The sequence below is a fragment of the Nesoenas mayeri genome (genome assembly GCF_963082525.1).
Source record: "Nesoenas mayeri genome assembly, chromosome: 6".
NCBI classification, from domain to species: Eukaryota; Metazoa; Chordata; class Aves; order Columbiformes; family Columbidae; genus Nesoenas; species Nesoenas mayeri.
Window position 1 is genome coordinate 7,640,078 of NC_137545.1, and position 56,476 is coordinate 7,696,553.

General features: G+C 43.1%; 2 protein-coding genes across 4 annotated transcripts; one reads left to right on the forward strand and one right to left on the reverse strand.

Annotated features, from left to right (window-relative positions):
- The first annotated feature begins 2,706 nt into the window (after window positions 1–2,706).
- Window positions 2,707–34,783, forward strand: CREB1 (cAMP responsive element binding protein 1). 2 transcript variants are annotated; one of them, XM_080347006.1, is made up of 8 exons: window positions 2,707–2,806; window positions 20,083–20,204; window positions 23,532–23,678; window positions 25,587–25,687; window positions 28,472–28,614; window positions 30,015–30,197; window positions 31,596–31,750; window positions 34,075–34,783. In XM_080347006.1, exons 2-8 carry the CDS (start codon window positions 20,091–20,093, stop codon window positions 34,213–34,215), a joined length of 984 nt encoding a protein of 327 aa, XP_080203132.1. In that variant the 5' UTR covers window positions 2,707–2,806; window positions 20,083–20,090; the 3' UTR covers window positions 34,216–34,783. The 2 variants fall into 2 exon arrangements, with proteins under 2 accessions (XP_080203132.1, XP_080203133.1); XM_080347007.1 differs by lacking the exon at window positions 20,083–20,204 and having other exon boundaries at window positions 2,712–2,806.
- Window positions 34,784–44,135: 9,352 nt separating this feature from the next.
- METTL21A (methyltransferase 21A, HSPA lysine) lies at window positions 44,136–46,680 on the reverse strand (the record flags this gene model as incomplete). 2 transcript variants are annotated; one of them, XM_080346606.1, is made up of 3 exons in its annotated part: window positions 44,136–44,533; window positions 45,411–45,522; window positions 46,534–46,680. In XM_080346606.1, 3 exons carry the CDS (start codon window positions 46,678–46,680, stop codon window positions 44,136–44,138), a joined length of 657 nt encoding a protein of 218 aa, XP_080202732.1. The 2 variants fall into 2 exon arrangements, with proteins under 2 accessions (XP_080202732.1, XP_080202733.1); XM_080346607.1 differs by having other exon boundaries at window positions 44,467–44,606.
- Window positions 46,681–56,476: the final 9,796 nt, after the last annotated feature.

A 56,476-nucleotide genomic window follows, 5' to 3' on the forward strand; every position in this document is an offset into this window, starting at 1 on the left:
CGCATGCTACCAGTGCCAGCAGTGTCGACGGCTCCAGATTGCAACGTATGCACGAAGTGCAAACCTTTCTTGATCTAAATGTCACCCGTTAGCCTCTATGAACCCTGTCAACAGGCAATCAACCTGCAATGCCGTATGCAAGGAGTTCACCGCCCAGGGTAACCAGCCTGGAAGCTGCAAAGCTAATGAATCAGCCTCTGAAACTTAATTGTAAGAAAAGTAATTAATCTTGCTGTGTTTCACTCATCATGAAGCAACCTTTCGCTGATGAAGGAAAAAACTGCTGAGCATTCCAGTTCACTCCCCAAGTCAACCTCTCCCTGTTGGACTTTGTGGGTAATTGGCACATCATTATTGTCCCATTTTCTACAGATTCCCCAAGAGGCAAGGGTGACAGGAACTCAGGCATAGATATTAGTGAGGGAAGGGAGTTTTGCAGCTCAGACTTTCACTCCCACTCCCAAGAAAGCTTCAGTTTTGCCTAGTGTCCCCGTTTTGCTCAGACCTGGTAAGAGGCAAAAAAAAAACCTAGAAAACCTGTAAAGGAAGGAGAAAAGTTTAAAACAGCCGTCAGAAGGTTTCCCAGCAGTTGTGGGTGAGATGTCAGAACTTTGATATCAGAACCGCTCCTTGAAATGCAGGAGTTTTAGCAAACTTGAAAATAATTTCCAAAAATGATGCCAGCTGTACACTGCAGATAGGACCGGCCATGAGCCAAAGGCACAGGGGGATCGCTCTCTGTACCATCTCTTGTAATTTTTGACGGCACTAAATGAAACTCAGCCTAAGTAAAATCAGTTCAACTTTCTTGAGAAAACGAGACTTCATAAGAGCAAAACTAATTGGAAGCACACACCGGTGTGATCCGGCGTGGTGCCTGCAGCAGTTCTGGCCTCCCAGCGGTGTCTCACTGGGTGGCTGTACCAGGCTGGCTGCAAAAACGAACCAGATTTGGAGCTTCAAATCTTGTTATGTAGTGCCATCTTGAGGTTTTGCGAAATGAAAATGACGTTCTTCAAGGCTATGTGTGGCTTTTATCTGCTTGTAGTTTGAGAAGTTCATTCTTCAGGATGAACGCTCAGCTGCGTTCACTGTGTTTGAGAAGCATACAAGATGGGGCTGGACTCACCCAGCTGGAGCCCTACCCGCCCGTTCTCTGCTCCATGATGGCATCAACTCTTCACAAAACCTTACCTAGAAAAGTTTCACCTGTCCAGTATTTAAAACCCCCAGCGACAGACGCCACGCTGCCGCTGCAGATGAGGTTGAGGGCCACAGAATGTGGCTGCTCCTGTTCTCCAATGAGGCAAAACCCATATCCCATTAAAACAGAGAAATAAACTTAACAGCAGAGTCAATTATACTGTTGAGTGGCATTCTTTATTCTATCAGCGCTGGGGAACACTGGGGATCATCCTCCATAAGTGCTCTGAAGACTGGATGCTCTTGCGTTGCTTATATTCACATAATTATTACATATGCATACGATTTTTTAAAATCTTGATCAATACTAAGAAATATTTGATATTATAGTTGGTTAGTTTCTTACATGTATTAATTATTAGTTAAATATAAACTAAGCACTCTGCTTCTAAACAATGTATTACTTAGTCTTCTGTCAGAATGCATTTATCCTGTCATTTGGTTAATGATGGGTAAGTCTTTTGTAACTTTATCACAGTATACATTAATTTAGCAGCTTCTCTTCAATTGCCCTACCCTGTCACAATGTCTCTCCATCCTGAGAGGAAGCACAGGACTGGTGCCATGGGTGCAAACTGCTGCCTTGGCCACCGCTGCTCTGAAAATCACGAATTTACAGCTTTGGTGGAGGCTGTTTGCTCAGGGCTGGGGGATTTCATTGGGATATTCGTGTCAGGATGGGGCAGCAGTCACTGGTGTCTGGTTTTGGGGCGCCATGGCTGACTGGCCACGGGGAATGGGATGGGAGTCACAGCCCGGAGTGAAAAACAGGCGGTAGAGTAAGGTTTAGACCTGGCAGACACAAGTGCTTCACCACGCAATAAAGGGATGGCAGGGACTCCAGGCAGCCGGGGAGGCATGAAGGAGCGCCAGCGTGGCTGCACTATGGTCGTGCTAGTGAAGGCAAGGGGCTGTTGGGTCATGGAGTGACGACCGGGTGCCTGAGGAAAGCGGTCAGTGGGGCACCCCGGGGCGGGCGGTGGAGCCCGCGGGGCCGGGGTCAGCAGGTTCCCCGGGTGCCGGTGTGTACGCGGGGACGTGCTTGGTGAACTCGGGGGACGCGGCGCCCTCAGCGGACCCGGCGCTCGCGGGCGGCTCGGCCGTTTCCGTGCGCGCTCGGGGCTTTCCGGCCTCCTCGGCCCCCATCCTGCGCTCGGCGGGAACGGGTGCGGGGTGGGCGCCCTCATCCGCCCCCGCAGCCCCGTTCGGAGCTTCCCGGGCGGAAGCGCCGTTCGCGCCTTCCCGCGGCCGCTCGGCTCCTTCCGCCCACCCAGCGGGGCGCTTCGTTCGTTTCCGCGGTCGCTCGGCTCTTTCCGCAAGCGCCGGCGGCGCGCTCGGCCGTTCCCGCCGCCTGCTGGGCGCTCGGTGTTTTCCGTGAGCGCTCGGCGATTTCCGTGCGGGCCGCGGCGCGCTCGGCGCTTGCTCCCTGGCTGGCGCTCCTCAGTCGGCCGCTGCCTGCCTGTCGCCGGGCTGGGAGCGCCTGTGTGTGTGAGTGACGCGGCGGAGGTGTAGTTTGACGCGGTGTGTTACGTGGGGGAGAGAATAAAACTGCGGCGAGATCCTAGGCGCGAACGAAAGCAGTGACGGAGCAGCCTGGTAACCGGTAAGAGGAGGAAGGCGCCCAGCAAACAGGGGCGGGGGGGAGGGAAGGAAATGGAGCCCGGCGGGGACCAGGGGAGCCGCCGGGCGGCAGGACGCGGGGGCCCGGCCTTGCACCGCCCGCGGGAGGGGCGCCCGCTTTAAAGATGGAGCCGAGCCCTGCAACATCCCCGCCGCCGCCGCGCCGCGAACAAAGGATAATGGCGGATGGGAGCCGGCCCCGGCGGCGGCCGCCACGGCCGGGCGGCGGCGACTCTGGCGGCAGCCAGCGGCGGCGCTCACCGCGGCGGGGAAGGGGGATCGCGCCCCCCGGCCCCAGGAGGAGGCGGCGGAGGAAGACGACGAGGGGGGGAGCGGCGGCCGCGCACCCACCCGCGCCCCCTCAGCGGCGGGGCGCCCCCTCCCCGCCCCTCCGGCTGCGCTTCGGGCCGCTTCCCCGCCGCCCCTCCGCCTCACCCCGGCGCTGCCCGCCCCGCTCGGCGGCGGCCCCCGGCTGCGGGGCTCCGGGGAGCGGGGCGGGCGGGCGGGCAGCCCTCCTGCGGGGCCCCCGCGCCCGCGGAGTTTCGCTTCCCCGGTGACCCGAGTGCGCTGTATAAATAAATAAACTAACTCTTCGCCGTGATGGGAACGAGTGCTTGGGGTGCTCCTAGGAGCTGTAACGAGGAGTTTTTAATAAAATCTGTGCACAGAAGCTCGGGCCAGCGCTTGGTCTGGTGGTTTACTTCTATTTGCAGCGCGGGGCACGGCCGTGCGAGGCGGCTGTGACAGGGGCCGCGGTGCTCGGTCACCCAACACCGCGCTCCGGGGACACCGCGCAGGGAACGGCTTTGAGCCCGGTGCGCAGATCACGTAACAGACATACGGCTCCTTTTTGCTGTCTTATTCCTTTCCTATTAGTATTTTTAACCCAAGAGTGAACTTGAGCCTGGCCGCGGCTGGTAAATCTCTGTTCGGCATTTGCTTTTGCCAGTTTTTCCACTGACTCTTAGGTGCTGCACGACCAGCAGGATTTGACCTCTCTCCCTGCTTTAATAGCAAATGTCAGCTCAGCTGCCTTTTCCACCCTACACCAGCCTTGCCTTGCAGCAGCTGTGGGGCTTTTTTTCCCATTTTGTTGCCTAGAATAGAAGACATTATTTGGACTTCATTTCTACTTTCAAAACCTGGATATCTGCATTTTTGTTTACAGTAATAAGTAAAAGTGATGTGGCAGTCTTTTTAAAAGAACTTTTAACCAACTATCGTTACACCTCTCAAATGTATACAAGGATTAAAAAAAATTATAGGTCATACGACTTTTCTTTCTGAAAAAAAAAAATCTTTTGTTTGTTTGTTTTCCTCTCCTTAAGTATTGAAATGCCTGCACATAATCTGCTTCTGGAGTAACACCTCTCATTATTTTTTTTCCTGGAGTTAGAAACAAGGTTTCTATTTCTTAAATAAAGGGCTGGAGACTTACTTAGGAATATCAGCCAGCTCTGTTTAGTCCCATTGTGACTACCAAACACTTTCAGAATACAGGAATTTTGAGACTCTGCTTGCTTCAGCAAATGTGGATTTTTACAGTGAAATGTGAAGTCACTGAAGTTTTTAATCAAGATGGGTATTTGTGATTCACATGTTTGTAGGCGTGTCCCTCCCTGTATGTGAATTTCTGTTTTGTGTCACTTCCACCACTTCTTTTGAAATCAAGGCCAAAGGTGTTCTACATCACTTCACTCTGAATAATACCAACATGAGAAGAAGGTTTCTAAAGTTGTAATTGATTAAGAGACATCTGAGGACTGCAGTAAGCAATGTAGTTGTTGATAGTGATTAAAGATAATGGCGTAGTTGGTGTATTTCATTCATTCTTGGTTTGATGGAATATTTACTTCATTTTAAATATAAAAATGTGACAGTAAATCCTTGCTTGGTTTTTTTTGTAGCTTTAGAAACACAACATTTAATTTTATTTTATTTCATAATAGAGTAGAAGATTGTCAGATTCGTATTTTCAAACACAGATCTCTGCATCTCCTCACCAGCTTTGTATCTTCACAGATCAGAGGAAAAGGGAGCACACAGGTGGTTGTGTATTTGCTAATCGTCACTTAGAGGTCACCTAATGTGAAATATTTGCGTGTAGGAAATAAGAGTTTAGTAATTTTTAATGCTTTAATATCACTGATAGAACATCAGTATTTAGATTAGTACTCTCAGCTTTGTGTATGGATCTACAATAAGTGATCTGAATCCAATATATACATTTTTTCCTCCCATACTTGTGGTGATAAGGGTGTTTGCTACCCTGACTGAAAAAAAATATATATGAAAGTAAAGAGGGGTCTGCTGATACAGAAAATTTAGAAACATCTCATTTAGACTGTCAGGTCATCAATCTGTCTGTTTCCTGGAAGCCTGCACCAGCATAGCTATTGCTGGTACTGATGTCAAATATAAAATATTCTGTAGTAGCTGATCTTTTTCTGGAAAGTAGCTGTTCTGCTGCAGTAAGAAGCAAACAGCCTCTTCTTGCCTAAGTGCAGCTGCAGCTCTGTAGGTGCAGATTTTGATAGCAGACAAGGCCCTGACTAGGAATTTCTGTTGACACCCTTTTGAAACAAACGGGATATTCACACTTCACCTCTATTTTCGGATCTCTGGAAGCAAGTGGAGATCAGTTACTCATGCTGCACTTCTCAAGGCTTTTGTGCAGCAAGAAGGCCCTGCTAGTTTTGTGCCTGTAATCTGAAGTTAGCTTCAGGGGACATGAGAGCAATCCTCATCTGCAGAAACAACCCTGCTGAATTCAGTTTAAGCTCTCTGGTGCCCTACCTGCATACAGCTGAAGTTTCATGACAAGGCAATGATTTTTCTCTGAAAAAATGAATGTTCCCTCATCTGCAGTCTGTGCAATTGTATTTCATGGTGATAATGAAAACCTGAGCAATCAGTGGTTAATGATCTTTGTACATCTCCCAGCATGAAGGCACCGATACCTATTTTAACTTTTAGATCATTTGGTTGTACTGCAATTAAAAAGGTGAGTGAGAAGAAATACGACACCTTCCATTTTTCCATGTTTCTAAAAGAGCCTTGTCAGCTCTGTAGGAGATGAAAATATGCCAGGATCTGGTTGGTCTTTTAGATAAAAAAGCTCTTGAAAACAGACAAGGATTTTCTCATTTCATGCTGCTGCTGTTTTTTTTCTTCTGGCAATGCTGGATTTAGAGTATTCTGTGCCAAGTGGAGAGAATAGAAAACTAGGTGGTGGAAGAGCCACTTAAAGGGGAGAGGGTAAAGAATTTGGAGGAAGTGTGTTCCTATTTGGATGTGTACATGTGTTTTATATATACGTAAAACATATACATGCACACCACTTTAAAGCAGCGCTGATGCTTGTTAGATACTCTCAATGATTTTGAGCAAAGCGCATAGGTACAGGGTTTCTTTTACCAGTTAAGATAATAAGCATATCTGTTTTTCTCCTTAGCATGTTGTGAGATTTGATGTTTGTCATAAACCAAGCCCATTAGGTGAAAGATGGAAAAATAATTCCAAAGATAGGAGGGTCCTGCCAATGGCTGTTCTGGATTTCATTACTTTTCAATTGCTCTCTGAGACAAGACAACACTACCTAGTTTAGACAAAGCTGCGGGAACCTGGATAATGAACTATTTTGAAGCTATTTTCATGCAGGAAACTGAAACAAAAATGTCTACCCTTGATGTTTTCATGCTTTTTGGATGGGAGAGTTCAAATTATGTAAAAATCTCTGATCCTTTAAGCGTTGTTCCAGTGGTAACTTGTTTGGTCAGTGAGGTTATCACCAAAACTTTTTTCCCAAATTTGGAAGAATTGTAAAGCTGGGTTGTATTTTCCTCTTCCAGCAGAATTTTTTTTCAATTAGCTTTCTAAACTTAGAGCAGGTTCTTTTCTTGAGCAAGCTGAAACAAAATCCACCAAAACCAGTAGCCTTAGAAATCCAGGAATTGATCAAGTTTATCTACTTCCTGACAGACTGAAACCATAGTTCCACATATGTTTTTGACAGTAATATTGGCTGAAGCAACTTCCATGTCTGGTGACTTGTTCATGTCTTCTCCGCACAGTAGCTGTACCAGTATAGACAGGGGAAGCGATGGGGCTGGAATGAGCAGGAAGATAAGGGCAGCTCAAAGAGCAGCGCTGCTAAATGAGAAAATGCAGCCTACATTAAAATCTGTAAATTATTGCTGTGTTATAACCAAGCTGGATGGCATGGATCTCATTGTGATTCTTGCTGCAGCACTGGATCGTTTAGCTTGGTTTAAGTTTTTACATGTGCTAAATAGGAGCATATGAATATGAGCAGCATCTGTTCCCAAACTTTAATATCATGTATACATACTGTTTGTTGTGCTGTTTATTTACTTGGCTTAAACAAAACATTTGTGTGTGTGTTTTTTAATAACTATTATCTTCACTTCCTCTGTCTTGTTCTAACATGCCATGTTCTGACTTTTAACCTCCTGTCACCATTGTCTGCAGCTCCTTGCTGCAATGATCTTAATCATCTCTCCAGCAACTCAACGACCTCCTGTGACGTTTTGATTTTAACATTATGTGCATTTTTCTGATAGACTCTACCCTAAGTCGTCTCTCATTTTCTACTACTATTCACATATCAATTGGATTTTGCTTTCCCTTGCACCTTTCCTGGGGCTTGAATGTAAAATCTCATCTAGCTTAACCTTTAAACCCTGTGGAATAATGGATTGAAAGCATTATTTTCCGATGGCTCTTCCTCTGGCTCTGTGTAGCTGGCCCAGCCTCAAACTCTGCTGGTACCTGTGCCTTCCTCCAAGTGATGTGCAATATGAGCAGGGTTTGTAAATTCGTGCCTTTGTGGATTGTAGAGAGCTTGAAAAAAAAGCCTAGATCATTACTATAGAAGTAGGGCCTCTGCCCCTTTTCATGAAAGTCATCCAAATTTTTTCTGCTGATAAGAAAATTTTGGGCGATACCCAGGGAGGGAAGATATGAAAAGTGCAGCGTGCACTATTGTCACAGCATAATACCAACAGAAGTCTGTTGCTGTCGTTTTATCTGAGCTGATAGAACCGAACTGTATGTGGCTCTCAAGAGACAGACATCTTACTCCTTCCTTCTCTCCTCCTGGCTGTGTGGTGCTCACCCATCCCTTACATTGGCTGGAGTGTTGATTGTTTGTAGAATCTAATGAGCCAGTTCAAATCACTAACCCGGTAGAAAACCATGCCTTTTGTGAGGTTAGTTTTCTTCTGCCTGAGTGAGCTGACCTGGTTGGTGATTGAGGTGCTGTTGGCAGCAGCACTGGTGCAGATTCACAGTGGAGACTGTAGGGGAGGAATGGGACACAATTTTCTCCCTTTGTCCACAGAGAGCTGGCTCAGCAGACCCATTTTGGGGAAGTGCAGCACATATGAAGTGAAAGAAGAAGGAGCAGGGCTCTGTCTGTGGTTATCTGGAACACATCAGTTTGCCTTTGCAGACAGGAGAGCTAGGACACAGTAAGTATCTCAGCTGAAGGGGAAAAGAAAAAAAAAAGGAGAGTTTCCCTCTTCTGAATGCCTGGTGACACCTGTGTGGTTGAACTAGGTTGTCCTCATCAGAGGCATTTTTCAGTCTTCTCATAAGGTTTGATCAGTGTAACTCTTGGGTCACCTCCTTTTTGAGGAGCCCAGTCAAATGGGGAGAATTACGTATAGCATTTCTTTAACGGAGCCCAAGTTGAAAGATGAAGCTTCAGAAAGGGTGCAGGCCCAACACCTGGGTCGCAATCCTGTCAGTTTCCCCAAGGCCTCTGTTTGTACGAAGTGCTAGATGTCTTGTCCTTTCTTCCTGATTTTAAAATAATAATTGTGGCTGAAACTACTAGCATGCAAGTTGTAGCATGAGGTTAATGTGGAGTGTATAACCAGCACACCTGCGCTGGGTAGAGAAAGAAGTATGTTACCTGCTGCAAACAACTGTTTTCTCAGTGATGTGGCTGTTTGGAAAATGCATCTCTCTGCTCAATCCTCAGAAAGCTAATGTTGACTACATAAAAACTAATCGTCCTGTTTCCAGCCTCCCACTCTTAAGCAGAGTCATTGGTAAAGCAATAATAATAAAATTACAGAATATAGATGTTTTCTTTTCTTCAGCGTCTTTGTTGCCTTAACCACAGTCTTATGACACTTATACCCATGACTTGGTCCACATTGCTTTCATTGGCAGGCCTGGCTGCGGCAGAGTAGACTCTGCTCCACCTTCCATGTTCCTGCCCCTGTGCAAGTAGCACCAATGCAGCTGTTTGTGAGGCGATGACGTGAACTGAATTGGAGAACTGATCCAGGATAAAATTAATTGCATTTTCTGGTCTGTCTGTAGTGCAAATTGGTTGCCTGGTCCCGGACAGCTCAGCTGTAAAGGTGTAAATGAGAAAGAATCAGTAGGGATGCAGAGCCTGAGCTGGCAGTGCTGCCAGCAGAAGTGCTTGTAAGGCTGTAGTTGCAGAAAGCAAAACAGATCTTTTCTTTTGCGTGCAACAAACTGATGCAAAACTCAGAGTGTTTCTTTCTCTGGCCCTTTCTGGTTCATCGATGGCTCCCATTGCTTACTCAGGGTCATCGTTCTGACCTTCAGCATTACCAGCAAGTCACATCTCTGTTCCATCAAGACAGCTGTGTTGCCCGCAGGTAATACAGGTCTTAAACTCCAGTTAAGTATTTGAGAACCAAGGTAAATTATTCTTGGTTCTGGAGATGGTACTTTAATAGAGTAGATCTGTCTGGCAGGCATATGAGAGACACTTCTCATTTAAGAAGCATTCCTGACTTGTCCAGGCAAATTTAAAAAAAATACATGATAAATAAACCAGAATCCACTCAGTTAATAACATTACTCAAAATTATTTTACTACAAAATTTGGTTGCTGTTTAGTTTCAGTTGTTTTTTAGGAAGAGGGTGGGTCACAGATTTAATTTTGGTACATTAAGCAAAATAACGTGTCTGCTATTGCTTCAAGACTAGTGCTAATTGACCAAGCAACGATGGTTTCAATATAACTACTAAAGCGAGAGCAATTTTAGGATTGAAAGTATTTCCAAGTCTGAGCTGTGGCTTAAGCCCCAAATCTTTTGGTTTTAATGTTGCAATAAATTTTGTGAATAAGATGCATTCAGAAGTTGGACAAGGGCAAGGTTTGTAAGGAAGTGCTGGGTTTTTTGTGCATACCTGGGCATACTCAACTGTAGCACTGCAACTGTAGAAGGATTTCAGAAGTTTTCACTTATTTGAGAGCATTGAAGCAAAAAATAGCCTATACTGCCTATTAAGAAAGAAACAAAGCTATTAAATCATAACAAAAAGCATGTTACTTCTGCAGATAGATTGTTTTGAATTTATTTCAGACATTTGGCTTTATATCTGGTCATTACCAGCTTTGTGTAAATAATTCAGTCTATCTTACTTTCAGATAACCAGTTCTAATGATAAACTATTAATAAAACAGTGAAAGCATTGGTCTGAAACACCCATTTTGTTGTGTTTTCTTTCTGAACTCCTTAAAAGTGTTGTGTATTTTTAAACCAAGACTTGGTAGTGTTTATCGAGTTATATAAACTCTAGAAATACCATGTAGGTTCCAAGCATCAAACAGAATGAACATTATTTGTTTTAATAATTTATGCCTATAAAGCTTGCAGCATAAATAAGTGAAGTGGCATTTTTTATACGTTAATCCTTTACCCACTGACATTCAGAAGTGGGTTAGAAACATTAGCAGCGCAGCTGTCCCTTCTCGCCAACAGACAAAACCTCAGCACAGGAACAAACTGCCTAAAGTTCTCTTGTCAGGTTTAACTATGCTGCTGGTAATACCTAAAACTCCATGCTTACTCTGCATTTCTTAACTGATTTGATAGTTCTCTGAAACAGCAGAATGATGTCAAAACAAGCATGGTCTGTATCACTTTGGGATTTCAACATCTTGCCCTTTTCAATCTGCAGTGTTTTGCAGAGGTGACATACAGTGTTCAAACCTCAGGCTTTTTTTCTTTTATCTTTTTTTTGTTGTTACAGGAACAAAACAAATGGATGATGAAATCCATTTTCAGATATCTAGTTTAACATTTTAGGTGACCAAATAAAAAAAACTTTAAATACTGACAGTTGCCCCCTCTTATTATAGGATGGGAAAGGAAATATTTACTTTATTCATGGGAAAGTCCCCTGAATTTCTGGGACTTTCCAGAAGATTAAGTTTCAGAATATGCATTTACATTCATTACATTGCATTACATATGCATTTACATGTATTACATTAGAATGTCATCTTTAATCGGTGTAATCTCTAAGAACATTCAGCACAGTGTTACATTACGCTGTTGTGATAAGTGTGTGTTAATAGTGTCACACTGTAAAATTGACAGAGACTCTGGAAACATATTACTTTGGAATTGAAAGATTTCAGGTAATAATAAACACATTTATATGGTTGTCTGTCTTTATTACATTCCTGCATATGCTTCCATTAAATCAGACTTGGTATGTAGTTTAAATTATTGCAATTAAGGAAACACCTATGTGGAGGTGATTCCTTTCTGTGTTGGAGGTGTAAGATTATGTTGCATTCTTGGCCCTTGGGCTTGGAGCGCTCAGGTTAACCACACTGGTGGGGGTCTATGTAATGCTGTGGATTCTGTTTTATTAATAAGTTGTTCCTGATCTTCTCTGAACACCAAAAGAGATTTCAAAGTAGCTTTTGCTTTGATCACTTAAGCATTTGTCATGGACCCAGTGATTGATATTATGTGAATCTCCGTGCCACATACATAGCACAAAGCCTGTGCAGGAGGCACCGTTGTTAAATACCCTCTTAACAATGTCATAGTCCTGCTTCGCTCTCTCTAGGAGAGTAGCTGTCTTGAGCGATCAGTCTTTACTCCTGTGTCGTTTGCTGAGAACAAGTTCCAGTAGTTTCCCCACCTCAAAGATAACCATTTATTTAATACAAACATGTGTAGAGTCTCTTCCTATAGAGTTGCGTGCTGCTGCGGGTTTGGGGTTGCAGCAGTTCATCCAGCTGATGCCTCTGACCTGCCACATTTAAAGGTTGCTTGGCATGTGGCTAGAGTTCCTTACAACATGTCAAAACGTTGTCAAATATTTCATGTAGCATCTAGGCGGTTCTTACTCTGTCAGAATGAATGATGGGGCAGTGAAAGGCCGTAAGACACAGAAATGGAGAAGTGGAACAAAGAACAAATGTGATCCATCTGAACAACTCTGGCAGGTCAGGTGGAAATCTCAAGTTCTGACGGGTCTACCCAGTGGGAAAAAGGAACACATGCACCTTCTTGGATGGATCTTATCCTTGCTAACTTGGCATAATTTTCTGCTCTGAATATTAATTTCATTTTCGGTAGGGACATGGTCCTCTTTTGGAACATCATCTCCCATTTTCTCCCTGTTACTGGGGAAGGAGAAGGCCTCTGTCGGCTTGCAGAATTAGCCCTCCTGTCTGTCACTCTGGACTGCATTAGCTCTTCTGGAACACCTCTGCATGTCAATGTTTGCTGTGAAAGGAGGTGGCCCAAAATGTTCTTGCTGACCAGCGCAGCAGAATAAGTTATTTATTTGGCATATCTAGGTAGCTGGGTGGTACCAGAGCGCTTTTTCTCAATTAGTCCCTGTGCCAGCCAGGTACAACCTGCCTCCTAAGGCAGGGATCGCATAGCTGCTGTAGCCTGGCGCTGAGCCCAAGCCAGCAACCTGTATGAAGAGGCAAGTAGGGTGTACCAGTTTGGGCACAGGGCCTCCTTTGCAGAACATGTTATTGTACCCATTGCTATATTCGTATTACTTGGGTTCAGGCTGTGTTAATACACCCTGTGGCTTTTAGATGGATACTGGTTCATGTCCAGTGAGTTTTCACCGTGGGCTGAGAGGTGCCATCCCCACCTCGCCATGTGAGGTACCTGCTGTTTGCATCGAGCAGCTTCACCAGGCTTGCCTTTTGGGCACAGACACATGGACACAGACAGACACCAGTCCCCTATTCTTAGTAGAGATGTAATTGTATCTTCCCTTTTTAAATGAAGAACTGCCATCAGGCTAGTGCGTGGCCACAGTTCAGCACTGCATTACAAGTGGCAGATGTGAGAAGGGGCTGCCCTCGTGTCGCTGCAGTCAGTCACGCCGAAAGGTCAGCATCAGTTCTCAGGGACTCATGTATTCCTCCCTTCTCCATCCTCTTCTATTTCAGTCAAAGGTTAAAGAAGAATTTGAGTAGGACCGGAAATTAAACGTCGTCATGGGTGGCTATGCTGATTATCAATTTGCAAGGCCTGTACCAATTACAAAGAGGTTTTCCCTGGAGTTCATGATGTATTCAGTGGGAGCATTAGCTCCCAGATGCTGTTATGAAAATCATTTGATGCCCATATTTGCTTTGTTAAATATGTCTGTGTACAAATGATACTGTTCAGATACATTGTTATGATAATTTTTATTTAGTAACCAGCAGCCACAGCACGTTCAGTTGACACATGGAGGGAAGAGGCATATATTTTGACAATTTCACATGCTTTCATTTTTGTGAAAGTTTCTTTCTACAATTAGTAGGAATTACAAGAAATCAGCATAGGTTGAAAAATAGGTGCTTTTTATGTTCTAAAAATAATGTCAGAGAAAATATGTCAGCTGTAGTAAAATGCAGTCAGTTTGTGTAGATGCATTGCTGCATAAATACGATATTGGTAATGAATGTGTATGAACCACTAAATGTGCTGAATTCTCCAAAACAAGCAAGTTCTCGTGAAGCCTGACAGAGTCGGTTTTAAAAAGCCTGAAGACAGAAGCCCTAGATGGTAGTACAATGCCAGGAATTTGGAGTCAAATCAGGAAAATGCCACGGTGAAGAGTGTTTAAACAACTTTGACTTGCACACTTTACCTGTGCAGACGAATACACCTTTCCCCAGTAAATGTGGCTTTCTTGTGTTGTGCTAACAGAAAACAAAATCTAGAGGTGACGGCTCCTGCGGGTGCCCACCACGGTAGCTGTGAGATGGGACTTCTGGTTTTCCCTTGTTTTATAATCTGCCACTGCTTTTTCTTCAGTGAAAGGGAGATTGAGCATGCAATGCAAGTAATTAGTTCCAATACTTTCATCAGTTACATATCTAAATCTGTTAAGTATGAGAAATTTTCCCCGACTTTGGAAGTGCAACTACAACTGCACTAGAGGCTTTGTTGGAAAATTGAGGTGTATTGTGTATTCAATCAGCAAAGAGTTTTCAGACACTTCTCTTAGTGTCATATGGAGACAGAAGTGGGACTACAGGTATTATGTTCAGCTGATGGTCAGATTCTGCTTTGTGCAGGATCTCTTTACAAAGAGATTCTATTTTTCTTGGAAGCTCAAGATCAAATATTTTAACTTTAGTGGCAAGAAGACTTTTTCAGGCTTTTTATTCTTCAATTTGCCTAGCAGATTGCTGTGTGTGAATGCAAATAATCTGAAGAGTCTTCTTCATTTTTGGCATTTTCAGTGGAGTCCGTTGTTAAGAACATTCTTTTACTTCCACTTCCATACTGTTTTCCCAGCCCTTGCGCTGCCCTGACCCAGAAGCTGACATGGTCATCGAGCTGTATGGTGGGCTTGTCCAGAAAAGCGGTAAAATGTAGATTTAAGACAAAGCGACAAATGTAGGTTGTGTTCATGGTGTGGCACCCAGTCTTGTCACCCTGAGGAGGGGGCTGGAGGAACAAACACCCGGGGCAGCATCTTGGCCAGTGCCAACTTGGGATGACAGAGAAGCTCTCGTGTAAATTGCAATTAGTGTGCCAACCTACTGTAGTCGTTAGTGACAGAGATAATTATGGGCTTGTCTTGTCCTGTTAAGCACTTCTTACTGCTTATTTAAAGTCCCATGTGTTAGCTGTAAATAAAATTGTTTTTCTCTGAACATTTTGAGTCTGGCAGCCATTGAATGGAGTTCACAAAAGAGCTGAAAGGGCTGCTGGGCTGCAAGGTAACAGTGGAGATGTGTACAGATTTCGTGTCAATGTCCTCGGTAATTACACTGAAAAGGTGAAAACAAACAATAGCGTACAAGATCAGTATTTGAGGACTTTTTCAGTCGTACTGGCATGGCTGCTATGAATAAATCTGAATACAGGGCTTGAGAAGCAGGCATTACCTCCTTTTGCTTTCCCTCAGCCTTCCCTGGCTGAGTGAACGTCATTCTGACTGGATGTGGCTCCAAATGGGCATAGGTTTGTTGGGTCTCTGCACTGGTTTTGGAGGCTCTCATGTTCTTCCAAATCTGGGTGTGTACTTCAACAAAATAAAGCCAGAAGTCATCATCTAGCTGTGGAAGGAAAAGACTTTAAAGCCTGTCACTTGGTAAAGCTGGGCAGGCTGTGACAGTACATCTGAGGTGTAAAGCGAACTGTGTGGCCCTGATGGGGGTCGGGGCCATCCCAAGCACAGCTATGGGCTGCACAGAGAATCAATGGAGAGCAGCTCTGAGGAGAAGGACTTAGGGGTGTTGATGAGAAGCTGAACATGACCTGGCTATGTGCACTTGCAGGCCAGAAAGCCAGCCCTGTCCTGGGCTGCATCCAGAGAAGTGTGACCAGCAGGTCAGGGGGTGATTCTGCCCCTCTGCTCCACTCTGGTGAGACTCACCTGCAGTTCTGTGTCCAGCTCGGGGGCTCCCAACATAAGAAGGACATGGACCTGTTGGAGGGGGTCCAGAGCAGGGCCACGGAGATGGTCAGGGGGCTGGAGCAGCTCTCCTGTGGAGACAGGCAAGAGAGACTTGGGATTGTTCAGCTTGGAGAAGGCTCTGGCAGGGAGACCTTCTCGCAGCCTTCCAGTACCTAAAGGAGACCTACAAGAGAGCTGGAGAGGGACTTTTTACAAGGGCATGTGGTGACAGGACAAGGGGTGATAGCTTTAAACTGAAAGGGGTAGATTTAGATTAGATATAAGGAAGGAATTCTTCACCATGAGGGTGATGAGGTACTGGAAAAGGTTACCCAGAGAAGTTGTGGATGCCTCATCCCTGGAAGCATTCAAGGCCAGGCTGGATGGGACTTTGAGCACTCTGGTCTAGTGGAAGGTGACCCTGCTCATGGCAGGGTGGTTGGAACTAGATGATCTTTAAAGCTCCCTTCCAACCCAAACCATTCTATGATTCTATGCTAAGGTATAGTTATAGTGTGTGGCCGATAACTGTCGGCATAAGTGTTAACTGGTAGCAGCGAATTGTCACCACGATGTTACTAAAGACAAAGAAATGAAAAGCTCATGGGGAAAGGTAGTATGTTTTACTGTGCCAACTGGTACAACTGAAAAGCACAGAAAGCTTTGGGGCATTTGGGACCTTCATGCACAAAAGTGGATGGAAAGTTATATGTGCTGTAACCACCACAGTGAGGTATTTTGGTTCTCGGCTTTAGTGGTGTTTGGGAAAGGACTGCCACCAGCTTGTTTCTCCAGTGTAATACTAGCTCTTTTGAACTAATAAAGAAAATTGTGTATTATATAAAAGTCACGAGTTAAACCGTCTCTAACCAGGTAATCTCATCAGCTTTCTTAACCTGTGTTCAGAGTTCATAGCAAGGGTGTTTTAGGCCAGCAGATTCTGGTTTTCCAACTCTGTTTTTTAATAGCTAACTGTTTTGTGTTTTTTTTTTTTTCCAGTTAGTTTCATTTAGAATACATGGTTCAAGATGAACTACAGCAATTACTCATTTTTTCTTGAAGCGGGGGGGTGTGTGCTCTCCTGATGAGATGGAAAAGTAGCCCAGAAGCAGGGAGGAATGAGAAGAAAATGTGCTCCCCCTGCTCCCTTATGTCTTGCCTGCCCCAGACACTTGTTCCCCACCAGGACCCTCTCAGATCCTTGTCTCCATTCCAGGGGTCCTGCTGTGGTGGCTGCTGGGGAGATCACAGCCAGGGAGCAGAGGGCAGGAGCAGCAAAAAGAAAGGGGTGGCGGGGGAGCCTGAGCACCCGCAAGAACAAAATGACACTGGGGTACTGGACAGCAAAGCCCATCTAGACTGTGAGTATAGGAGAGCTTAGACATGAGGTGTAAAGGTTGGCATTCGTTTGTATGTGCAAGGAGCTTAAAGTTTCGAACCAACATTATTTCAGCTGTTGCACAGTAAATTGCAAGAACTAATCACAATTAATAACCTTAATTTCAGCTGTCGTGGTCGTATATGTATACACGACTTAATAAATATTTATGTTCTAGGTGCCTGGTCTTGTATATCTTGACAATCATACTGTACTGTTAAAGCAAATATGGAGTAATCAGTGTATCTGGAATATGATGTTGTGATGCTCAAAAATCTCATTCCTTCTTTTTCTCACAAGTTACTGTAAACAGTGGTAGTGAAGTTGTTAGAATACAAATCCTGTGATGTGTAAGTGCAAGGTAAATGGAACCGAATTCAAGAGGACTTAGAACCTGCAAGTAACGCGAGACTAAGAACTTGTCCAAAACCTGCAAATCGTGTTGGAAACTCACTTAAAGTACGTGTGTCGAGATGTAAATCTTGCAGGAAGCTCCCTGCGTTGCTTGGTGCTTACTGTGTCTATATTAGGAGGAGGTTTCTTTTAGGTGTTTGCAATCTTGTTAAGAATTTGATTTCCAAAATGTTTGTGCTGTAGAGGAGGGTGCACCTCAAACAGTTGATGCTTTTGCTGATTACATATGCAAAAGAGGATACAAGTGTGTAAACTAAGCTTGTAAAACCAGAGATCCTTTGCTGAATAGCGTGTGAGAGGATTGGAAATCCTTCCTAGGAAAACATTGCATTTATCAGCAAGAATATGGCAATATATGCCTTTGCAAACATTGCTAAATACCTGATTCAAGAGACCCCTCACTTGCACTTTTTGTCTATTTCTAATCCCATTTGTATAGCAATTGACTCCATATTGGAGTCACAGTTTCCACCCGCAAACAAAAGCATTATTAGTTTTGCAACATATTTCAATTTGTAGCGGGCAGATTGCTTTTTAAAATTCTTTTCAGATACCTGCTGGGAGATGTTGCTGGTGCAAAAGATGTGCTCCCCAAATGGTTCCAATGAGGTAGTTCTTTTGGCTGGAGTCACCATGATACATCCACAGGAATGGGGAGAAAACTGTTGATTGCCTTACTTCGGACAGAATGGCTGATACTTGCAAAAAAGTGATAAAGATACCTCTTTAAAAATGATAAAAATCAAAGGGAAACCTGTGGTAGTCTGGTTTGCAGCTTGTACTTCTGAAAATGCAGGATACTCAAAAAAATTTGGTGTACAACATGGAGGACTAAGACTTCAAATATAACTTGTGTGTTAAAGTTGGGTTAGAAAACCACTTGAACTGTTGTCATTAATGAAGTCTTTCAGAACTGTTTAGTAATGTATATTACAAATAGTAAGAGCGCATGCATTTTGTTTTGTACTTTCTGGAAGATGAAATGCAACATGGAGAAGACTTGGCACTATAGGAAAAAATGGGGTTATATTTGCATGGACAGAGGCAATTCTTGAAATTTTTATAAAAATTGTAATGTCTACACTACTTAACATGCAGTGAGCTTACAATTAATTTCTTTCATTGTCAGTTTACCAGTATAGACATATAGGTATTGTTTATTTGTGAGCATTTGTCGGGCTAATACCTGGTTCATGTGGGACAAAAATTGTGGCAACAGGAAGAGGCATTAACAAATTTCCAGGTGCTTAGAAGAATTTAGTTTGCTTTTTCAAAAAATTTGTAAGTTTTCTTTCATTGTTTGTTTTTAAGGAATACCAGGCTTAATTATTTTCCTTCTTTTCATTTCCTAAGAGTTTGTTTCTAAACTGATGTTGGAACTAAACATTTGGTACTTAAACATCTCAGTGTTCAAACACACACACAAAAGCTCATTTGAACAGTCACTTTCAATACTAAATATACAGATTTTGATTTATATGCATTGAATTCCTTTTAATGTGAGATGCAGCTGCTACTTTGAAATGCTGTTCTATCTCTGTTGATTAGCAGTGGCTTATTGTAAGACAGATATTTCATGTTATACTCAGGGCTGAAGTGTGACTCTGCTGGTTTAGGCAACACATCTCCAGAGAGTATTATCTCTCCTGTGATACTGACGTATAGTTTGCATGGAAATGGAAGTTTCTCTGACTTTATGTTTAAAATGAAATGTCCCTCCAGCTCTGAAGAGAGGTGTGCGCTGCCCTAGGGCAGCCAGAGGACCCAGGAGGTTGGGCAGCACAGAATTAGTATTGTGGATATGGAGGCAATATCCATTCTTAATCTTTGGTATTTGGAGTCTGTATAATGCAGTGCTATTGCTGTATCACTGGTGGGAGCGTTTCTTTGTATTTTGAGGTTCTTTTTAATGTATTAAATATTTTCATATGAGTATTTAAAGAAGAACTGCAAAGTAATTTTCACAGATCAGTGCCAAACTTAACATTGTTTGCGCTCGGCCTGCATGCATGGGTTTGGAAGTTATGCAACCTCTTTTTATAGAGTTGTGTGTTGTGGTGATCGAGGCTTGCTAGTTATTGCTTAGAAATGTAAGTGTGTTAGGAGCTATATATGATATAAAACTTAGGTCTTGCCAAACTACTATATACCTCTAAATATAACAATATTTATTTCCAGCAAGGTTCAAGTAGGAATGGCTTCCACCATTATGTATAATGACTTCAAAACTTCCTAGTAGGAAAGACTGAAGTTGCTGTGACGTAGGGCCATATACAGCCTGGCTGTGGAAAGAATTTGCATGGAGATGGTGCATTTTTAGTTCAGATAGAAAGCGGTTTTAAACTAAGTGCCCAGCACAGAAGCAATTGCAATTGTTTATCTGCAAAGTGCACTTGCGGGAGAAGGGGGGCGGCAGCCGCACACATTGTCACCGGGCACCGAGGGAGCCCCGTCCCGATCCCACACTGCAGAGGTACGGGATCATCCTAGTGCAATTGCTCAAGCCTTTTTTTTTTGAGATGAGCGTAACGCATTTTTTTCTGATCTCATTGTTGGAGGAGACCGGACCTGTTTTTCAGAAACATTACACGCAGAAAAATCCACCTGAGGCAGACACCTGGCATGAAAAACATTTGCCTGAATGCTAGTAGTTTGGCAACGTTATAATAAGCGAATGAAAATAGTATGTAGTAATGGGAATTGAGCTGCAGTGATTGCTGCCAGATCCACCAAGAATAATGGACTTGCGTACCAACCCAGACTTATGACAAATATTGTGATTGTAGGTAACTAAATGACCATGGAATCTGGAGCAGAGAACCAGCAGAGTGGAGATGCAGCCGTTACAGAGGCAGAAACCCAACAGATGACAGTACAGGCACAACCACAGATTGCAACGTTAGCCCAGGTATAAAATCATACGGTGTAATAGTTTTACCTATTGGATAATTTTTTAAAGAGGGATAATGTCTGCTCATGGGCCTGAGAGAAGGTTCCATTGATACGATATGAAACAGGTGCTATGTTCTAGTTCCTTTGGTATTTGTCTTCACATTTTTAAACCAATAGAGATTTTTAACTTCCCGTCACACTAGGCTGTGTTAGTTCTGAAGTGTGTATGTGTGTAAACTATAATGTTAACAGAATAATGAATTAAAATATTTATAGCATTCATTACCACAACCATACCACTGAAAGGTATTTTTTTCAAAACATGTAATTTACTGTCTTTTTTATATTGACTGGATTGTTGTGCTGTTATGTTTTCTGTTAGAAACTTGTCTGTAGCAGTCAGTAATTCTGAAGAAAACAAATTGAAAATATAGATAAATAATGTGGCAAATGCAACATCTTATCAGATGGGATTAATATCATAAACATTATAATCAAGTGGAAAAAACAGGCATTTGATAGCTCGTGTTATCCTCCTCTCCATAATTTGACAGATTTCGTGGCTGTTTAGAGGGACAGTAGTATATAATTTACTAGCCCTAAATTATTTTGGAGACACAAGAAATGCTATTCCAGCTACATCTCTAATTTGGAATGTAGTTTAATTCTTGGATACACTGATGGTTGGCAGAAGCAACTCCAAATGAGTACAGAATCTGTCCAGCTCTCTTCTGCAACCATTTTGTGTTAAAACTATTTGTCATCTACAAAGAACAAACATGTTTTTTAGAACTCGTAGTTTGGGGAATTGAGTGTCTTTAAGTGGTGTGAGTGCTAAATCACTTACCATTTTATAAATGAATAACGTATTTTTGAAGTCATTATATCTTTTGGAAAACCAGGGGTAGTACACTTCCATTCAAGTGATAGTATAGGGCTTGTAGCTGTTGGAATGCACAGGGTGATTTTGTTGAGTGTGAATTTCGAGGCCAGCGGCTGCCCCGCACCAGCTGCCTCTTTGGGCAGTTTTCTCACTGTCTAACTTAGGCACAGGATGTAGGTGGTGTGAATAACACTTCGGTGTGAACTGAGTGCAAGTAATTTATTTCTCTTGCAAAACCAGTAAACCGCTTCTCACTTGGGATACATTAAGGTTTAGTCCAGAGAAGCAAGGATGTTTTAAATTCATATGCTAACATACTAACCTCCAGGTAGCTGAACTTAGAGGTATGTAGTGGGTTCAATGTACTTTACTTGATCAAAATTACCCCAGTACTCAAAAGAGAATTTTTTCCAAGTAAGAAAAAGCTATGGTTAAAATCCATGTGAACCACAAAGTAGTATGTTATATTTTTCCTAATTTCCTCTGTTGTCATTTACCGTATTATTTGAATGTTAACTTTTCCCCAGGCTTTATATTCCTTGTGGAGGTGATATAACAGTCTAAACATAATTTCTGGTCTTGTTCACATCAGTGTTGCATTATTGTATTTTTAAAATATGAAGTGGCGGTGTTTGGCATTAGGGAGTGCCCTCAGAGGCTTAGCAAATCTCAATACCTAATTATGTCAATTTAATTCTTTCGTTATCTTTTGTAAGGTCACCCCTCTTGTAAGCTTTAGTTTAATTGCTGCGTTTTTACTGAGTTCAGGGTAGTTTTCAGAGTCAAAAGGAAACTCGTTCCAGTTCCACAAGGTATGAGTCAGAGACATCTGCGGAAGTTACACTCTGCTGTTGGCTTAATCCAACCGCAGAGTGGCCTCCAGTTGATCAGCTCTGCTGTCTTTGCCAAGGACTGTTTAGTCAGACATGCATTATTAAAAAGGTCGCTTGGTAAAGGAATATAATTTGCCAGAGGAAATGGTGCTCATGTTAATCTCAGCCCCGGTTTCTCTCAGATGGGAGTTAAGTACTGCCGTGTAATGCTGCAGCCATTTTCATGAAAAAGGAAGGTAAAGGCAAACACAAATGTGGGGATTAGTGACAGACAGCTGTGGAGGAGAAAGGTCTACATGTAATTCCTCTCGATTTTGTTGTTAAGCAAGATTTCCTTGTAAGTGGCGGATGTTTATGGAAATTCAGAGATCAGCTACTGCAGCTTTTTGAGAACCACGTGTTCACGGGGACAGCAGAGGATTTACTTCTGCATCTGGTACAGAGCAGCGCTTTGAAATTAGGTAGGACAGCACTGCAGCTCCTTCTCACATCGCAGCTGCATGGATCGGATTTATTGAAAATGCCATTGAACACTGGAGGATTGTTAAATTTTCCAGAGCTGGGTGTGTAGGAGAAGGCCGGCTAGTCAGCGCCCCATGACCGGGCTGTGGTCTCCAAGAGCTCACTTTTGCCCGCAGTCCTTCCCCGAGGGCTGCGATGCTGCGATCCAGGTGCAGACCAAAGGCTGCGTGCGCAGGTACGGCAGCCCCAGCACCCTCCTGCCTTCCAGGAGCCCCCAGGAATGAACACGTGCATCGTGTCGCTGGCCTTCCCTGCCTGACGTGACCAGCTTTGTGGGGGTGTTGTTCTCCTCGGAGCCTGAGCCCCTGCACAGGACGCATGCGGCGGTGCACGCAGTGCTGATGTGCCGTGCTGAAGGCACTAGTGTGTCTCTGTTGGCATAGACACTATGCCTACAGGTCTGGGCTGGAGAAACAAAGTTGTGGTTAGGAACTGAGGGTTTAAAACGCGGGCCATTTTTCCTCACAGAAATAACTCTAAGACTAGAGTTTGTGTCCACCTGTTACACCGAATCACAATAACTGCCTACCAGCCATTTGTTTCCACTGCAGACCCATGGGTTTTCTGTCTGAACACGCGGTCAGTTCTCTTCATTTAAATGGGCTTTGCCAGCTACTCAATATGATTTAGTCTCTAGAAAGTCTGAAAGGTATGACTCCCTAAAAATTTCAGCTTCTTACATCTAGCAAACACTTTGCATTCTCTTGAGAACAAAATTAGCTCCACTCCCATATGTTTCTGCCTTTGACTCAGCAGTGTCTGTAGGAGTACACCCAAGTCCTAGCAATGTCTAACTGAAGTAAGCGAAAGGTAATAAGATGTTTTAAGTCACCTCAAAATAGAGGCAGTTGTGTTTTTCTCATTCTGCTCAGTGGTTTTACAAGCGATGTTTTGAGCCTGCAGAAATTGTGCATTAGATTAATTTGTAAAGTAGGTCAGATGTTGGGCTTAGGCAGTTCAGGGGGGTTTTATATTACGTTGAAACATTTGGGTCATCTAACTGAGGTCTAGAAGAGCCATAATGCTTCACCAGAAAGTGTTCTTGATAGCGAAATAAGAAGAGTTTGAAATAACCTAATTTGTGCTCACTGTCTCTTCTTTGCAGGTATCTATGCCAGCAGCTCACGCAACGTCTTCTGCGCCCACGGTGACCTTAGTTCAGCTGCCCAATGGGCAGACGGTTCAAGTGCATGGAGTAATTCAGGCAGCCCAGCCATCAGTTATTCAGTCTCCACAGGTCCAGACAGTTCAGGTACTGACTGAAGAAATTCTTAATACATCAACTGGGCCTTCACTGATTTCTAATGTGTTTGTGTCCTGGATTGTGTTTTTGCTTGTATGAGCTTCAAGACCATGTTGGAGGCAAAATCTGTACAGTATTTGGTACTTTCTGAATTTTTTTTCTGTTCTGGTTTAACCACCGTTCACTTTCAAACGTTTCTGAGTTTCATTTCCCTGTAGAATTTGGTCGGTAAGTTTAACAGCTTCCCTTTTTTTCTTTCAGTATTTATCTACTTTTTCTCTCTACTGTATAAGAGTTCATACTATTCTGAAGTGAACAAAAGGGATTTTTTAAAATGTAATCTTTGATAATTAATGAGGCTGATATTCTGGGATGAGAGCTTTTGTTACTTAGAAAACATTTGCGTTGGTTTACAAAACAGATGTCTGTTTGTTAATGGTCCTTAAAATAAACCCATCAGTCCTCATAAAAATGGTTTTAAAATTTGCCTGTTGAGTGTTGTTTGCTTTATAAAGCCGTAGGTTTTTATCTTCCTTAAAGCAAGACAGATAATGCAATATTATGATATACCTTGAAGAAATAGGAGACAGTCAGAAATCTTTAAAACCTGTAACTTTGTTGTTTTCAGCCGTTTCAAGCCCAGCGTTACTGAACACAGAAAGACAAATTGCTTGGTGTACAGCAGCAACGTACAGCAAGGACTGTACATCATTCCTTTGCCATTAGTACACTGAGCTCAAAAAAAGGTTTAATTTTGAAAAGTAGAAACTGTGCCTATTGGAAATAGATGTTGAGCTAGGTACTATTTTAAAAAACAATAAGGCATGCATAATTCAAAACTAGGCCATTCTGATAATAATCTTTGTTTGCTCCTTGTCGTCTCTACCATCCTCAGCCATTGGAATCAAAAGTTTAGAGTTTTAATCAATCAGAGGTGAGCAGTTTTCAGATAAGTGCACGAATTCTTAGCCCAGGGGTGGAAGATAAGAGCCTGACAATGAAACCACGCTTGGAATTCACCTGGCTCAGCGCAAAGCCAGAAGGGTTTGGAATGCTGCGATATTCAAAGCTAGGTAGTTCAGAGTCAGCCTTGGACCTGTTCAGGCCTCCTGTCTGATAACTGGGAGGTTTGGGTGCCAGCAAGATTTGGAGCCTGGAGGAACCCTCTCTACAGTGCATAAAATACCGTGCTGTGAGCTCTGTTTCTCACACAGGCATTTCTCTCTTCACTAACTACCATTAGCTTTTGTGTATTTGTCACATGAGTACAGCCTTTTGGAAAACAGTCTCTGTTTTTATGGATTGGAGATGTTTTTACATTCTTGGCACACTTAAAATTGTTGAAATGTGATTGATATATAAACATTTTAGTTTTATTTCATAAATCTTGGTCTTTTTTTGAGCACAGATGTTCAGAACTGCAGCACTGCATTATTTTTTAGCATCTTTATGCATGACATTTTCCCGACAAGTTCCACCCAGAAAGGCAGTCTCTCTATAACATATCTACCCAATTATTTATAAAACGCTGTTTTTCAGCCTCGGTATTTTGTTCTTTGTTTCCAAACGTTTATGCAATCTTAATTTGGTTTTAGTTATTCTCTCCATAAAATTCACTAAAAAAATCTTTCCTTGTTTCCTTAAATTTGATAGAAACAAGGAATCATGGAAATCAAAAAGTGTATGGAATTAATGTTTATATTTTCTTATTTAAATTACAAAGGACACTCTCATGGGTAGTTGTCATTCTTCACTGGATCTGTTAACTAAACGGCACGCATTTCTGTTCATTGCCTAGGTAGAAGCACTGTAAAATACTAGCATTGTACTGTTTTTCGCAGGGTGACAACATTTCCTTAAAGTAAAGACACTGGAAGTGTCTTTATTGTTAAGTGTGATTGTTGTTCTTACTTACAGATCTCCACTATAGCAGAAAGTGAAGATTCACAGGAATCAGTAGACAGTGTCACAGACTCACAGAAACGACGAGAAATTCTTTCCAGACGACCCTCCTACAGGTACGAAGGTTAAACCAGAACCATGTCGCTTGATGGATGCATAGAGAAACAGTGTGATTGTATAGTTAATTTTAGATTTACCATTTAACTGAAATCTCTTTTCTGCAACGTCTTTCCGTGGAATAGGATGTAGAGATAACAAACAGGAGGAAGAAACCTCAGCTGTTACACTCAGTTAAGACAGAAATGAGCTGAGAATAAACTAATTGGCAAAATTTGTGAAACATTGAGGTATCATTGAGCTGGGTTCCTTAGAGATGGCTTTAGTGGATACTTAATGCATGAAATACACTGAAGCTTTGCAAGAAAGTGGCTTCTGTCTAATCTGTAGTCTGCAAAAAATCAGCTCTATTGTTTTTCATTATTGTTGAAATGCCAGCAGCAATCAAACTTAATTCCTTTCTCCCATGAGACTTCTGATGAGCATGTGGTGTTCTGTGGCTCAGAGACAACTTCTGCTTGAGCAAAACTGGTTGTTTTTAAGAAGCCAGGCTGTGAATTGAGTGTAGTGATAGGCATCTAGTATCTTGTCATGACAAATGCTTCTGTGGTAACACTGGGTAAGGTGCTCCTTCACATGCTGTTAGTCTTGTGTTACTTTATGTATTAAGCCCTTGCACAGCTTTTTCTGGCTGTACTAAATCTCACTTTTCGTTCTTAAAACGTGCTGAATAGCATTAAAGAACAGCTCTGGATTTCAGCGGGTTTTAAGTGACCTGTGGGTTCCTGCTGCTTCAGAAAATTCAGCTGCTCCTTTTTTCTTTATGAGCATAGCCTTAGAAATATAAACTAGACTCTAGGCCTGAGCGTATCTCACCTGTATTTTTTTTTTTAGCACTCGCAAATAATTTTCTACCTTTTCCAGCAGCCTTGAAGGCTGTTCTGCTGAAGGGAGTGAAAATCATTGCTGACGATCCCTAGCTATAATAGATCTGGGAAAATATTTTTGTTTGTGAGGAGCAGTGTTGCTGATGTCAAGGCTGCCGCAGGCTTCCTTGCAGTCTGCTTCTGCAGCGAGACTCTTGCTTTTACTGTATATGGAAGAATGGCTGAATATTGTGGGACAACAGAGCTAAACAAACAAGTGGCAGAACTGAGAAGAGGGGACTTGTGCATGCTAACTCGTTGAGGCGGACGCCTTTGCCCGCACTGGTGGCACAGCACAGCCTCTGCCCTCAAGCCAGATCCTGGTGACTTTGTAAAACTAGTAAACGCAGCTCAGACTCTGGGCCAGGGAAGGAGTCACATCAGAAAGGCCGAGCCAGACTACAGCTGTGTTTAGTGAGCTCCCGGGTGGCATCATTGAAGCTGTAACTGACCCCGGGGGTAGGTTAGGTACAGATAGGTTCACAGAATCAAAGAGCTAGAGCTGTACCTCAAAAACTCTACTTTGTTCCTGCCACTGAAGTGTATCCTGTGATGCCCGTGTCAGAACATAGCTCCTGCATTTGTAAAGCAGCCACCTCACCTTCTATCTTAAATCCATCTTTATGATGGCAAAGGTTGGTTTTAACCACCAGATCCCATCTGACATGAGCTTAAAAAGTGGTGAGCTGTAGTATCTTCTTTTCTCTTTCGAGCTCCTTGCGTTTTGTTCCTCATCCTCTCTGCTCTTTCTGTATTTTTTCATCTGTTTTGTCCGCTGTTTTTTCTGGTCTAACACCTAGATTGCAGACTCCCTGGACAGGAATTGTTTTCTTTGTCCAAGTGGTGCTTGGCACAGCGGAGCGCTTGTGCAATGCTGGGGTTCCTGCACGCACACGGAGTCAAAACAGCAACAGCAGAGCTCTGTTTGTCGAGTTGCTTAGCAGAGTGACTGCTCCTCCCAAATAGCTCCGTACAGATGTGCTGGCTCCCAAACCCTTAGGAGCCTTATTTAAGAAATGAGCGTTTTCTTGGAGCTTGGGGTCGGCAGCTGCGTTTGCTTCATCACACTTTGAGTTCTAGTGATAGTCTGCAGGAGGACATGAGGAGAATTACAGAAATTTTGCCCTTTACCTAAGCAGTGTTTTGCCATGCCACAATATGCCAGCAATGAAAAGGGCTTGACAGTCCTCTGAGGGATGGCGGTTGGTCTAAACGATACAAATTGCAGTCATGTTCAGTGGGACCTGTAGCAGTGGTGTTTTAGCAGTTTTGGCTCTGGATAATTAACCTACAGAAGTAATTAAACAAACTGTGCTGATCTCACAGCTTTCCCAGGCAGGGCACCTGTAAATGTAACTGTGTGATTTCACTCAAACGCTCGGCATTGTCTCCCAGGCAGGTGTTAGATTATAAAATCGTTGCTCTTTATAAGCATTTCTGCCAACTTCCTTTATACTGAACCCTCTGGCTCAGGCCTTTACGGTCTCTGAAAAGAAACGGTTCCCCTGATGTAGTGAGGAGATAGGTTGTTACGTACATTTGCTTTCTTCAAATCTTCATGTGGCTAAAAGCAGGAAACAAGTGAAAACGGATGAGAGAAAACCATGTTTCTAAGAAAAAGGGAAGGTTGTGATAGCTGCGTCTTGAGGTTGAGAAGAACGTGTGGAGAAGCACCTGGATCTTGTGTTGATAAGCACGGCTGTTCTGTGCTGGCTCCTTTGCCCATCTGTGCGCGGCACTTTGTACAATCCTCTCCAATAAGACTTTGAACATAGTGTGGGTTTTTCATTCTGCACCTGTATTTTCCTTGCTGCCTTACTGCGCTTTTCACTTTTCTCCAGCGTTAAATAGACTTTTTTCCACACCCCCACTCCCCCAATTTTTATTAAAATCTCTACAACACACTGTCTTTGCCAGAAAAATTTTGAATGACTTGTCCTCAGACGCCCCAGGAGTGCCAAGGATCGAAGAAGAAAAGTCTGAAGAGGAAACAACAGCACCTGCCATCGCCACTGTTACGGTGCCAACTCCCATTTACCAAACCAGCAGTGGGCAGTACAGTATGTAGTCTGAATTTCTCAGTGGTGCTAGTAAGTGGGGATGAGAAGATGAAGAACTATTATTTCTATATAACTGTTTGGACTAGGACAAAACAGGAGGTGAAAATGAGGTTAATTTAGTGTGACTGATGACCGTTCCTTTTAAACACATTCCTACTGTAAGTATTTGAAATGTTCAGTTAACTGCTTGCCAGTTAGTGCAGCTAATGCATCTTGAGGCAAAATATGAATTAACTGTAATGTTCTTATGAACTTCTTAATTTCAGGAACCAGATGAGATAATTCAGACGTTTATTTTTTTCCTGGCAGATTATTAATCCTGATTCACAAAATTGTAACCTCATTAATAGAAAAAACATTACAGTCCGCAATTTTATTTTTAGACAGTACTGGAAAAATAAGAGCTTCAGCAACCTTATTTAAACTATGTAATAAGTATACATTTCTGTGTTTTCTATATTCATTAGAATTTATAGAGTGCTTTAACTTGGAGGAGTGAGGATACAGCAGTAAAGCTAGAATTCACACACGCTGTCACACAAACACGGTATTAAATATGCAAAAGGGAGAAGGAACTGCTTGTTTACACCTTTCTCTCAAAATCTCTTTAAAATTTTGTATCTCTGTTTACTCCTTAGCACTTTGCCATATACCCCACTTAATTTTGTTGAAACTGACATGGTTAACTCTGCTTTTCTACCATTACTGTAAAATAATTGCTTGTGCAGATACTTGAGATTCTTGTGTGTCTGTGTGTAGGAACACAGTGAAATTGTGTAAAATCACAAATGATGCTGATGGCGCAGTACACACACAAAAAAGTAAGACTGCTTGAAGAAAAAATTGCGTGAAACTGGACTTTTATGAATGAAAACAGTGCTAGGAAGGTGCTGAGGAAGCTGTAGAGAAGGGGGGATACAGTCAGAAGAAAAAAAAATGCCAAAGCAAGAAGAAAGTGAAACACAAAATGGATAGAAACAGCAGCAGAGGAGACTGAAGGGCATAAAGCATGGAAGAGGAGAGGAAATTCAGATGAGAAGAAAGAAAGGACTGAGGAAAAGGTGTAAACCAACCAAGAAGAAAATCTTAACTAAGAAATTCAAAAGTATTCCCTGTGGGAGGGTTGTAGCTCCTCTGTGTGATTCTCTTTTGTCAGAGAAACTAATTTGTGTTTTAGGCTGTGGGGTTTGGCCCCCCCAGAAATATGGATCTCACAAAAAATGGAAAACTTACTTCAAAAGCATTTCTTAAATGTACATTAAAGCCATGCATCTGATTTGAGGGCATGTAAGGGTTCAAGGGATTGAACTTAGAACAGTATTCTTCCATATGTAGGTTTAATACTGGAAGTTAATGAGTAATTAGTGTCTTAAATTCCATGTCCTTTTTTTTCATTTCAGTTGCTATTACCCAAGGAGGAGCAATACAGTTGTCTAACAATGGCACAGATGGAGTACAAGGTCTCCAGACGCTGACTATGACCAACGCAGCTGCAACCCAACCTGGCACCACCATTTTACAATATGCACAGACCACAGACGGGCAACAGATACTCGTACCCAGCAACCAAGTTGTTGTACAAGGTACAAGCTTCACAGCCAGTCATTCTGTATAGTGTTTTCTCCATGGCAGATCAAAGTTGCCAACCTAACTCCTTCAAATGTGTCAGGAAACAAAATTAAGACCTTTGGCATAGATAAGTCTCCAAAATGAGTCAAGGAAATTCCAGGCAAAGCTCTTTGTCACATTTTCTTGGAGCCATTCCCTTCAGATTGATAAAATTATGGATGTTTTGGGCTTACTCCTTAAACAATATATTTATTTTTGGCTTTCCACGCTCTATTTCCTGCATTTTGTCCACATGATTTTTTTAATATGTTCTGGAAAAACTCATGCCATCTTAGAGTTTTGAGCTCTCCCAGTTATCCACAAGAATAATAAATATAAAGCAAAGCATTAAAGTTAGGAAAGAAGGCTGTTTGATATATTCTTTCTACAAGGACACTTTAATTTATTAGTAATTTTTCCCCTTTTCAATTACTAGTCATAATTTCTTCCTCTTGTGGCTTTTGTAACTAGTCACCAAGTATTTAATCATTGAGTCTTAGAATCATAGAATAATTTAGGAAAGTGCATTAGGAGAGATCATTTGGTCTCGCCCTCCACTTAGAGCAAGCAAGGCTAGTTCAACTTAGAATAAGTTGGCGTTTTTTATTGTATTAAAATACATGTTTGGGTTTATTAAAAATTGGGAGGTCATTAAAAATCTGTTTATTAAAAATAACAGATAAATGTACCTCTGCTTTTATGGTTGTAAAGCAGGTGATTTGAAAGTTTTCCAGTGAAGAGGTCTCCAGGCATCAGTGAAAATAAATAGCTGAGAAAAACAGTATTGATGCATTGATCTCCTGGTTTTTGTGCTCTTAAGGACATGTGATTGCTGTAGGTGGTGTCGTATTTTTTATGAGCTCAGGCAAATATAACACACTCCTACATTACAGTAAACACACAAACCCAAGACCTAGTTCGTTCTAGAGAAGCGGTGAAGGTGAGTGCCTGGCTTGCGCTGTCTCTCTCTTTGTGGAGTAAATGCTACATTTCTACACCCTTTTTTCTGTGCCAGATACATGCACGTGCAGTTTCTCCTTTTGCAGACGGACATTTGGAGCATAGCTAGAAATACCATTTGCCATCCTTCATCTTCTTAAAACTGCTAAAACTGCCCCAAAACCAGAGAACTAAAAATAAATGTACTAAGGGAGGAAGAAAGAAGACAAATCAAGTTGCGAAGCGCAAGTGAAGGCTTCTTCAACGGGAATGCCCAAAACCTTGCACACATTAATAAACTAAGGCTGAGATAGCGATGATGACCCAGAGGATGGTCGTTCCTCCCGTCCTGCAGCCCAGAGCATGTGGTTAGAGGGACGACTTCTGCCCTTTGCCGTCACCAAACTGACACGATGTTCCCTTGTGTCTTTCAGCTGCCTCAGGAGACGTGCAGACCTACCAGATCCGCACCGCCCCGACCAGCACCATCGCACCCGGTGTCGTCATGGCCTCCTCACCAGCACTTCCCACCCAGCCGGCAGAAGAGGCCGCGCGGAAGAGAGAAGTGCGTCTAATGAAGAACAGGCATGTACTTTTAGATCGCTTTTTTTCCTAGCCAGCTCTGCATAGAACTAGAGTGTTAAGCGCTAAGCATCCTGATCTTTTTTAGTCATTTTACTAAATGCTTTCTGGAGAATTTGCCTTTAAATAAAGGTACAAAGCAAAGAAGCACATCTGCTAATGCCACCTTAAGTAAAGGTGTCAGACTCATTCTGTGAGTTACATGTATTGGTTTGTTGCCATAAGGAAAAAAGTCATTGGTGAGGGTCTTGTACGACTGCAGGTATGTTCTTAAAAACACGAAGGTGAGTTGAGTTTTTAGTGTTAATATATTAACGTGGTTTCCTTGCCTTGTCTTTTGGGTTTTCTCCTCTAGAGGCAGAAGGACTCAAGGAAAGGCTAAAGGACTTAAATGACCCAATGCTTGTCGAGGGACTTTAATGAAGTAAATAATGCTGAACAGCAGAGTTCACTTTTTAAAAAGTTTTTTCTACAGGATGTCACCATCTCCCTTTTTATATATTTTTCTGATATCAGTGAATAGTAGATTCACCCTTTCAGGCTCTGCATTTGAGAAAAAAATTAATTAGTATTCCAAATCCCCTCATTTAGTCAGCAGTCTTTCTCCAATAAAAGAAAGCTTTTGTGTTTTGGAAATCCAAGAGAAACAATGGGGAATTACCCCCACTTGAGTTAAATTGACAGCTTTTGCAACAGTATCATGTTGTCTGTCGGGCTTTTAGCCTGCCTGCTTAATAGATATTTGCAAATCTAAGCTCCGTAGCAAAGCAGGGGAGAGGGGTATAAAGAGGCAGATGGTGAGGTGGTACTTGTTGGAGGATTATAGCATAAATATTCATCGATATTATTGTGCAAATTCTCTGTGTAAATTTTACATTTTAAAAGCTCTTTTGTAATTCAGTATAACTCTAGCTGTTCATAAGGAACAACTAATGCACGCAAACTTGAGGTTGCTCAATATACAGCCCAAGCTGGCACAAAAATCACAAAAAGAAAGAAAAAGTTGTCACCCAAGAAGACAGGTTGGTAGTTTGCACTGGGAGACACTTCCTGATCCAGTTCTACTTAAATCTTATGCTGACACAAGTAACAGCCCCAAATGGCTTAATTTCTAAATGTTGCGTATAGCCCACTGAAGTGCTGTATACATGTGAGATTGTATTTGTAGGAGTGACAAATCAATACTCGAGTCCTTTCAGGGCTTACAAACTAGGCTTTCTTCATCCTGTCTCATTTGTGGAGCTGAATTTAAAAAATTACTTTTAGAGTCTTCTTACTAGGCAGGTCTTGGAACAGACTGTTGGTTTTTTTTTTTTTAACCTAGTACTACAACTATTATTTATCTAATAAGAGAAAGAACTGGGGTCAATTTTGGCCTCTCATTTCCCAGAACATCCACTGCATTACCAATCTATGCAGTATTAGCAGTGAAGGGGCACTCAGACTCTCCTTTGGAAGCTGTTCTGCTTTGCACCTAAAGGTTCAGGGCAAGCAAGCCTGTGTGTTTACACATATGTGCAGTGTGCTGCTCTGACAAGCTACCTTCCAGGTATTTTTCAGTGGTCGCCTTGGTATGTTACCAAGTTAGCTACAGCAAATTAGTCTTTACAAAGCAAGCTTTAAAAGTTTGTCTCAAGATCTGCCTCAGCACATTAACACTGCCATGTTCTTAGCATAGCAGACAAGGACTAAAGGGTTATATGTTTGCTAGTGTCTGTTTATTTTGTGATTTTTTTAAATTTAAATAATTTATATTATCATTGCAGTGATGCAGACATTATTAAAAAAATGAAAGTATTGCTTGAGAGTGAATACATGAATTCTCTAAATGTAGCTTTTTTTGCACCACTTGAACATCATGACCATTAGTATTTGGTTGGACTGCAGCAATGGGAAGAGTTAAGACTATAAATAGATGAACAGATAAACATTGGTCTTATCTGTGTTGTCATTGTCCATCTATATATTATAATAAAAATCAACGAAATTATTGCAGCAGCGTTCAACTTGGCCTATAGGCTCTAATGTAAGTCCTGCAAGCAGAATTTTGTCATTGAGTAGGATCCTTTTCTCACAGAAGCAGAATTTCATTGCTGCTGGCTTACTGTGATCTACCTGTTAAGACGATCTGTGGATCTTGAGTCTGTGTGATTTGTGAGAAACAATTGTTATTAATGCAACCTTTCTTCCTAACTTGCATTTCGTAGTGATACCTCCATATTCTAAAAATGGCAGTACTAGGTAATAGGTTTGACCTGAATAGTTAAGTAGCCCATTTCTGCAGGTAGTTGTTCTGGATTTGAATGGGTTTTCTTTTTGCTTTGCAGAGAGGCAGCACGTGAATGTCGCAGGAAGAAAAAGGAGTATGTGAAATGTCTAGAAAATCGAGTAGCTGTGCTTGAAAACCAAAACAAGACACTGATTGAGGAATTGAAAGCACTTAAGGACCTTTACTGCCACAAATCAGATTAATTTTGGATTCCCATTTTCACTTGTCCGGGTGGGATAGAGACTGGTTCTGGTTATATCCAGAAAGACAAAGTAAACTTTTAATTTTCTAAACATTTCTTTTTTTCTATGCGCAAAACTGCCTGAAGCAACTACAGAATATATTTCATCTGTGCTTTGCATCAAACTGTGAATGTTCAAGTACTTGCCTCCTCTTCTCCCCCTACAAGATTATTTTCATCATCAGTCTCAGCGCGAAGAAGAACAGGCTTCTTTCTCATCTCCCCATCCTCTTCAAGGAGTTACAGTGGTCGCTTGGGAAGTTACTGTGGGGAGGGTCCTTTTGTAATGATTTCAAGATTTTGTGCTGAGCTCTTTCCATTGCCTTAGAGACAGAACCACCCCAGCCTCTTGGTCCAGAGAACTGTGGGCCACGTACGTGGAGCACGCGCGGTGCAATGAAGAAGCAATGGTTGCCAAATTGGTTTCAGGTATTCATTATGAACTGTAAAAATACACGGCTAAGCAGCATGCCAAAGGAAAGGTGCTTCACAGTCACATTCTTGGTGTTGAGATCACAAACCTTTTTCGAACTAGCCCAGGAGGGGTTTTGGTTTGTAGTCTGTATTAAGCCCTCCTGGACTAGTGAAAACTTCTCCATCCCTCAGAAATGAGCTTCACTGCCCAGTTGTTGCTGCTCAAAGCTTATGTGTGCAAGTGTGTTCAACGTGCTGAACGCACAAAAGGCAAACACGAGTTTCATAGGATATTGGTTAGGAAATTATATTCGTGGGGGAAAAGAATTCAGAATTTTAAAAGTACAATAGCAATGTTTAGAAAACAGTCATGTAATAAGCAAGGGTAACACATGAAAGCACTGCCTTTTGATTTGCAGAACAACTAAGCAGTTGAAGCGCAGCCAGCTCCACATACGTACTCCCTGACGACAGTATAGCTTGTGTCCCAGGTCCTCTCAAGCAATGAGGTTATTTCTGTTTCCCTACCACTGTCTCAAGTAATGGAAATTATTGTACTCAATGGAAACACCAGCCTGGTTTGCTAGATTCTTTTTCAAACTTTGAGGCTGCCTTCCGTGCGTAAATTAAATAGCAGTATGACAACTGCCAGGACAACCTCAAATATTGAAGAGGACTTCAAACACAGATATTCCAGCTTCTGCTTCGCAAGGGACAATATTAATTATTTGAACCTGGCCAGGCTAGCTAAATTCTTAATTTATTCAGAGGATTTTTTCTTGTAAAGAATCAGATATACCAAGTAATTTATTCCCGCAAGTAAAATTACTCACGTGCCTCAGATGTTTGCCACATCAGGTTTTTTTGTACACACTGAGGAACCGTGATCTTTCCCAGATTGACATCATTTAAAAGGTAGTTCATGTTCAAAAACAGCTCTGTACTGAGCATTAGGACTCCGGAAGAATCGTGCTCAAAAAGAACCTAAAAGAATGTCAAGAAGTCGTCCAAAAGAATGTGTCAAAAAGAATCATGTGCAGTTTGTTTCCTGGCCCTCTGAAGCAGTCTCTTGATACACTAACTCGGGTCATTTGATGGAGTGAGTTTACTTTGGCTTATGGTCAAACTTTATATATGAGAGACATATGAATAAGATTCTGGTCTGTACTAATGTCTTGCCTAGCAAAGTATTTGCTAATATTTTTTTCCCATTCACTCTGTTTTTAAGATGAACTTCAAACACAAGCTTCTGGAAGGTTACACAGTCAGTGTGATGTTAGAAGAAGAACATTTGGAAGACTCTGGGCAGTTGAGTCTCAAACAGCTAAGCAGTATTAAAAGTTCTAGTTTTCTCATTTGAGAGGGCATTCGGTTTCCAAGAGACTTTAAAAGGAGCAGGGTTAAACTCGTAGCATTATTGTTAAATCTACAGTTCTCAATAATGACGAATTAGGTTTGTATTTCAAGAAGAAAACATAAGTATCTGAATTACGAAAGAATTAATTTTGACAAGTGTTGAGGGGGGTTTACAAATGGTCTGTGTTTATATGCCATAGAGAACTGACTTACATGTTTTTATTTAATGGAAGATGAATTTATTACTCTACTTAAAGAAGACCCTAAGTTCCCAGCAATGCTTTTATAAAAAACTCTCTGCTTCTTGAAGTCAGAGAACACAATCACGTACAACAGGTACCAGTTTTTCAGAACTAGTGCTGAAGTAGAAATGTCGATAACGCAGGAGTCATTTCTTGTCAAACATGAAGTTCATAGTGGCTTAATTTACACAGTTATACACGGAATGGTTCCTCCAGCTGAGAAACCCAGAAAAGGCTGCATGTGCGACATCAAGGCCGTTTCTTTTGTAGAACCATCTGTGTGCAAAAACTTGAGTTTTTGCAGTGAACCTGACCCGAGAGCTGTTGCTAATGGGTGATGAGCAGCGTCCAGCACTTGCTGATAGTCACTTGGTACAAAGCCTGGGAGCAGAATGGACCAGGGAGCCTAACCGGGTACCTGGATGGGGTTCTTCTAATACAGGGTTGGTGCAAATTTGTGTAGCAGTGAGAGGAGAACTGTGTTACCCGTTTGTCTGTGCGTGGGCTGGAGTGTTATTAGCCTGGACCTCATTAGCAATTAACGTTTCACTAAGAAAAAGAACGTTAAGTTTTATAGTACATACGGATCTGCAGGAATCTTCATTATGCTGCACTGAGGATTTAGGGACTTGGATTTCTTTAATGGAAATTTTAAATGACAAGAATAAAAAATGTATTAGACCAAGTACAGGGCTGGCTGCGGTTGCCCATACATGCTTTATTATTCATATTAACCCAGGAAGGGAAAGAATATGACACAGGAATCCATTCATATGTTATCTACCAAGTAATGAGGTTGGGGTAATCAGCTTCTATAAACTAAGGCCATTTAGAAGTAGGACAGATATGCTGGCAGGGGAGAAGGAGGGTTAGTTTTATATCTCACGATGGTGAGTTTTCAAGAATTGATAGCCTGTTTACCTGAAGAGAGGGTTAGAAAGGGCTAGATCCGTTATGTTCATAATAAACAAGAATTGATTTGAAATATAATTTTTGTAATGTCATTATTTTGCAAAACAACAGCACCGATCAGGCAGTTAAGATATTGTCAGAGGTGCTCTTTTAATTTAGATATTCTTGGAAAATACATATGTATAATATATGTACATATATATATATACACACAGTATATAATCTACAGCTCTGAGAGCTTTTAAGTCAGGAATGCTGAGTATTATAGTATATGGAGGTCAGAAAAAATTTTTACTTTTCTGTGTGTGTCTGGGTGTGTGTGGATGTGTATGCGTGTGAAAGCTTCCCCCCCCGCCCCAGTAGTTCTGGGCTGCATTATTCTAGCGCTTATTACTGATTTGTTTTGTGCTGTTTCTCAGTTATCCATTTTTCAATAATTTTATTTCATCTTTCTTTGCTCTTGTGAGGTTTGTTTTTGTTTTTTTTTAATGGATGGAGATTTTGAAATGACCTAAACAGTCGTTTCACAACAACCACCACCACCCCCCAGAATAATTCACTTTTGTGCTTTTTCTCTTTGGCAGCTATATATCAAAGGCAAAACAATTGCAAAGGTTGTTAAGGTGTTGTTTTCTAAAGGAACCACTGGTAAGACTTCTGTTTTCCTCCTGGGGTAGTGGCGATGCATTTTTATTTAAGCAGCGATTTCACCAGAATCAGGTAGTTGCCAGCACCATTGCTTGTATCTGAAAGCACAATTGTAGCTCGTTGGGACTGTACAGACACCTGCAGGTCCTGGCTCTTCTGTAGTTGGTGTTTGCGTTGCAGAGCGCTGGCTTCTCTGGTACTTGTAGGTTGATCAGAAAATTTGGTGGGGTGTTTGGGATCATTAAAAGGCTCAGGAAAACTAAACAAAAAGATTTCATAAGGAAAACCAGCCCTCATAGTTTCTGATCAAAATTTGTACTGCTCTTTTGTTTTTTAATCTGGGCTTCCAGTAGACTGCAGCTGCAAGTAGTCATCTGTTAGTGAGAACTGGCCCCTGCTTTTTTTAATAGGTTTTTAATTTATGACAGCCAGCCAGTGCTCTTTGTGGATTAAAATAAAGACAAATCTCCCCATCAAAGCAAGCTCATTATCAGTGGTTGCAAATCTATGACAATTCACAGAGGATTTCTTTGGTTTTCTAAGACCCTGTTTTTAGTAATTTTTTCACCCTGAAGCTGGTTAGCGATGTAACATTTGCCAATGATCTAACCAAAAGGTCACGTATTTATTTTTGTTACACTATATTCTTTGTAAATGTTTAATTAAAACGTGCACTTTTTAAAAAAAGAGCAATTTTTGCTTAAGAAGCTCCCTGGCACAATTGCTGTAAATCCTGCTGCCTGCACACAATTCAGTCCTCTCCCCATAGTTGACTCCCCCGCACATTGAACTTGCTGATCAGCACCTGGCGTCCAGCAGGCGTTACTGCAAAGCGGCAGGAGGCGCGAACTGGCAGGACCGAAGGCTGCAAAGAATTAAGTGTGTGGTGTCTCCGAGCAGCGTGTACGGGATGGATGGGAAATTATTTTTAGAATAGAACTAGTTCAGTGATCCCAAGTGGCGAAGGGAGGTTAATTTGGAAGGAAAGCGAAACTATTTTTCAGTCACTTTATTCCCCTTTTCTTAATCTGAGATTTGGCTGCAGGTTTCACGAGCTGCATTCCAAGAAAAGAAATCAAAAGGCTTTCCATTTCTTTGACACCAGGAAGCAAAGGTACATTGACAATGTGTAGCTCTGCTTTAAAAGGTAAAAAAGAGCACAACCACCTTTCTTTTGCAGGAACAATGGTAATTTAGCTATAACCCTGAGATGTGTCACTGTGAGCAGGTTTAAAAAGCGTACAGTACACTGATGGTTCTCTGTACTGTGCCTGGGAACTCCTTTCCCTGAGCTTTTGAATTTGCTAGTTGTAAAAGACACTGATTTTGCAGAAACGTGAATGTATCGCGGAGCTCAGTTGGCTTGGGAGGAGCCAGACTGATGAAGAGAACAGGGTGCTGAAATCCTACCTACTGTGTGCTTGTGACAGGTTCAGGTCTGTGGATGGATTTGGCTTAAATCCGTGCATCTTTGGGGAAAAGGGACCAGATCCAGTTGGAAAAGAGGGTTTGTGTTTCAAGTGGTTTTGCCTCGGAATGTGTTTTCGACATGTATTTAAGCTCTAGCCCACAAGGAGATTTGCTTGGGCTTGTTCGCGTAGCACAAATTGAAGACAGTGACCTGTTTGCGTTCTGGTACTGCCAGTGCAGTTTGTGAGTTGCTGTGTTGCCTCAGCTTTATATTTCTCTAAATTAGGGGATAGCTGAGTTGAGAGAATGGGGGAAGGAAGAACTCGAGCCAGGTAGTTATCTGGAAATGGCCACTCTTACGAACTAACAATGTTCGGATGCTCTCTACAAGTTGCGTTTTATCCAGGTGCCACTCCATTTTTTTGTGTGTATGTAATTACATTTATTTATATTAAAACATTAATTTTAAAAAAATTTTAGATCTTCGAGTTTGTATGAGATTTGAAACTGTGCTGCTTATATGGACTTGTAGGGATGGGATGGGGAACGGGGCAAAAAGAGGTGCTAGTTGGCAGCCAACCCCTGCACGGACTTGTCCACAGATCGGTTGCTCACTTCAAGAATTAGTTATTTCTACTCTGGATTTATAATTAGAAATTGTTTTGGAACAATATTCTTCAGGGAAGCTTCCAGAGCAAGGGTTATTAGTCTCCCTTTGGAATATAAGCTGGAAAGAGTAAGTTCACCTCATCTGCATTTCTGATTCTTTACCCAAACCATGTCAGCACAGAACAGGGTATTTAAGCTCGACTCCCACATAACTTGTGGAAGTTAAAAGGCTAAATGAAAATCCATTATTGGGGGGGGGGAAATAAATTCTTATTTACATTTCCCCAAAAATCTAGAAACATCCCTGTCATGGGTTTTGTTTTGGTTTTTGGTTGGTTTTGTTTTTTTTGTTTTTGTTTTTTTTTTACTTATTTTTTTTGTGCTTTATCTGTGTTTAAAAAAAAATGTACTGGGTTATAATGCATTTTATTAACACTATGTACATATTAGCTGCTTTGTGTTTCAGAATGGTAGTAATTGCTTTGTATATTAAAGTGATTCTTGTGAATTTGTGAATTATTGTCATAAAGAAGTGTTTTTTCTTACTGTAACCTTTGTGGTATAAACTGTCATAACTCCCTTTTTACACAAACATTTATGTGCAGTCACATAAACATGCTTTAAAAAACTCTATAGAGTCTCTTTTTTGAGCAGGATGTTCCATTTATGCTAATTGAGTGGCAAATGGTAGCTAGATAGGAATGTGGGAGAAGGTGTATTTTAAGAAGACTCTTACAATCTGAGGCCTGCTGTAGGTATTCATGAGATATTTTCCCCAAAGGAGAGGCTTTTAAATCCCAATTACATTGAATTAGATTAGTGAGAAGTTAGATCCTGGAGAACAAAGTTTCTCTTCCACTTCTGATATTGTTAAACTTGCTTTCCAGTATTCATTCTGGTGGCAATTAGTTCTGTTGTTTAATGATGTGTGAGAGACTTTTCACAGTTCAAATGTTCTTTTTTTACCCACTTTTAAGCATTCCTGTAAACCACGGTGTTAATAACAGAGCAGAACAGAAGGCAGCAAACCCTGCAAGGATCACAACCCGGTTACATCATTTGCAAGGCTGGATCTAAACCCTGGGATGAAAGCCAGAAGGAGAAATTCAGCACTGAGGTAAACACACCTCCAGTGAAACCAAGGGGAGGCAGTAAGGTCAGCTCATTATGGCTGGGATTTTGTGGTTTTCACAACTGAGTGCTTTCATAATGCCATGCACATCGTTGCTCAGAAAAACGTGTATCCCAGTAATGAGGGAGAGTCCCAAACAGGAGTTAGTCCATGAGATAAAAATGCAGTTTGGCTTGAATTTCAGACAGAAAGAATCTGGTAACACAGATCGCTGTGCAGTCAGTAGATCAGCTGGTAAACCTGATTCTTCTGACACTGCTGCACCTTGAAGCTCTTCGTCCATAACATACAGAGCTGAATTTCATACTCTGTCTTAATATTAATCAAACATCACTTTAGTTGCAATGACATTTTAGAAGTTGGTTTCCTTGCAGAAGGGCATGTTTCAGGAATGGTTTCTCAATCTCACAGCATGGTGACGTCTTCCCCACGACTTGGATCCTCTCCCTACGGTGAGTATTTTATTTCTCAAGACACACTTTCTCTATTGCCCCGCTCCCCAGGGACCCATGCCCAAACACATCCTCCCTGCAGATGACTTCACATCATCTGTTACAAAACAGGACTGATGCAATGGAACCACCCAAAGGAGAATGACGCTGACTTCTCTAGTGCTGGGATGACCCAGGTGAAAGAAGGAAGCACCTTCTGCAGGGCAGGGTCTTGGCTTAATTGCCAAACAGCTGCTTCAACACTGACATGCATCTGATAGCAGTGCAGCAGCTCACCCAGTAGCAGTGAGAGATGTCCCCTTGAGGGGGTGCCACTTGCTGAGCTCTGCAGGTCAGGGGCAAGACACTCACCTGAGCTGCCAGTGACATCTCACATTTTTCTCCACAAGTATTTACTTATGGGCAGTAGCATTGCTTCAGCCTTCCAGTGTACTCCTAGGGTTTGCATACAGCTGCTGTGCAGCTGCTACACAGCAAAAGAGGCCAAGGCACACTCCTGCTCTTATGGGAAGATGACAGGCAGTGGAACAACAGACACTGAAAGCTGCTCAACAATTAGAAAAGTATGCAATTAAACTGTAGTGTTTTAAAAGTACAAAACTCTTCCTGTCGTCGAAGCAAGGCCTGGAGCAAAGCCTCCTTGAAAGTGTGTAGGTTGCTGCAGTAGGATTTATTCTGCACTATGCTGGGCTTTATTCGGTGCTATTTAAGCAGGCTTTTAAAGCGTGCTTCTACAGCTGTAAGTATTGCAAGCTGCAGCCTCTTGCAAGCACCAAGCACAGCCGGGCAGCAGCTTTCCCCACACGGCCCATCACATGCGCTCACGAGCCCAAGCACTAGCATGCCGCTTTCTGCCTGGAACATCCACTGAGCACAGGCAAGCTCACAGACAAGGAAACGCCAGTGGGGACAAAAAGGAAGAGGAGTGGTGAGAACTTAGAGCCACACTCTGAAAACTAGAGCCAGAAAGAGAGTGGGGAGAGCTCCTCATTCTTTTCAACCATTGCTCAGCCAGTTGATACAACAGGAAAGCCATGTCTGGTGCATTAAAGCTCATATCATGCTCTGGTTTTAATTAAAAGTATTGTTTTCCCTCCTTCAAAGGAACTTCAACTCTGGTTTCAGGCTGCATATTCCCAGCCAGCTGCCTAAATACTGTTTTAGTGACACCATGTGGCTTCTGAGGATACTGTTGTGAGTATTCTAAAGCAGCAACTCTTCGGGCTGAGTCCAGAGCCAAGCAAGGAACTAAGCTGAAAACATGGAGAGGATGAAGCACAAGACCTCTGGGCCTCATTCATGGGAGCTGTAATGTTAAATGTGTCATTTCCAGACTACAGTCTCCACATCACTTCTGGACCACAAACCTCTTGCATCTTTTCCAGTTAAGAAGTTTGATGGAAGCAGAAGTGATAGAGCTCCTAACGTCCATGACCTGAAGCAGCTTCTGGTGTTGCTGTTGCCAGTGCCAAAGACATGGACACACTTAAAGCCCTGACCTGAGCTTTGTAAGTTAAGTTTAAAAAAAAATTCCACATCCACCAAAAAAAAAAGTACTGTAGCAATTCCTGCATCCAGAAGCCCATTGTTGCCACCAGTTTCATTCTTCCATCACTAGAAAAAGAAGGCAGCCTGCTGCTGGTGCAAGCCCAATTCCAGTCTGCAACGCATCTTTCCCAGAGCTGTTTTTACAAGCTCAAGGTATGAAATCAGTTACTTAGAACAGCATCTACCACACTGCACAGAAATCTAGACACAGCCCCAAGGTCCCAGGTAATACAAGAAGTAGTATAAATAACAGCTCTCAGAGACAGAGCGAGCCACAAACAAAGGCAGAAAGTAAAACATTATTTAGCGGTACTTTGAGAGTTAAAGACTGATTTGATATTTAAAGAACGGCTCGAGTCTCCGTATTTCACTTGCCCTGCTGGCTCATGTGCACGTGTATCTGCTCCATGGAGCCATGACCTCCGCAAGGGAGAGTTATGGCGTTGGAGACAACCCAAGAACCATGACTGCTTTGGTACTGCAGACAGAGGCTCCACGCTTGTAAGTCAGTTAAAAACACTACTGATTTCCAGGCTGGCTTACTGTGCAATACTGATTCGCAACACAGCCCTCCACCCCCAGATCTTGTTATTTTTTCTGTATGCCTCTTCAATTCATCGGTGACAGCAACAGAACAACTTTACAGCAGCTGCCTTTGTTGGTTTTGCTCTTTTAAGTGGCTTCTTTTACTACAATTTTTGAGATGCAGAAGGCCCGAAGAGTTCAGGCATTTAGAGCTAGACTCTTAGCTTATATTTCATCCACTTTTCTGGAGTTAAGGAAGTGATAAGGGGAAAAAAACCACTCTATTTCTAAGTTTCCCACAGAAATTAAGTGTAGTTTGATTTTAAACAACAGATCTTTTGATGACATTTTTGATGCCTGAAGATTTCTGGAACTTAAACCAGTTTCAGAAATTACATTTGATAAAAAGTCAGTGGAAGACCCTATACAACTCTACTGAGAAATGAAGCAGAGGTTCAACATGCAGAATGCAAGTACAATCCTTGCTGGATCAGACCAAGTGGTCAGAGAAGAGCATCAGACCGAGAAGGCAGTGAAATAATACAACTGCAATTATATGCTTAGGAACAAGTGTATTGAGTAGAAACAAGGGGAGGACTGAACAGCATCAGCAGTTTACCAACAAAGCATAGAGTCAAAAGTCATCCTTGCGACTAGCCCTCTGCGCTTTGTAGATATGAACATCCTTGCTGGAATCATAGTGGACCTCAGAAACAGAGAAACGGCCTCTCAGCATCTTCAAGAATTTGTGATCCCTTTCATAGCGGATACGACAGGAAAGAAGAATCACGGTTTGCTCTGAGCACAGGTAGTCCAGCGTCTGAAGCAGTTCTGCAAAAGTTTCTTCCAGATAAACGATGTCTGCGCCCAGGATGAAGTCAAACGCTCCTGGAGAGAAGTTGCCCAGGTCTTTTCCCCAAGTTAGTTCCTTCACCACAGCTCTTGGACGTATTTCGGGAGGTAAGTTAGCCTGGACGTTTGACCCCAGGAACTCCAGTGCTGCCGCCCTGTCTGTGATGGTAACATGAGCACCTAAGCGGTACAGGAGTGTATGTCTCAGACAAATAGTCCATGTCCATAAATACAGCATTTGGAATACAATGCTCTTAAGTCAAGAAGGCTCCTTAGCTCGTGTTAAACATTAACAATTCCCCTGAGCTGTCTGATTAAAAGCAAACAAACAAAAGAACAAAACAAGCAAAAGAGCCCACTATCTACATACATCCTACCCTTCATCAGTCACTTAATATAAAGGATATTCCACAGGAAGATTTAAGTTGGGTAGAGAACTAAAAGTGTATTCTGCAGCTTGTTCTTAGTGCATGGAAGCAGAGAAGTTACTTTCTGACTTTCCACAGATGAGAACAGAATAATTAATTGTAGCAGGGATTGTTACAATTAACCTGCTCCAATTCTGTATTTGTTCAGTAGGCGAGGGGCAGCTAGAGAGCCTCTTTCCCACGTCAGACAGATCACATGAAAAATCTCTTCACTTCTCCAGACCTTGTCCCCCTGTCTGCAAAATAGGCTTATGCAAGCTCAGAGAGCGGTTTCTGTCTGTAGTTTTATCTGTGCTGCACAGGAGGACAAGGGGAAGATGGCAAGAACACACTTGCTCCCTGGGGGACAACAGCTGCAGACCTGAGTGTACCTGAGTACCGTGGTAACTGGCGCCAGCCTCAACAAGGTCCTACCATAAAGTGAACTGCAGTGGCACCACCACTACAATAAATAACACAGCAGGCTCTGAAGTCTAACACGAAAGGAGGAAGACTCAGACAGGAAACATCACGATTCACATATATAGCCTTGGTGCTAACTTCTACACCAGGTATGTATTATAGATGTAAAAGTGCCACTTTTACTGCAGTTGTAAATTGCTTTAAACAAGAAAAAAAAAAGCCCTTACCTAATAAGGTGGCCACTATTCCCAGCAATCCAGTTCCGGCTCCCAGCTCAATCACAGACCGGTCCCTGAGATCAATGACTCCCATCTCCAGATAAGCACACAGGACCACAGCCTAAGCAAAGAGACAAGGGCAATTAGCACAGGGCTCATTTCAGTCCTGCTGAACACAGGATTTCTGATTTACACCGAGACAGAAGGTTAGAGGAAGGGTCAGGCACTTCAGGTCTGAAGAGAGACTTTGTTCAGCCCTTCTCTGCCTCCTGCCTGCACGTCTGGTCTTTATATGCATTTTACAGAAGACACTTACAGGCCAATGGGAAAAAGAACCACAGAGGCTGCAGCTCACTTGTGGCAACACAGCTTCGTGAATTCCCAGACATAACAGGAGGCAGAAAGAGTTGCATTTGGAGAGGAAATTCAGTTGGGGGGTGTCAGAGTATTGCACAAGTCTAGGAAAAGGATTCAGAGTATCTTGCATGGTATTTCAAAAGGTTTCAGCCCAATGCTGTCATGCCATCAGGAAGGACACAGTGAAAGTAATAACGCTTCTATCTGTTTGTATCTAACATATTATATTTTACAGAAATCTTGAAAAGGCACGCTCTCTGTAGCAAGTTCCGTCAAAGCCAATGTCGGGAAAGACCAGCGGTCCCAGGCACCAACTCATTTGAGGAATTTGCTAAAATTGCTACGCTTGTTCTTTAAAACTATAAGTAAGAGCGCAATTTGTGTCTGGACAGAGACCCGATGGACAGGGAAGCTTTGCAGCAGCCTCGGGCCTGCCACACACCCCTCCGTTTTGGACGGTTCTTATCCCCAAGATAAAGTCTATCAGCAGTCCTTGGCCAGCAGGATCTGTACTGTGCTCTGAAGCATGTTAAGCAAACATCATAGGCCACTGGTAAGAAATGGGTGAGAGTTCTACGAGTTATCTGAAATATCTCCTGTATTTAGCACTGGCCGAGCAGGGGGTGGCCTGTTTCCCCTGCAGTCCTCCGAGACCTCTTATGAGGAAAAAAAAAAAGGTAAAGCAGAGTTTAACGTTTTGTAATTTTCTAAGGCAAGGGCAAGCGCCACGGGAATCCCCCCCGGTACAGAAATCTGTGTCTCTGCGCACACCTACCGCGTCCCACACCACGGCCGCCACCCCCAGCCCTCGCCAGTCCTGCCGGAGCCGGATGGTGCGGCTGGCGAAGCGGTGGGTGACCCAGGGGCTGTGCAGCTGCCGCGCTCCCCAGCCGCCTCCCTCCTCGTACGGCACCAAGGCCATCCCGGGGCCGCCGCGGGGAAGGAAGGGCCCGGCCCCTCGCCGCCCAGCCCGCCCGCCGCTCCGGCGGAGCGCCCGGCGCCGCAGCCCGGGGACGGTGCGGCCTCCGCGGCTGCGGAACCGGCAGCGCTCAGCGGCTGCCCCCGGCGAGCAGCGGGGATGCGGCCGGAGCTGCGGGGCCTGCAGAGCGCTCCTGCCGCTCAGCCACGGCGGGGGAGGCGGAGAGGCTGCCCGCGGGGCCGGCCTTGCGGCGCCGCTGGCTGGGAAGGGCTGTGCCTGCGCCCGCCCCCGGGCTCCGCGGGGGAGAAGAGGCGCGCTGCGTCCTGCAGGAGGCTGGAGCCGCGCAGGAGGTGCGGGACACGCTGTGGGACGCTGCCTGCTGTCCCGCAGCCGCCCTGTGCTTCACGGCTGTGGCTTTGGCTTCAGAGCTGGTTGGAAGTCACTGCAAAGGAGAGGTGGAGCCCGCCAGCTTCCTCCTCCATTGCCAGCACGGTGAACATTGTCTCTGCAAATGCACACTGCCAGCCTGAAAGTGGTCCTTCGGTAGCTGGGTGTATGGGAATATAGAGGAAGAATGGCGAGGAGGTTAGCTAAATGTAAATACGCTCAAGTGACTTGCACCTGTCTGTAGAAAAAGCACATACATCACACTAATTGTTTTACTGACCTGTGTGCTTGATGAGTAGAACCTCTGTGTTAGATAACATAGGCCTGTCAGAAACTCCAGGCACCTTATCGCTGTCTGAGATTCCTGCTTTGTTGTGAGAAAGAGCGGGAGGCTGTGCCTGCCTGAAGCCTTGAAATACAGGTGAGCTCAGCAGGCACAGTGATCTTCCAGCAGGGCTGAAGTGACCAGCGCCTGCGTCCCCGCTGGTGTCACCTCTGCCTGGGAGCTCAGGTGCCACTTCAGAGATCCCCCAGTAGAGAGGTAACTAAAATAAAACTTGCTCTTTGCAATGCATTCATGGCCTCTGGCTCTGCTTGCGACGTGCCTGCGTATGTGCACACACTGGGTAACCACTGCAGAAACACAACATTGCTTGTGAATCTCAGCCAGAGCACTGACCAAGGCATTAAAGCCAAAGTTGTTCTCGGGTGATGGCGTGGCAGTAAGGCCCCTGCGGCGTTGTTTGTGCACGGGCTTCTCTTCACCTTTGGTTCCATTTAATCTCTTGTTTGGCAAAACAACACAGTGCTCCTCTCCTTTGTATGTCTCCATCTCCAGTTACTTGAACTTGCTCCAAAGCTTGCTAAAGGCCACGGGAGGGCTGGGGAAGCGTCCTGGCAGCGCTTGCGCTCTGGCTGCCTGGAGCTGCTGCTGCAGGTACTTAATCCAGCAACAGGCACAGGACCTGCAGCCGCACTCAGCCCCTGAGAGGGGCCAGGCCTTGTGTTTGTACGGAGCGGGGCAGGGAGCAGCTCGCCCTCCCTGCGCCCACCTCCAACGGCTGGCTGGCTCAGCAGGTCCCAGTGTCACCACTGATGGGGCAAGGACGGCCCTCAAAGTTGGGGAGCGTAACCAGCTCCAGAAAACATCCCCAGTCTTTCCCCCAGGGAGCAGCAAATCTGGCTGGCAGACGAAAGCGAATGTGGTTACATCCAAAAGCTGTTGATTTCAACAGAGTGGCTCGAACTTCACAAAAGCCTTTGTGGAAGAGCATTACAGGCTGCACAAAGGTAGCAGGAACTGAAGCTTGTTTTTAGGGTTCTGCTGCTGTAGGAGAATGGAAACCAGAATTTCACTTGCCCCAGACCAGTTCATACTTGTCTTATGGCAACTCAAACTTCTCCTCATAAACATGCCAGAGTGGGTGCGATGATTCAGCTTGCTGTGGTTTTATGTCCTAAAGTGCTGGTCCCTTGCCACTACTCCCGCTTTTGAGAGTTTGAAACCGCTTGTGCTATTATCTCAATTATTTTTTAAATTATTTATATGGGCAGTGTGGGAAAAGCAATGAGAGTGATTACACTTCAGATGAGAACTCAGCTTGGATGAGTTTTTGAATAACTTAACGCTGTGCCCAAACTACACCGTCAGGCAAATGGAGGGAAACTCCCAAAGTGCTTTTATCCCAAGAATGTGTTTTTGTAAGTCAGATATCCTGAATACCTTCAGAGCCCAGCAGGTTCTCTACCAGCCCTCCCCTGCTTTCCAGAAGTATTTCCCCTTCTTCCCTGCTAATATTACTTTGGCACTGACTTTCATGAGCCTTATGCAGGAGATCAAAAATTACTTTCCAGATCATAACTGGATAGTGAAGCTATGAAAAGAGAAGCAAGTCCACTAGAAGTTCAGTATGGGCCCTGGTTCCTCATAGTCACTCTAAGCCTATATTTATTTACCTGTTTTTCCCCCTTTCCAAATCAGTTTTCTAAGGCGGCACAGTACCAGGGTATAATAGTGGCAGAGAAAGAGACTTGGTTTCTTCCAGCTTTCCTGACAGTTAAAGGGAAAGGAAAACACAGCAACAAAGAATTATTGCTAAAACAGTTGCCTGGAACTGAAATGCTTTTTCTCCCAACAGGACTAGAACTTAGCACAACAATAAAGTGGCAGGAACACAGCCTGGTTCAGCTCTCAAACACTGCGGGAGGCTGCAAGGACACCTAAGCTGCAGATAAACTTCCCAAGTAGGGAACAGCTCATCTTAAGGTAAGCAAGAATGAGTTAAAGAATAAAGAAACACCAATTCAAGTCCATTCTTATCTCATTCAGCTACTTGATAGAGCAGGCATAACATGTCCAATTATGAGTAAATCCTGCTGCCTCGTGCCGGTAAGCTGCTTGGGGTAATTAAGAAGAAGTGTTTAAGAGCAATGGTCCTTGTAATACTTAGAAGATCAAAGAGCCAAGTAGATGAGACAGAAATGAGTACAAATTATTTTGGAGCTATACTGATGTACCTCCCATTCTGAAATCTTCTCTTTCCTGCTTAATATTTAAAATCCTTTCTTAGAAATGCACGTGACAGTTCCTGTGGGATTTCTGTAGATGCTGCATGTACCACATGGCTGTGCACAGATCTTGGAGGCATCCATGATGTGGGGAAAATACTGCATCCCTCACGCAGTCTCTGGTTACCAAGGCAGGTATAAATAGAAACAATCTGATTTGTTAAAAAACACTATCTAGAAACCTGCGTTGCTGATAACCCTCTTGACAGCACCACCTTATTCCAAATGGTTCTGTTCTACACTTCTGTAGAAACTTCTGGTCATACACGTTTAATCTTTTCTTCTCTAAATAAATAGCAGCTACTTCTGGTTGTCATCCTAACTAAATACAAAACTGTCTTTGAAGTAAAGTTTAGATGAATACCTATCTTGCTATCAACCAAATGAACATCAGCTAACATAAAGCTTGGAGGAAAACCCAGAAAAGAAAGCGGTCTTTTTATCACTGCGAGAGGCCATTCAAATGACTAACAGTGAAATTATTTCAATGTATACATTATCATCTTCACCAGTAGCTTCCAGATTCTCCACACCAGTGAGATAGATGGGGTGGTGAATTGCTTAAATACAAAGGGAATAAGCCAGAGATTAATTTGCTGATGACAACTTGCAGTTGCAGAATCAAGGCATCCTCAACTTGAACTGATCTGGATCATCTTTGAAACCCATGGGGTAAATTAACAATGAAAAGTTAAGTTTCTGCAGAAACTGATGGGTTATCAGCAGACCTTACAAACTGCTGCTTCAGCAAGATTATTGAAAAAAATGTTAAATATTGAAATAAATATATGGTCTGATCTAGCATGTCGGTTTCCCTTACACATGGACTTACATTAAACAATGGAAATAAAGATGAAAAATATGAAGATGTATAATTTCATAAGCGCTTGAGCTGAAACGCAGGAAGTTTCTGGAGCTTCTGAAGAGGGAATAGTTCCCGTCAAGCACATTACGTTCACGCTTTCAACTCGCATCTTGATAAACTGTCATACATAATCACCGCGTTTATTAAAATGTCTTGTTACAGAAAGATCACTTAGCTTCTGGTGGAATTATATGACTGATCTCTCAAAGGCCTTGCAGGTCTGAAAGCTGACATTATTCTGATGTTTTAATTAAGGAACAAAAAGCAAAATGAGTAAGCTCTTTTTTGCAAGCAACCACTGCAGTTCCAGCTGCACTTCATTTGCAGGAAACCTCCTCCGCTTACCACTCACTGCACTGGCCAAATTTCTGACGTGCTCTATGGGTGCAGTGCTGCGTAACTGAAGAGGAAATGACAATGCAAGCAATGCACTGTATTAATTTAAAAGTAGTTAACAACAACTAATTTAAAACAATTTAAAAACAATCATATGGACAGACAGACAACAGTTATGGCATAAAGATGCAAAAGCATCTGCCCCAGTGCAGAGGTTACCCTTTAAAAAGCAAGCAGAATCCAAGCTTAGGAAAGATCTGGGGGTTTTGCTGTTACTTGTAATGGTATTGGCAGCATTTCTCTTCTCCACGCCTTAGAAGGAAAAGCCTTCAGACAATGGAGAAGGAAGAGTCAAGTCTAAGTAATTTCGGGTATCTTAGATCTAACAGGAAGGGCTCCGCAGAGCCACATACCAGGCTTTGGTGGCCCAGGACTGGAATTAAACCTTCAGTTTACCCCAAATAAACTCACTGCAGGGCTTACGCGTACAATTTGCCTCTTCTGAATAAAGTTACACATCCACATTAATGTTTATTTTAAAATACTGGAAAGCGCTTTGCTTTTCCTCGTAGGAAATTTGTATCCACAACCTGCAGTAACAGCTATTTCTTAGTACATCAAAACAGTAGTTCTGGCAGCCCTCTGCCCAAGAGCACACAAAGCCCAGCTTTGCAGGCCTCCATTTTTCTTGGCTTCAGCTCATCTCAAATTCTCTTCTCAGGTATTAAGTCTCCATTAACTCTACCTTAGCCTTTGATAGCTGCAAAGCTAGTTTTATTTTTCCTTAAGACAAGGTGAAGGAAGGAAGGATCAGAAAAGCAAAGCTAAGGTAAAGGAAGGTTACCTTCCATCTGTTTGTGCTCCCTGCAGTGATCCAGATGCTCGCACGCCAGCCAAGAAGCCTGTAATGACATCTTAGATTGCTGCAGAGGCAAAGGGTGCGTTTGATCAATGACACCAGCACTGCAGTCTGTCCTGATGCTGGGAAACACAGGCTCCTGCACCTCGTTTGCATGTATTCACCACTAGCTAAGGGTAGTACAGAAGATGATTTAAAAGTGTGACAATTTAGGGCTACTAAAATTCCACCTTGTGTGTTCTGAACAACCTCACTGGTTACTTTTTTCCCTGAAAACACTGGAATTTTCTATTTCCCTAACTACTCTTTGGTTTCAGGCTTTTTTTCCCTTAAATGGCCATAGCCTTATGTTTCTTGTCATCTTCAAAAGCCAATCACGTGTGCAATATTTTTGTCCTGTCAGCTGGCAGTGGATTTCAAAACAGGATGCCTATTTTTCCCCCCATTATTTGCAACAGTGAGACGCAGAAGTCACAGCTTTTGTTTTCACTTGGTTATACAGGTTCAACCTGGTGATTCATTCTTCCTGCAGCTATGTTTCCAGGAAAAGACAAAGTGCTGGCCCTTCTCCAAGTTATCCGTAGACTGATTGGGAGTAAGTTCAGAAAGCACTCCTCCCGCAGCTGGGACACTTTCTAAGAAGGGAGAAATTGAACAAAACATCCCAGAGCTGGTATTGTCGCCCTGCAGACAAGCAAGGAGGCGCCTGGCCTTGGAAAGCCATGTGCAGTACTAAGTCAAGGTAAAGATAAAGCAGAATTTACCAGGTTTAAGATTCTTGGCCCTGTGAAGCACAACCGAGCATTTGCAAGGAGCCGTTCTCCATTTCTGGGACTGATGGTGATGGCTTATGGGGAATCCTAGAATTGAATTTCAAGCATTTTAGGAGACTCTCAGCTTCTTGTTGCAGTTGGCATGGGCAAAAGCATAGCCTTAGATTTGGGAATCATTCAAGAGTCGTTATTCAGATAGGAGCTGGTAACTATGGTTTCAGACATCTCCCAGGGGTGCTGCTGCTCGCAGATGAAGGGAAGGCTGCTTTTGCATTGTGAAGCAAGGGACTACAGGGTTGTGTGGTTATGAACGCAAGTGCTGAGCTTTTGGAGAGGGAGTTAAATTAAAACATGCACAAATCTACCTACAAGTAATCATCACAGGGAAATCTTGAGGTAGGAAATGTAAAGACTTGTCCTTTGAATGTAAGCAGACAGCGACTCGCACATACGGGGCAAATGGGCCAAGTAAAGAGACAGGATCGCCTTCTCCTGTGAGCCCACAAGCCAAAACACAGCTGGTAGCACTAATATTAGTCCTGTCAAGCCTGGCAATCTTCATTTATTATGCACCCTGCAAATAATTATACATGTAGTTAAGCTTGTAGCTCAGAAGCTGCATTCAGTAGTTGGTAGAGTATGTTCCTCACTGGTATAGATCCTTTGACCTCGCCAGACTCACATCAGGAGTGAATCTGGTCCTTTCTGTTCTTCAGAATGAATTGAACGTCTTTTTAATCTCCGCATCTCAGGGCTATAGGTTGCTCCTTCTTCAGCTGTCATCATGACGTGACTCACGTTTCGTTTCAGGATCCCGCTTGCCTTCCTTAAGGGCTGTGTGGAGTTCTGGTGATTACAGCAACTTCCCCAGAGGGCTTGAATTAGGATTTGTTTCCCATATTTTGGGAAGTTGCTTTCCCTTTTATGAAAATTAAAACAAACCTACTCTTTCCCCACCACACATTATTAAAAGTTAAACATGAGCCACCACTTGAAGGACTGAAGGCCTGTATAACCAACTTGCTCTTTTTAGAGAATAGTAACATTAGGTGTCAAATTTATAAACTCCCATCTGGGCTGCCATTAACACCCGCTTGAATCTGTTTGGCAGTCAGTCTTTGTAGGTTACATTTAGGTCACATTTTCTTTGTGAACACAAATGCAAGAGAATTACTTTTTATCTTCATAAGGGCAAGATTCAGGTTTTTAAAAAAAAGACAAACTTACAATGTGAGAACAAATCAAACAACTGAAACAGGAAGAGAGAAAAAAGTTAAAACCACAGAATTCTTTCATTCAAGTCTCACATCTGCCTAAAATCTGGGACTTCGGTCTGTGCCCTCCTTGCCCGAGTTATCCTGGTCGAATGGAGTGCTGAGGCAGTGTTCAAATGAAACTAAATGTAATCCCCAGGAGGTTAATTGAGCATGAGTGCTCAGCACTAATCCAAACTACAAATACTGCTGCACTTAAAGCTGAGCAATAAACTGTTTTCTCATCCCATAAGAAAAAGTTTTCACAGTTTTAAGTGTTTGCCTAGTGCTGTAGAGGACACAAAATCTTCCCTTTTTGTTTGAATGCTGTCTGCAAGCATGCAGGCTCGAGCCCCGTTCAGAATAATCTGCAGCTCGGGATCAGATAGACCCATGAATCCCATTTCCATCAACTTGCAAGACTCTCTCATGGTGGTTTTACACCTTGCAGATGAGGGGTCCTTCCCAAAGGAGGCACAGAAAAGCTGTTGCCATCAGTGGGACTGACACTTGCCAGCGTTACTCCCCAGAAACAGCAGCGATTCTCCCCATTATCTGGGACACTGTTATTGCTACTCTGCACTAGGACTTACTAATCTTTAGGGGCCAGCCCTGTAATCAGGAGAGCTCAATAAAGCTGATCCACCCTTCCTGGTACCGTCATCCGCACTGGGAATTTGCCTGACTCTGGCCACAGCGCTGGTGAACCGGGACAGGCCGGGGTGAACGCTGCAACTAATGGGAAATGCTTCAAGCAGGGTGGAAAAAACCAGTTCAGTCAAATGGATTATGCAAAAGCACAGAATTTGGTGCACTGGGTGCCCTGCTCTGAGAGAAGGGGCAATGACCAGGGGTCCCACAGCACAGACATCTCTCCCCGGAGCAGGAAGGAAAGGGGTTGAATCTCAACAGTCCATAATAAGCTATTTTGGGCTTATGCATTCGTTATTGCCAAGATCTGCCATCCAGAATGCCTACTTATCATGCAAAACGTGGAACTAGGTATGTGCTGCCCGTTGTACATCAAAGTAATTGATTTTTTTATAATGGAAGCTGTCTAATGATTCACTGGGGTAAATCAAGCAAAACAGTAGAAAGATGAGGCAGAAAATAGGAAGAGAACCAGGACCAGTGATAAATCACGATAGATACTATTCAGTATATTGCTCTAGCAGTAAGTCAATAGAGTGCTAAGTTGCATAAGTAAAAATGTGTTTCATCTCTGCAGGGTGTTACTCAGGCTATTCCTATTAAAAGGATCACCTGGTCCTGCAGAAAATACGCACAGCAACAGGTTTTGTCATATTATCCTGATAAATCAGATCTGTATTGAGATTTTAAGAGTTACTTAGCTAAAATGGAGGGGGAAAATGAATATTCCTCATTACTGCAGCTACAGGGAATCAAGCACAGATATGGAAAAATACTCCTTGCTGGCATGCTGAGGTATGTGGAAGCGGAAGCTTAAATTCTCCTGGAATGACGGGGAGGTGGGACAGTTTGCTGCTTCTGTGATTTCCAGGGCTTAAAGTCAGCTTCCTCTTGCTTAAGAGCTACATGAATAAGGTTACATGGGGAAACAGAGTACTGATTTATTTATTTCTTCCCTCTGCATGCTTGTATAAATCCCGATACTCTACAACAGCGCTAGTGCAGGGGAAGAGCAGCCCTCCTCCCTTCCCCTTTGCAGCATTACACACCAACAATAAGTACGAGACCCATGGGAAGCGTCAGCCAAAACCAAAACCTTCACGCCCAAATAGCAGTGAGACACGTCACATACTCCAGCCACTCCAAGTTCCCAGCACTTTTCATCTTTTCAGGACAAGTACGTGGGGTTTTGGCCCTCGACGGCTGAGTCCCGGTGCTCGGCTGCCTGATGAGCCACTCTTGCTTGCTTCTTTGCCCTCGAACGAGGATCTCTCACTGCCCAAAACCGCAGCTTGGGCAAAAGGTTCTCTGAGGCCACTCCAAAACCCAGACTTAGCAGAAGTCTCGACTTGCTGTGGTTGTACCTCCTTCCACCAAAGCCGGGCAGCCACATCACACGCGCTGGCATGGCTGCAAGGAACGGGACGGACGCGGTTTAAGAAATGGATACTCGTTGTCCTGGCTTGCTGAGGTGTGCAGATTTTCCTGTGATTCCAATCACCGCTGTGGACAGAGCAGGCTCAACTCCATCAGCGTTGAGCTGCTGGACAGGCCCTAGCAGCACAGCTTGCTCAGCTGCTACCACTTTTTAATATAGACTCAGCCAGCTGCAAACACTAAGGGTATTGCCTTTCTGGTGTAAGAGGGTAAATTACACCAGTTTTACTATTAAATCAGCGCAGGTGCAAGCCAGTTCTTATTCTTGCTTGAGAATTAATTACTGCGCAAAACCACACCAGCCCTCCAGCTTTCTGCTCTTCCCCCACCGTCCTCTCCAAAAATCAGTGGGTGCACGGCCAGAGGGAAGAGAACACTGACTTCTGAATGGCTGTTTTGTGTGAAACCCCTTCATTTCTCCCTGGCTCAGCCGATAGTCAAGTCCTGGTCCTCCCAAAACCTGGGATTAGGACTCACCATCCTACAGCTTTCCAAGCAGAGGATGAAAGCTGCAGCGGTTCAAAAGCACTACAAGCAAATCTCTGAGGCCCTCGTGTAATCCACAGCGAGGTCAGGTTTCTCCGGACTAACAAGGCTTTACAAACGGTCAGTAGCGTATGTGGAAAGGCTTAACTAACACAGCTTAGAGAACTTGCCAGCAAGTGAAAAA

Coding starts and splice junctions, on each gene's coding strand:
- CREB1 (XM_080347006.1), top strand. CDS start 20,091: ATGACCATGGAATCTGGAGCAGAGAACCAGCAGAGTGGAGATGCAGCC. Junction 20,205..23,531: donor AGATTGCAACGTTAGCCCAG/GTATAAAATCAT, acceptor TCTTCTTTGCAG/GTATCTATGCCAGCAGCTCA. Junction 30,198..31,595: donor CAACCAAGTTGTTGTACAAG/GTACAAGCTTCA, acceptor TGTGTCTTTCAG/CTGCCTCAGGAGACGTGCAG.